At 56.4% G+C, this 66,784-nt stretch overlaps 6 protein-coding genes across 12 annotated transcripts; 2 read left to right on the top strand and 4 right to left on the bottom strand.

Annotated features, from left to right (window-relative positions):
* The first annotated feature begins 8,286 nt into the window (after positions 1–8,286).
* On the top strand, positions 8,287–17,915 carry GCGR (glucagon receptor). 4 transcript variants are annotated; one of them, XM_057535223.1, is made up of 15 exons: positions 8,287–8,449; positions 9,685–9,796; positions 12,664–12,833; positions 12,930–13,032; positions 13,781–13,888; positions 13,970–14,091; positions 14,177–14,283; positions 14,357–14,513; positions 14,601–14,760; positions 14,833–14,893; positions 15,177–15,246; positions 15,571–15,659; positions 15,806–15,944; positions 16,023–16,064; positions 16,407–17,915. In XM_057535223.1, the coding sequence occupies exons 3-15, from the start codon at positions 12,774–12,776 to the stop codon at positions 16,626–16,628; spliced, it is 1,440 nt and encodes a 479-aa protein (XP_057391206.1). In that variant the 5' UTR covers positions 8,287–8,449; positions 9,685–9,796; positions 12,664–12,773; the 3' UTR covers positions 16,629–17,915. The 4 variants fall into 4 exon arrangements, with proteins under 4 accessions (XP_057391206.1, XP_007185929.2, XP_007185931.2 ...); XM_007185867.2 differs by lacking the exon at positions 9,685–9,796; XM_007185869.2 differs by lacking the exons at positions 9,685–9,796; positions 16,407–17,915 and adding an exon at positions 16,193–16,261.
* A 4,457-nt stretch (positions 17,916–22,372) lies between these two features.
* MCRIP1 (MAPK regulated corepressor interacting protein 1) lies at positions 22,373–30,302 on the bottom strand. The gene is made up of 5 exons (XM_057536696.1): positions 30,149–30,302; positions 24,420–24,475; positions 24,222–24,340; positions 23,469–23,570; positions 22,373–23,272 (listed from the first exon to the last, which is right to left on the bottom strand). The coding sequence occupies exons 2-5, from the start codon at positions 24,425–24,427 to the stop codon at positions 23,208–23,210; spliced, it is 294 nt and encodes a 97-aa protein (XP_057392679.1). The 5' UTR covers positions 24,428–24,475; positions 30,149–30,302; the 3' UTR covers positions 22,373–23,207.
* A 602-nt stretch (positions 30,303–30,904) lies between these two features.
* PPP1R27 (protein phosphatase 1 regulatory subunit 27) lies at positions 30,905–32,121 on the bottom strand. The gene is made up of 3 exons (XM_007185872.3): positions 31,774–32,121; positions 31,544–31,694; positions 30,905–31,258 (listed from the first exon to the last, which is right to left on the bottom strand). Exons 1-3 carry the CDS (start codon positions 31,961–31,963, stop codon positions 31,135–31,137), a joined length of 465 nt encoding a protein of 154 aa, XP_007185934.1. The 5' UTR covers positions 31,964–32,121; the 3' UTR covers positions 30,905–31,134.
* A 4,527-nt stretch (positions 32,122–36,648) lies between these two features.
* On the bottom strand, positions 36,649–47,327 carry P4HB (prolyl 4-hydroxylase subunit beta). The gene is made up of 11 exons (XM_007185873.3): positions 47,114–47,327; positions 45,830–46,036; positions 43,776–43,909; positions 43,504–43,641; positions 39,732–39,836; positions 39,411–39,536; positions 39,030–39,230; positions 38,739–38,859; positions 38,472–38,653; positions 38,287–38,373; positions 36,649–37,545 (listed from the first exon to the last, which is right to left on the bottom strand). The coding sequence occupies exons 1-11, from the start codon at positions 47,262–47,264 to the stop codon at positions 37,465–37,467; spliced, it is 1,533 nt and encodes a 510-aa protein (XP_007185935.1). The 5' UTR covers positions 47,265–47,327; the 3' UTR covers positions 36,649–37,464.
* Positions 47,328–52,811: 5,484 nt separating this feature from the next.
* Positions 52,812–56,816, bottom strand: ARHGDIA (Rho GDP dissociation inhibitor alpha). Of its 3 annotated transcripts, none has more exons than XM_057536540.1 (6): positions 56,713–56,816; positions 54,973–55,189; positions 54,787–54,870; positions 54,444–54,520; positions 54,300–54,363; positions 52,812–54,175 (listed from the first exon to the last, which is right to left on the bottom strand). In XM_057536540.1, the coding sequence occupies exons 2-6, from the start codon at positions 55,160–55,162 to the stop codon at positions 53,976–53,978; spliced, it is 615 nt and encodes a 204-aa protein (XP_057392523.1). In that variant the 5' UTR covers positions 55,163–55,189; positions 56,713–56,816; the 3' UTR covers positions 52,812–53,975. The 3 variants fall into 3 exon arrangements, with proteins under 3 accessions (XP_057392523.1, XP_057392524.1, XP_007185937.1); XM_057536541.1 differs by lacking the exon at positions 56,713–56,816 and adding an exon at positions 56,232–56,472; XM_007185875.3 differs by lacking the exon at positions 56,713–56,816 and adding an exon at positions 56,039–56,209.
* On the top strand, positions 56,816–61,235 carry LOC130705960 (uncharacterized). 2 transcript variants are annotated; one of them, XM_057536539.1, is made up of 2 exons: positions 56,816–58,574; positions 61,012–61,235. In XM_057536539.1, the coding sequence occupies exon 1, from the start codon at positions 56,850–56,852 to the stop codon at positions 57,543–57,545; it is 696 nt and encodes a 231-aa protein (XP_057392522.1). In that variant the 5' UTR covers positions 56,816–56,849; the 3' UTR covers positions 57,546–58,574; positions 61,012–61,235. The 2 variants fall into 2 exon arrangements, with proteins under 2 accessions (XP_057392522.1, XP_057392521.1); XM_057536538.1 differs by having other exon boundaries at positions 56,816–58,626.
* Positions 61,236–66,784: the final 5,549 nt, after the last annotated feature.

The following is a 66,784-nucleotide window of genomic DNA, read 5'->3' as shown; positions in this document are numbered from 1 at the left end:
TTGGAGCAACTGGGTGTATCTGCCAAACAAATAAACAAACTCACATTGCGCCACACGCCAGATTAGCCCGTCGTAAATCATAGACCGAAGTGTAAGAGCTGAAATGACAAAACTTGAAGAGAAAACCTGGGAGAAAGTCTTAGCCACCTTGGATTAGGCAAAGATGTCACAGATGGGGCACAAAAAGCACAAGTCCTGAAACAAAAATGTGATATTTGAATTTCATCAAAATTAAAAACTTCTGATCTCTGAAAAACTAATAAGAAAGTAGGAGAGTGACTTCCCTGGTGGTGCAGTTGTTAAGAATCTGCCTGCCAATGCAGGTGACACGGGTTCGAGCCCTGGTCCAGGAAGATCCCACATGCCGCGGAGCAACTAAGCTCGTGCACCACAACTACTGAGCCCACGTGCCACAACTACTGAGCCCGCGTGCCTAGAGCCCGCGCTCCACAACAAGAGAAGCCACTGCAGTGAGAAGCCCGCGCACTGCAATGAGTAGCCCCCACTCGCCGCAACTAGAGAAAGCCCACGCACAGCAACGAAGACCCACCGCAGCCAAATATAAATAAGTACATAAATTTATAAAATAAAAAAAAAAGAAAGTAGGAGAGCAAGCCATTGAAAGGGAGAAAATATTTACAAAACATGTATCTGGTGAAGGTCTTGTATTCGAATGTATAAGTAATTTTTTAAAAAGCCAATTTTTAATCAGCAATAGATTTGAACAGGTGATTCATAAAATAAGACATACAGACAGCAAAGAATCACATGAAGAGATGTTGACCATCATTAGTTATTGGGGAAATGCAAACCAAAACCGCAATGAGATACCACTATAAACGCAGTGCAATGGCTAAAAAATCAGAATCAACAACCCAAAATCCTGAAGATCCCGAGAGAGCCAAGGGGCCGGGGCTGGGAGGGGGGACGCAGGACGGTGCAGCCTCTCAGAACAAGAGCTTGGCAGTTTCTTATAAAGTTAGTCAAGGGCCTGGGAACCACAGTCCCACTCCGAGGTGTTTCCTCAGGAGAAAGGAAAACACGTGTCCACACAAAGATCTGCACACAACCATTCAGAGCAGCAGAATTCACAATGCCAAAAACTGGGAACAACCCAAATGTCCACCAACTAGACGAATAACCAAACCTCGGGCCACCCATCCGGTGGAGCAGGACTCAGCAATAAACAGAAGGAACCATGATTACAAGCTGCATCATGGATGGATCTCAGAAGCTTTGCAATAAGTGAGAAGCCAGGTACAAAAGTCTACATAATCCATTTATATGTATTCTTGGAAAGGCAGATCTATAGGCAGAGAAATCAGGTGGGTGACGGCCAGGGTCCTGCGGGGGGAGGACAGGCTACAGGGGGTCCTGAGGGAATTTGGGGGCAACAAAAATGTTCTATATCTTGACTGTGGTGGTTACATGACTATATATTTGTCAAAACTCATTCAACTGTACATTTTTCAAGAGTATATCATGCCTCAATAAACCTGACTTTTAACACATGCTATGAAATTAATACATATGCGTGTTTGAAAATAAAATATGGTGTTAGTGAGTGTATGTACGGGAACTCTTAAACCCTGCTGGTGGGACCGTGAATGGGCTCATCATTTCCAAAAACAATTGGTCAATATCTAGTGAGGGTGAAGACGTGAAGATGTGCACCCCCTGATAGCACAGCAGTTCACAGCCCCCCACCCCTGGGAGAGACCCTGCTCCCTGCGTGCACCAAAGGCTTGTCCCGCAATGTTCCTTGCAGCTCTATTGTCATGGTCAAAAAAAGAAAGGAAAAGAGGGACAGGGAGGAAGAAAGCCAAATGTCCTCCAACAGAAACATGAACAAAGCAGGTGGGTTTTCCCTGGACGCTGGAATATCATGCAGTTAAATAATCAAGGAATCAGGGTGATAAGGGATAAATTTAGGAGTTTGGGATCAACAGTACTACATATAGAAAAGATACTATATATAAAAAAGATAAACAATGAGGACCTACTGTATAGCACAGGGAGCTATATTCAGTATCTTGTAATAACCTACAATGGAAAAGAATCTGAAAAAGAATACAGATATAGATATAACTGAATCACTTTGCTGTACACCTGAAACTAGCACAACATTGTAAACCAACTATACTTCAAAAAAAAATTTTTTTAAATCAACAAACCAGAGCCACCTGGGTCAGCATAAACGCAGCCCAAAAGCATATTGCTGAGCAGAAGAGCAGATATATCAGACCTGGTGCTTTAAGAACATGCCATGGAATTGTAAATCAACTATACTTCAATAAAAAAAAAAAAAGAACATGCCATGGATATCATGAATCATTTCTATATTCGTGTAACAGAAGTATGAAAAACTGAGAGAGAAATACCCAATTCAGGGCAGTGGGAGTTTTGGGGGGAGGGTTGGGCAAGGTCTGGGAACATCCGGGACTTTAAGAAGAAAATATCTACAGTAGCCGCATTCTTCACTCTATCTCCTCACCTGCTGTATTTTCTTCACAGCCCTTATCAGAACCTCATGTTGCAGTAGGAATACACCGATCTGTTGGGTTGTGTATCGTCTGCCTCTTTCTGCTAAGATGTCAGCTGCCCTCTGTCTCCCAGCATCCAGAACAGTGCCTGTCACATTGAAGGGGCTCAATCGATGTTTGAATCAGTCTTGATTTGCACTGTTCAGCATTATCCCGACTTCCTGGCACCCCAACCAGAGACGGGCCCTCCCACCTGCTTCCGACCCCTTCCACCCCCCTTCAATCCAGAGGCATAATGATCTGCATTCACACCGCAAATGTGTAAATTTTGTTGGTGGAAGGGTCGGTGGGCAGCCTGGGGAAGGGGGGATGGGTGCTATTACTACATTTCCTTCTTTATACAGTCTCTTGGCATTTTTAGAGGGTGCCGCCCAACAGAAATATTACGCAGCACAACTGTGAACCAATGAGTCATTTCAAATATTTTGTGTCCACATTTAAAAAGGAAAGGGAGGGCTTCCCTGGTGGCGCAGTGGTTGAGAATCTGCCTGCTAATGCAGGGGACACGGGTTCGAGCCCTGGTCTGGGAAGATCCCACATGCCACGGAGCAGCTGGGCCCGTGAGCCACAATTGCTGAGCCTGCGCGTCTGGAGCCTGTGCCCCGCGACGGGAGGGGCCGCGATAGAGAAAGGCCCGCGCACCGCGATGAAGAGCGGTCCCCGCACCGCGATGAAGAGTGGCCCCCGCTTGCCGCAACTGGAGAAAGCCCTCGCACGAACCGAAGACCCAACACAGCCAAAAATAAATAAATAAATAAATAAATAAGAAAATCCTTTAAAAAAAAGGAAAGGGAGGACTTCTCTGGTGGAACAGTGGTTAAGAATCCACCTGCCAATGCAGGGGACACGAGTTTGAGCCGTGGCCCGGGAAGATCCCACATGCCGCAGAGCAACTAAGCCCAGGCTCCACAACTACTGAGGCTGCGCTCTAGAGCCCGCGAGCCACAACTACTGAGCCCACGTGCCACAACTACTGAAGCCCGCGTGCCTAGAGCCCGTGCTCCACAACAAGAGAAGCCACCGCAGTGAGAAGCCTGCGCACCGCAACAAAGAGTAGCCCCTGCTCGCCGCAACTAGAGAAAGCCCGCGTGCAGCAATGAAGATCCAATGCCGCCAAAAATAAATAAATAAAATACATAAATTTTTTTAAAAAAGGAAAAGGAACAGGTGAAATTAACTTTAGTAATACCTTTTATTTAAACCAATTTGTCAGGAAGAGGATCCCTTCAACATGTGACCAGCACACACAATTCATGATACTTTATGTTCTGTTTTTGTACTAAGCCTTCAAAATCCAGTGTCTTCTTGACTGGCATGGCACCCCGCTCCATGCTGGGTGGCTCAACCTCGGAGCTTCTTAAGAAGAGCTGCGTGGGAAGTAAGAGTCCTCTGGTGTCTGGAAATGTCCTATTCTGCCCTAGCACCTGCAGCACGACTTGGAGGATGGTGGGCCTAGAGAGAGGATGTGAGGTGAGAAGTCCTGTCCCTGGGAACGTGGCTCGCTTGGCTGCTGGCGACAGGCCTTATGCCACGCTGAGCAGTGTCCTCTCTGGGAGACCTACGTTCACACTCTAGAAACTTTCCATATCTTCTCTTTATTCTGATGACTTTGAAACTTCATGATGATGCAACGTGGTGGAGTTTTTGAATCCGTTAGCTGGTTTGCTGTTTTTATTGTGCAGGTCACTTGGCGGCTTTTCCACTTCAGAGGTTCTGGGAAGAGCTTTGTATTATTTGTTCACAGTTGTCTCCTCCTCTGATCTCATTTTGGAAACTCTGTCTCTCAAGTGCTAGACTTTCTGCACAGATCCTCCACCATCTCTTATCTTCTCTTTCCTAGTTTCTGTCTCTCAGATTTTTGTTCTTTCTTCTGTGAGATTTCCTCAACTCATTCTTTCAATCCTTCTATTATATTTTTAAGTTTACAGATTTTTTTTTTTTTAATTTCACAAGGACTCTTTCTTGTTCTCTGCCTGTTTTCCAAAGTGCCCTGTCCTAGTTGCAGGGGTGCCTTGTCTTTTCCTATCTGAGGATGATCACCTAAAGTTTTCTTCTGGTCTCTGTATTAACTCTGTTTCATGCAGTGTCCTCTTTTCCATTGGTTCTCAGTCTCTCAAGAATGTCTGAGCGAAGCACCAGGATGCAGCTTAGTGCCCATTCTCTGGGGCTATGGGTTGTTCCCTTTTCTGATTCCTATAGCCTGTGAATGGTTGAGTAAAGTCTGATAGATCCACACAATAGAATACTAAGTGCCCAAGTACCATGGTGTTGAGAAAACCTCTTATTAAGATGAGGAAATGCTTATGTTACCAGCTATGCTGGGAAAGCTGGATACAAAACTCTATCAAAAGCAACAGTAGGGGACTTCCCTGGTGGCACAGTGGTTAAGAATCTGCCTGCCGGGCTTCCCTGGTGGTGCAGTGGTTAAGAATCCACCTGCCAACACAGGGGACACAGGTTCAAGCCCTGGTCCGGGAAGATCCCACATGCTGCGGAGCAACTAAGCCCATGTGCCACAACTACTGAGCCTGAGCTCTAGAGCCTGCGAGCCACAACTACTGAAGCCCGTGAGCCTAGAGCCCGTGCTCCACAACAAGAGAAGCTACCGCAATGAGAAGCCCGTGCACCACAACAAAGAGTAGCCCCAGCTCTCAGCAACTAGAGAAAACCTGTGTGCAGCAGCGAAGACCCAATGCAGCCACAAACTAAATAACAGAATAAAAAAAAAAAAAGAATCTGCCTGCCAGTGCAGGGGACACGGGTTCGAGCCCTGGCCCGGGAAGATCCCACATGCCGAGGAGCAAATAAGCCCATGCGCCACAACTACTGAGCCCGCGTGCCACAACTACTGAAGCCCTCGCACCTAGAGCCCGTGCTCCGCAACAAGAGAAGCCACCGCAATAAGAAGCCCGTGTACCGCAACGAAGAGTAGCCCCCGCTCATCGCAACTTGAGAAAGCCCGCACGCAGCAACGAAGACCCAACACAGCCAAAACCAATTAATTAATTAATTATTTTAAAAAAGCAACGAAGACCCAATGCAGCCAAAACCAATTAATTAATTAATTAATTAATTTTAAAAAGCAACAGTAAAGAGACCTGAAAGGAACCACCCTGCAACATTAACAGTAACTCTGTCTGGGGGCACCATCTCTTTTCCCCCTGCATCCTTTCCTGCAGCTCCACATTTTCTGGGTCCTGATGCGCTGGGGGGTCCCTCTGCCCTGGGTTTCTGCCCAGCACCACCCAGTCTGGTCACCTCTTTCTTGGCCACTTATCATCATCTCCCACCCAGAACACGATGCTGGGGTGTCTGGTTCTCCCTGCCAGGCTTTGTGGGCAGTACCAGTTCATAACACTCAGCCAAATGCCTGAATTGAGGTCTGCTGGTGTACGCTCCAGAGCCCACAGCGCAGACAGACGGAACAGGACTCCTGTGGCTGTGGAGGGCAGCCCCCAAACCCAGCCTGCCCTGGCACACAGGAGCCAGCACACCTCCAGGGTGCCACCCCCATCGGGACCCTCAGGGACTCAGTGATGGACAGACCCCTTCCTCACTCCCCAGGCCTCCAATGCTCCGTGGGAAGGCCCAGCCCCCTTCATTCCCAGTTTCTGCTCTATTTATGTCTTATGAATTCAGTTATGTAAATAAAGGTGGCCCAGCCCAGGAAGGCACACCCTCCCCCTTCTCCTCCCTCTCCCTCCCTCTTCTGCTCCCCACTGTGTCCACACATTTCAGGTATGTCCCCCCCCCATTTCATACATTTATGAATAAACTCTACATTTATTCTTTCACATCTCTTCCTGCTAGAACCCAACTCGGGCCACCCAGCCCCTCCCCCAGACTGCTGGGCCTCCACCCAACCAGAATTTCCTCAGGAAAATAAGTTCCAGAGAGGGAAGGGCCTCTCTGAAGGTCACACAGCAGGGATGACCTTCCCAGCTCCTCAGATTTATCCCACCTCCAGGAAGAACCTGTAGCTTCTCCCCTGAGCCTCACAGCCACCCAGAGTGGTGCCAGTGACCCTGCTCACAGGCAGGAACCCACCAAGATCACAAGCAAGATCCCAAGTTCACAGCTGTAGGGAGAGTAGGGGGCACCTACGCAGATCTCTGTTGCCCGTACGAGTGCCCTGCCCCAAGAGAAGTGGGAGAAGAGCTGGAAGAGGGGTGCAAGGGAAGGGGAGAGGAGGATGGGGGGTTGGGGTTTGGGGGCACCGATCTCGGAAAGCTCCCCTCCCCCAGCACCTGCATCCAGCACTTGCACATTCAGCCCTATGCAAGCAGAGCCAGACTTTCTGACCTTTGCTTCTGACCTTTGCCTTCTGGCCACTGCCTGAACCAAAACAGGCTGCTCTGGGGACAGGGTTCCAGGTGGGCTGGTAAGAATGGGGGTCTGGAGGGCACCCCCAGAAATGCCCCTCCTCCTGAGCCTTCAGACAGTGGCAGGGTAGATGTGTGGAGGTCAGGTTACCAAGCACCAGCTACCTGTGGGTATGTCACAGGGTGCTGGGACCAGCTTCAGCTCTGCTCTGGGGGCTGGAGGGAGGGGGGAGCCATGGGTAGGGGAGAACCACGGGTTCCAATGTCCCCCAAAACAGAAGTAGGGAGAAGGGCCCCAAAGACAAAGGACAGCATCTAACAAAAGAGCTGACCCAGTGGGCCAGGGAGGGCGTCCCAGGGTGATGGTGGCCAGACAGTGGTTGACAGTGGAAAGGCAGCCCAGACAGATTCCAGAGAAATGCGAGAGGGAGAACCAGGATTTGGTGATGCACTGGAGACCTCAGGATCCCTGCCAGGAGTCCAGCAGGTGGGTGGGCAGAGGAAGTACATTCAGGAGATGGGAGCGGGTCAGGGGAGAGGGGTCCTGGTGGGGTCCTGGGCATCTGGCAGTGGGAACATTAGGAACTGTCCAAGGGAAAGTGGAGGGGAATGCAGAGAGAAGGAGGTGGGGACGCCAGCCTGGAAGCCAGAACCATGGGAGAACTTTCCAGAAGGAGGGCATGACCATCAATGTCCCCAGATACTGAAAGGCCAGGAAAGATGAGGCCCCAAAGTGTCCATGGGGTTTGGTGACCCTGCGGTCACTGGGGGCTGACTGCTGGGGTGTGTGTGGGGGCGCCCGGAGGGAGGGGTTGTGCTGTTGGATGAACTGTGCTGGAGGGTGCTTAAGGGAGATGGCACGGGACCCTTGGGCTTAAAGAGGCACCCCAGGGGCCGCCCTTCCCCACTCCAGTCCAGCCTGCTCTGGGCGCGGTGGGAGGGTCGCCTAGGAGCCACGGTGCGGGGTAAGTCGGGGGTCAGTCCTTCCGGCAATCAGTACCCGGGAAAGAAGCTGTGAGGGCCCGGGAACGCGGAGGAGACGAGAGGAAGGGGCGTGGGGTCACAGCCCCCACCCCCGGCCGCGCGCCGGCCACACACCGCACCTGTCTATCCACCGCTGCTGTCCCCGCGGGGAGCTGCCGTCTGCCGGTCCGGGTCGCCCGGGCGGGGGTCTGCCGAGTGAGCTCTGGGTTGGGGGTTCTGCGGGGCGGGTTCCGCGGGGAGGGCCCCGTGGGGTAGGAGTCCGCAAGGCAGGAGTCGGGCACAGGTGCGCGGGGAGGGGTCTGCGGGCAGGGGCTCCCGGGCCCGCAGTCGCTCCCCGAGGCGCGGCAGGAGGGCGGAGGCGCGGGCGGGGACCCTCGGGCAGCTCCCGCCCCCGCCTCCGCCCCCGCCCCCTCCTCCTCTCCCTCCGCCGCCGCCGCCGAGCGTAGCCGCCGGAAAGTTTGCTCGCGGCTGGCGCGGGGCGCGGGCGTGGAGCCGGCGCCGACCCTGATCTGGCAGCGCCGTGGAGACGAGCGGCGGCCGGCCCCTGACCCGTGCGCGCGGAGGACTGCGGGGATCGCGGAGCGGCCGGAGCGGCGCGCGGTGAGCACCTGGGCCAGGCTCGAGGACACGTTCCCGGCCAGGGGCCGAAGGCGGGAGCGCGGGACTGGCCGGCGCGGACCCCTATCTTAGGTGGGCGGTCTCGGGCCCCGGGTGTAGCCGTCCTCATCCCCGTCGGACACCCCGTTCCCAACCCCAGGATGCGCCCTTCCAGCTCGTACGGTCAACCTGGTTCCGCACTATTGAGAGGGTTGGGGGTCTCAGCGCTTCCCCCGTCCTCTCCTCCCTGGGGAGAGCGTCTCGGGGAAAAGGGTGGGGTGTCTGTGAGCGCCAGGCGCGCTGTCCTGCTGCCCCTCTCCGCTCCCGACTCCTCCCTCCAGCACCCCCGCTTCCCCGCCCCCCCCCGCCCCGCGCATACACAGAACCTCGGAGACCCCCAGAGGCGCGGGGGGCAGCCCTGCTTCCCTCCAGCGGGTCCCTGCTTCCCAAAGCTCCCCAGCAGTATCTTGGTTACCCGGGTTTCACCGGAGGGGCCGAGGGGCGTCATCCGCGGAGCCTACACTTGTCACTTTGATCCGCAGGGAGGGCAGGTCACTGCCCTGCCTGCTCCTTCCTCTCCGGCGGCCCCCACTCACACTTCTGGGCCGCAGGATTTCTGCCCCCACCAGAAACGGACTGACTCCTGAGGTCTGGGCGCCCGCATCCTCCGAGGACCTGTCCGGGCTGTTTTCGGCCCTTCTGTGCTGGGGATGAGGGTTGGTGGGGGAGTAGCACCCTGGCCCACATCCAGGCCCGCCCTACCCCCACGGAGTGGGAGGAGGACGCAGGAATCAGGCTTTGTCAACAACCTGTGGCCCCGATCCCGCCGTGGGGCCATGACCTTCCGCTACTTGCTCTGGTTTCACAAACACCCCCCACCCCCATACCCATCAGAGGCTGGCAGGCCTCAACCACACCCATTCAGATCCTGGGAGGAGCTGGGGTGACCAGCGCCCCACTCTCCTCCATGGAGATCCACCCATCCTGGGGGCCCCTCCCCCAGCTGCAGGTCTGGGAGTCCTGGGGCATCCCCAGGGGAAACTGGGGAAACAGCTGAGCTTTGAGCACCCAGGAGTGGTGCGTTCTACCAGGCGGGGAGACAGAACACGGGCCAATCAGCCCGTGGTGGAAAGACGGGGCTGGGAAAGAGAGGAGTGGGTGAGCTGGGGCCGGGGGAAAGCTGGCCCTCCTTCCCACTCCGCCAGAGTCTCTGATCCTGAGTTATCTGTGCTGGGCAGGTGCAGTCCAGGGCCAGAGAGGAAGCGAAGCCTCCCGGTCCATGAAGGGAGAAGGTTTGGTCCCTGGCCGGTAGTCCCCCGCCTCCACCGGCTCCTGTGCCGTGCCAGGAGGGTAATAAGGTGGAAAACAGCAGCCCTGACGCCAAGGCCAATGGGAGGCTTGGAGCGGCACCTCCGCGTCCCAGTCTCAGTCCTCATTCATTCAACAAATATTTATCCCTGGGGCTGGCAGGCTGCCTCTGGGGTTGCAGTGTCCCCCACGGAAGGGAGGGGCCTGCACGTGATAATCTGTCCTTCCCTTCAAGTGGCAAATCTCATTGTCCTCCACGGTGTTGAGGAGGCAGCGACTTTTCAAGTAGGGAAACCGAGGCTCTGAGAAGTTAAATTATTTACCCTTGGTCCTGGGACCAGAACTGGGCCTTGCAATGTCACCCTCTCCTGTGGCGGCAGCCTCACACCTGGGTGCTCAGGGCAGGGACCTCAGAACCTCAGCCTTGCACAGCTGAAAGTCGTTCCACAGCCCCAGACTCTGCCCAGTCCTCATTCAGAGAAGTGGCTAGATATCTTGCCCGTACCCCCCCAACAGGCATGGGAGCCTCATCCACTTCTGCCCCTTCTTGTGTTTATATCAGAGACTTAGTGAGAGGTATCATTCTCTGCCTCTTGTACTGGTGGGGGGGGGGGTGCTGAGGCCCTGATCCCTAGGGACGTGGGGCCACAGGTGCTCTGAGCTGTGGTACCAGCCTGTGACCTGTAGGTGCTGAACTGTGTGGGGTGAATCTTCAAGGATTCCCAACCCCACATACCAGACCAGGGATGGGAGTAGGTGTTATGGAAAGGCCTCCCTATTCCTCTGCTCTGACTGCCATTGGAGGGGCAGTGAAGAAGGGGCCCCAGGGCAGCCCATCCCTCTCTCCCCTCTACCCCGGGGCTCAGCTTCTCTCTGTGGTTCCCAGACTAACTGACCCTAGCTGGAAGGCAGGCTGCCTGGGTGTGGCCCCGCTTACCCTGGGTTCTCCTAACAGCCCTAGGAGGTCAGCAAGGTGAACTCCCACTTTTCAGATGGGAAAGTTGAGGCACAGCCTGGCCACCACACCCCAGCTGGACTCTGAGGGGCTGACGTTTTGCCTTGGAGCTCCTCACTGGACTATCCCCGCAGCTTCATCCTCCCTTCACCACCAGCCGCAGGGCCTCTGGGCAGGGGGCAGTATCCTTCCTCCCCATGTTCCCTGCCTGCATCTCCACTGTCTACTCCACCCCAGCCATCCCTTGTCACTCTCCCCTTGCCCTGCCCCAGAGCCTCTAGCCATTCAGGCTGCCTCTGTCTCCCTGAGCCTTCCCAGCCACCTCCCCTCCTCCAGCAGCTGGGCACGGTGCTCCTCACCCACCTGGCTCCGTGGCCTCGGTGGGCAAGGGCAGGGCAGAAGACCGGGCTGTTTGATAAGAATCAGGAGATAAGGCCCCTTGGGCTGGGGACACCTGAATTGTCCCTTGTCCTCCACCTGCCTGGGGGCTACTCCCCTGAGAAGGCCCTCTGCTCTGGCTCTTCCACCGCAGCCCTAAGCCTTGGCTCCTCACCTGGACCAGGGCCTGGGGACCAGCGACTACTGGGCCGTGCCTCACCAGGCCTGACCCGTGCTGTGGCCCAAGGGCCAGGGTGAGGAGCCCCACAGCAGGCTATGGTCCAGGTGCCCACCCCATGTGGTGGCATCTCAGGGTCCCGTTAGGGGTGAGGAGCCCCACAGCAGGCTATGGTCCAGGTGCCCACCCCATGTGGTGGCATCTCAGGGTCCCGTTAGGGGTGAGGAGTGAATCACAAGAGGAGCCCACGTGAGTTGGCCCCATGAGGCCCCATCTGGACTCTGATGGGAGGAGGCTGAGATTCAGGGTTGTTCAGGAGCCCTCCACCTTCAGTCACAGCCTGCATCCCTCCTGGACCCCACCTTCTCCCTGGCTTCTCCCAGGCACTGCCTTCGAGCCAGCCAGTTTCGTCCATCTGTCCATCCATCGGTCCATCACATGCTCACTCTGTGGCAGGATGCCATCCACAGCCCTAAGGGGGCTTGCATGAGTAGTTCCTAGGGGCCCCACCCCTAGGCCCCAAGGGAAGCCCCTCCCTACTGCCCTTGTGGAATCAGTGGATCAGAAGATGGACTCTGGAAGCAGTGACACGATGACTTACGGGGCTGCTTATGCCCCAAATGCAGGCTCCGGACAGGACCAGGCACCTCAGGTCCCCCCTGCAGGCACCACGAGGGCAGGGGTCCTGTGTCTGAGCCCCCAGCAGCTGGCAGTGCTAATCTCAAAGGAATGTGCTGCAGCTGCCTGTGTGCTGTGGCCCATGGGACCCAGGAAGCCCGGCTGGAGTCTTGGGCGGGGCCCAGGGGAGCACCTAGACACCCCAGTCATGGGCAAGGGGGCATGGGTGTGACAGGGACCACCCTAAGCATATGCTTGGCACTCCTGGCCCCTGCCAAGTCTGGGAGCTGGCCCAGGGCCACCTCGATAACCATGCCCCTGGGGACCAAGTGATGGATGGTCCTAGTACCCTGCCCCAGCCTGCCATGCTGACTTTCCCAGGAGCTAAGAATAGGTGGGAAAAATAGCAAGGGCCGAAGGGAGGAGTTGGGCAGCTAGGGAGGCTGCTCCCTCCTCTGACGTCTTTGGTACCAGGCAGGACTGGGGCCGCTTAACCAACATGTAGGAGAGGGGCTCTGGGACTGTCTGAGCCTCCACACAGACAGCCACGGGCTGTGAGATGGAGCAGCCCCCAGGACCCTGGGAAGAACCCCCAGGCGCAGGGCCAGACCCCCAACCTGCCACTGGCAGAGTGACCACTTCTGGCATCCCCTCCCTCCCAGCTCCCACTTCGTCAGTAGGATTTGGAGACTCAGAGGGATGGTTTTAGGGGAGCAGGACACCCTGCTGATCACAACGGAGACCAGCTGGGCCTCTTCACTCCTGGGTGTCCCTGCACAGACCCTGCTGCTCTGATACTCAGCAGCCCCCAGAGGAGAGTGCACCCACGAGGACCTCTTTGCTCCAGCTGTGCAACCCCAGCCAGATGTGGGGGGCAGCTGCCCAGAGGCATGCCCCCCATCCTGCCACACTGCCCCCACCTCCTCCTGCTTCTGCTGCTGGCCTGCCAGGTGAGCACTGCTGCCAGTGCCCCCCGTCCCACCAGCCTGCCTGCCCCTCATGCTGACGCCAGTCTGTCCCCTCTGTCCGTCCATCTGTACCCCCAGCCGCAGGCCCCCTCCGCTCAGGTGATGGACTTCCTGTTTGAGAAGTGGAAGCTCTATGGCGACCAGTGTCTCCACAACCTGAGCCTTCTGCCCCCCCCAACTGGTGAGCCCCGCCTTCGGCCTGAGTCCTGTCCCCCCAACCCCACCCACCATTTACAGGTGAGGAAATTGGGCCATAGAGAAGCTGGTGACTAGCCCAGGGCCACAGACCAGGACATTTAAGAAATGGTAGAACTGCCCCAGAACTGGGGTGTTTCGTGACCCTCCCCTGCTGCTGGGCACCCTGCAGGCCCAGGGCCTGGACACCGTCTTTCCTCCCATGCAGCAAAGCCTCGTGGCCCAGGAGGCAGACAGTGTGTGGGGGAGGTGGACCGAGAGGGGCAGACAGAGGGCACCAGGCCTGGTGAGGGGGAAGGAGATGGGCCATTATTTGGAGGGCTCAGGCAGACTGGGGTACAGCGTTCTGGACAAGTTCTGAAGATCACTCAGGTGCAAAGAGAGAGATTGGGGCAGGAGGAGCTGCCTGGGAGGCCAAGCCATTGTTTGGGGGAGGGAGGGGGCTGGTGCTGGGCCCAGAAGGATGCCAAAAGAATTGGGGTTCAGCCTCCAGAGATGGAAGTGCTGCTAGAAGGGCACTAGGAAGACGGAAGACCCTGGGTGGAGATGTGGAGTATCTGAGGGGAGGTGGCCGGGCAGAGCTGGAGCTCAGGACCAGGCTGGACAGGGGCGTCAGGACAGGCAGGATGGTCAGGGAGACCTGGGAGGCTGCTTCCTGGGGCGCAGAGAGCGTGCAACAGGGGGCTATGCGGGCCAGGCCCTGCTGAGGAGCAACCCTGTCCCCGCCTCTGCAGAGCTGGTCTGTAATAGAACCTTTGACAAATATTCCTGCTGGCCGGACACCCCTCCCAACACCACAGCCAACATCTCCTGCCCCTGGTACCTGCCCTGGCACCACAAAGGTAACCACAGCAGGGATGTGGGGGGTTGGCAGAGGGGGCTCAGCCCAGGGGCGGGGCGCTGACCAGAGCCTGCCCCCGCAGTGCAGCACCGCCTCGTCTTCAAGAGATGTGGGCCTGATGGGCAGTGGGTACGTGGGCCGCGGGGGCAGCCATGGCGAAATGCCTCCCAGTGCCAGATGGACGACAAGGAGCTTGAGGTCCAGGTCAGCCCACGGCAGGTGCAGTGGGGGCTTGTGGGGAGGGGCGAGATGGCCCTCTCCAGCCCTGACTGGCCACTGCGATTTGCAGAAGGAGGTGGCCAAGATGTACAGCAGCTTCCAGGTGATGTACACCGTGGGCTACTCCCTGTCCCTGGGGGCCCTGCTCCTAGCCCTGGCCATCCTGCTAGGCCTCAGGTATGCCCACCGCCCTGCTCATGGGGGGCCCCAGTGGGCAGGGTGGGCGGGGACTGACTCGCTGTCCCCACAGCAAGCTGCACTGCACCCGAAACTACATCCACGTGAACCTGTTCGCGTCCTTTGTGCTCAAGGCCAGCTCTGTGCTAGTCATTGACACGCTGCTCAAGACCCGCTACAGCCAGAGGATTGGGGACGACCTCAGCGTGAGCATCTGGCTGAGTGACGGGGTGAGCTCCCAGATCCGGCCTCTTGGCCTCTAGGCCCTGGGTGGCAGGCAGCTGGGAGGCCCACACTCATGCTGCCCCCGCGGCCAGGCAGTGGCCGGCTGCCGGGTGGCCGCGGTGTTCATGCAGTACGGCGTCGTGGCCAACTACTGCTGGCTGCTGGTGGAGGGCGTGTACTTGCACAGCCTGCTGGGCTTCGCCACCATCCCTGAAAGGAGCTGCTTCCCCCTCTACCTGGGCATCGGCTGGGGTGAGTGGGCCGGTGTGCGGGGGGCCGGCGGGCTGGCCGGGGCCACGGGACCACAGCTGTTCTCCCCCACAGGTGCCCCCATGCTGTTCGTCACCCCCTGGGTGGTGGTCAAGTGTCTGTTTGAGAACATCCAGTGAGTATCTGACTGGAGGGTGGGCCAGCAGGGGGGTTCACCTCTCCTGGCTGGGAGGTGCTAGGCTGGCCCCGTGGGGAATGGCCATGTGGCTAGAGTGTGGGAGTGGCTCAGGGGTCTCTGGCCAGAGGCAGTGGGGGGCGCTAAGCAAACCTGGTTCCCCGGGGGTGGAGGTCATTGGTAATTATTTCCCTTCTTTTCCTGAGGCACTAATTAGATCCCAAGGAATCAGGGGGCGGGGATCTGTGGGGCTGCCAGGACATGAGCAGGCCCCACCCTGCAGGTGCTGGACCAGCAATGACAACATGGGCTTCTGGTGGATCCTGCGCTTCCCCGTCTTCCTGGCCATCCTGGTGAGGAAATGAGGCACCTGCTGGCACCGCAGGGAGGGCCGGGAGGCTGCTGGACTTAGCCCCCCAGCCCCTTCCTTCCTCATCGGCCTGCAGCAGCCCGAGGAGACGGACAGCATCCTGCCTGGGTGGACAGGGAGGGAGGCCTGGCACTCACCCAGGACACTGGCTGGCGCCCTGGGCCTTGGGCCAGGCTGTCCATCCTTGACTGGGTGCCCACAGCCCCAGGGCCCCAGGAGCCAGGGTCTGCCTGGCTGCCAGGCCCACCTCCAGGAGGGACAGGTGGGGGCCAGGAGCTGCCCTGAGCTGTGTCCCACACACACACAGATCAACTTCTTCATCTTCATCCGCATCCTTCACCTCCTGGTGGTCAAGCTGCGAGCCCATCAGATGCGCTATACTGACTACAAATTCCGGTGGGTGTGGGCGTTGGGAGTGGGAGGGCGCCAGGCGGCTTGCGGACCTGCACACCCCCGGGGGCCAGAGGGAGTGTAGGTGGGGGTGGGGGCACCAGAGCCCCGGGGGGCATGCTGGGCCGGTGGCTCAGTCTCTGCCCCCGCAGGCTGGCCAAATCCACGCTGACCCTCATCCCCCTGTTGGGGGTCCACGAGGTGGTGTTTGCCTTTGTGACCGACGAGCATGCCCAGGGCACCCTGCGCTCCGCCAAGCTCTTCTTCGACCTCTTCCTCAGCTCCTTCCAGGTGCCTGCCCGCCCCTTAAGCAACCGCCCAACCCCCAGGCCAGCCTGGGTGCAGCCCTGACCTCCCACATCTCTCCAGGGCCTGCTGGTGGCTGTTCTCTACTGTTTCCTCAACAAGGAGGTAGGTGGGGGAGTGGGTCTGGAACCAGCCCTGGGGTTGGGGTCAGGGGGAGTGTAGACACCCTGGCCCCACCCCTCAGGGGTGTGAGCCCTTCGTGTCCACCTGCACTTACTGGGCTCAGTTTCCAGGACACTGGGTGTCAGGCCTGCTGAGATGGGTCCGCCTCAGCCCGTCCTCATGGAGTGCACCTGAGGGTGAGGGGGCCCCCAGGTGTTCCCAGACCCCAGCGTTCTGTGGTGACAGAGCCTGCCTGGCTCCACACCCAGGGCCAAGGGGTTGGGGATCCTGAGAGGGTGGCATGGGCAGGCCCTGGGACTGGCCCGACCCGCCTGCCCACCCCAGGTGCAGTCGGAGTTGCTGCGGCGCTGGCACCGCTGGCGCGAGGGCAAAGCACTGCAGGAGGAGCGCCATGTCGGCAGCCACACGGCCAGGCCCACTGGTGGCCCCCCCAGTGAGAAGCTGCTGCTCTCGAGGGGCGGTGGCAGCAACAGGACTAGCCAGGACCCCTCTGCGGAGACCCACTTGGCTGGCAGCCTCCCTGGATTGGCTGAGAACCCCTTCTGAAGCCCCCTGGAACGCCAGCTGTGGCTGGACTCAGGTGCCCAGAGAGGGCATCACTGGACAATCCAGAACTGATGCCCAATGGAGGCGAGAGCATGGGAGCCAGACAGCGCCCCGCTGTCCACATGTTCCCCAGTGTGGTGGTCTGAGGGGCACCTGCTCTGTGCCGAGGGGTGGGGGAGGGGGTGTGGCGGGGAAGCTGTTCTGTGAATGCATGCCCGTGTGTCCCCGTGTGTGTCAGTGTGTCTGAGTTAGAGAAGACATGTGTCCTCCAACAATAAAGAGCTCTGTGCTCACCCTGGGTGGAGAGCTGGGCTGGAGGAGAGGGGCCGGCTGGGCCCAGGCCCTCCCCGTGAGAAGGGAGCAGCCGTGGACGGCCCGTGCTGGCTTGCTCCTTCTAGACTTCTCCTTGTTGCCCCATCATACAGGTGAATTGGAGCTGGAACCACTGAGGGTGTGAGTGGTGGCTGGTGGTGCCCCACCAGCACGTGCTGTCCCCAGCCCAGTTCAGGTGGGCTCACCCCCACCCCGGGCCAGAGTGGATGGGCCCCACTCAGTCTTGGCCCCTCAACCCCTGGAGTGTCACCATTCACCCGCAGAGGGGCATGAAGGGCGTCAATGGCCGAGGGAAGCCACCGACATCACAGTCCTTCTACCAACCCCACATGAACACCCCTGGTTCCCTGCTAGAGCCGAAGCCGGGGCTGGACTCAGGCCCAGCAAGGGCATCACTGGCTAATCCAGAACTAGATAATCCAGAACTGGATGTCCTCAACTGGCCTCTGCTTCATCCCAACTCTAGCCACCCCAGCAACCCGCAGCCCATGTAGCCGACTGAAGCGGGGAGAGATGGACCCCCAAAATCGAGACCGTCCAAGTGCAGGCACAGCACAGTTTTCCAAAGACTGAGGCACAGCCCAACACAGCCACTTCACAGAGAATCACTGCAGTCCTTGCTGCTCCAGGCGCATGCGGAAGGGCAGCTGTGCGCGAGGGTGCTGCCCATTGCCTGGCGGGTGGGCACCCTGCTTGGCAGTCAGCGAGGGCTGGCACTCACGCAGGAAGAGCCAAGTGGTGCGCCCTGAGTCCACGCTGCCCCCCGGGGCGCGGTGCATCTGATGCAGAGGGTGGAGGCAAGTGCAGAAGCAGTGTGGGGACTGTAGTCACCCCTGAAGAGCGCCCCTTGTGTCCGGTGCCATGATGCCTGGTTGGGGGTGTGCGTGGAGGGAGGGAGGAGCAGGGGCGCTGTCAAAAGAGGAAGGGGCCACAAAAGCCAAGAGCACAAGCCAAACGGGCCAGCCAGGCGGCCCTGCTCCTAGGACCTGGTGGGGGGTGACTGCTGGGACCTGGCGGAGGGGGTGTCCACAGTCCCTGCCCAGCCACGTGGGCTGAAGCTGCTCAGGCAGAGCTGAGCTAATTGCAGCAAATGAAAGGACAGGAGGCCTCTCAGGAAAGGTAAATAGAATTACTCACCTTCCAGGCACTGGGGCCCTCCTGAGGGGGCCCTCACCTCGTGCCACCGGATATGGCAGGGACGGAGGGGCAGGAGGTGAGTTAAGGTAGATTGGGCTCTCCTGCGGCCCAGGTGAGAAGCGATGTTACTATGATCGGTGGGGACTGCAGGGCAGGGAGGCAGTGTGGCTGGCTGCACCTTTGAGGACCTGAGACCCCTGACCTTGAGGCTTCAGGTCACCTCTCATCCCAGGCTCCCCAGGCCCTTGTGCTCCTTTGAGCCCCTGCCCACAGGGGCACCCCTGCCAGCCCTCCATGCCCAGAAGCCTAGCACAGGGAGGGCACAAGTTCTCCTTCACGCCAGCTGAGCTCAGGGTTGGTGACTGCCCTGCAGGTGTGCCGCTCACCTAGGGGCCTCCTGACAGCCCTCCCCATCCTGACTCCCTCTGCCCTTGTCCTCCTTCACCCTGTCCCTGTCCCCAAGGGAACTGGAGCAGGCCGGTGGAGTCAGGAGTGGAGGTGGAGGCCTGGAAGGGGCTGGGCTCATCCAGCCAATAAACATTGGCTCCGACCAGGCCGTCCTGCAGGTGGGATGGTGGGGGAACCTGACTTTCTTTTTTTTTTTTTTATTTTTTATTTTTTTTAATTTATTTTGGATGCACCGGGTCTTCGTTGCGTCATGCGGACTTCTTAGTTGTGGCATGCGGACTTCTTAGTTGTAGCATGCGAACTCTTAGTTGCGGCATGCATGTGGGATCTAGGTCCCTGACCAGGGATCGAACGCAGGCCCCCTGCATTGGGAGCGTGCAGTCTTACCCACTGGACCACCAGGGAAGTCCCGGAACCTGACTTTCTAACACAGGGCCCAGCACCCACACAGCATCACCCTCCATTCAGGAAGACGAACACTCCAGGCCCTCTGCCCCTTCGCCATCTCTACTTCCCTTCCCAGCTCGACCCCAGTCCAAATCTCAGGCCCTTCCCCTAAAAGAATGCATGGGAACCACCCAGCACGTACTTGTGTGTGTGTGTGTGTCTCTCCACATGCATGCTACTAAAATGAGTGTGGAGACCAAGAAAGAGGAAAACATGGACTACAATAAACACTGATCAAACCTAGGAGAGTTGAGGGGCATCCCCAGGATGGCAGCTGTGTGCCAGGCAGAGTGGGTCACTGGGGGGAGGGAGCCTCAAGCAGGGCAAAAGTACAGGAGAGACACCCTCAAGGGGATCAAAGTGACTGAACACATTGAGAGGAGATTTAGATGACCTGGTGGAGAGTTCAGGACTTAGTGTTAGTACATAGAAAACTGAGCAAATGAAAAAAAAAGGCAATTAATAACTTCAAGGAAAACAAAAAGCTGGGCAGAAAAAAGATCACAATTTACCACAAGGCTCATCTCCAAATACACAGACATCATCATGTAAATACTCAACACTGATGTAACCAAAGTTATGAGAGGAAAAAAAAGATCTAGGGAGGATAGTGGATGGTAAGAGCACGTGTGTAGTGGGAGTGGGGGACAGAATGAAATGGGAAAACCAATAAGTAACAGTTCATGTATGCTATTTAGAAATAGAAATACAAACCAAAGAATCAGCAGAAAAGTTGAAAATGGTTGCCTCTAGGTGAGAGGGTGGGAGGAGAAGTCTGAGGGCTGCAACTAGCCGAACTCTGACTGCCTCGGCCTCCTCCTGGACACTATGGCAGCCTTCAGCCCCAGGTCCTCCCCCACCTGCCCTTTCTCTGACCTTGCTCTCAGTCCCTGGTCCTGCTTCCTCCTCCTCTCCCTGAGTGCAGTGCCCCGGGATCAGGTCCCACCCTCCTCCCTTCTTTATCAACCTTAAAAAAAAGCACCAATATTCAAATTACTCCCAAAATATATCTCCAACCTCTGTGGCCCTCCCAAATCCACTCGAGACTCAGCTTCCCTCTTGGCACCTCCACTCAGACATCCAATGGCAACTTAAATTCCACAGTCCATATCAAGCTCCTTACCTGCCCCCTCACCCAGCTTCTTCCTCCCACGATTCACTTGAGGTAGCCCTCCTGACAGGTCTCCCCGCTTCCACCCTGAACCCTGCAGCCTATTCTCAACACAGCAACCAGAGCGATCCCTTTACATCCAAAGTTTTCTCCAATGAATCCCATCGAGCATCCATATCTCACTTCAGTTTACAGAAATGCAGGGGACAAAGGAGTCTGTTAATGCTACAAAGATGCAACCAGTGAAAACCAGAGTTTGGGAAACTCCAACATCAAGTACCCAGCGGATCTTCACTCATAAATAGAGGGGAAATGTGGGAGGAGGTACTGTGACTAAGAAGGACTTAAGGGACGCATCAAGCAGATTCAGCCGATGCACTTGGCCTTCCTATTCTGAGTCTATAACCCATGTGGAATATATTATTTTAGACACTAGGGGACTATGGACTGGGTGTTAGATGACATTAGGGAATTGTTGTTCATGCTCAATATACATGAACATGCTCAGGATACATGCTCAGGATACATGCTCAGGAAGTACTTACTAAATTCAGATTTTGATTAATAGTAAAAGCTTAAAAATCAGATTAAGACCATTCTCCTACAAGAGGTCACCATTTCCTCATATGTAACATCAGGGTAATAAAATCTTCCCCCCGCCCCCCGAGTTGTCAGCACTGAATGAAAGCAGACAGTGATATGAGCGCCACCAAGGGTAGAACATGATGGAGGACTGGGCACTCCTGTTCCACCAGGACGCTCCCCTCGTCTCCTCTACCCTCACTGTCTGAGGGGGAGAGAGGTGTCTCCAGCCACTCATGGTCAGCCAGGCAGCCCACTGTGCTGGTGAGGGTTCCGTCTCCAGTGCCCCCATCCGAGTTCCTCACCCCCCACCCCAGCACAGCCTGTTAACCACATTCCCACCTCCAAGGTGTTCTCGGCAAAGACTCCAGGTCCAGGGCCTCTATTCCAGAAAATCTAAGTTGGCAGGGAAAGTGGGAATGAAAATGCCTTGCGGGGTGTCCCATGGGCCCACCCACACAGGGGCAAGGAACCACTGCTAGCAGGAGGGTGGCTCTGGGCAGGGGAGACCCAGATGCTGGGGCCCAGTGTGGCCCCATTCCCACCTTCCAGCCCCACAGGAGGGAGGAATGACCTAGAGAGAGCTGGGAGCAAAGTTAAGTCAATTTTTAACCAACACAGCAAGATATTAGACACTCCCCGGTGTGCTACCAGGGGGCTCCAGCACCCCTTCGGAGAGAGGCCTTTGAACCACCACAGCCCATACCCTCACTTTACATGGGGAAACTGAGGTGGGACAGGAGAGTGACATGCCCCAGGGCTCACAGCAAGGCCATGACTGCGGTCGCCAGAATGCAGATGTCCAGGCCCCGCTGAAGCCTTGTGGCTGAGTGCCCTGTCAAGTGCATCCACAAGGTGACTAACAGTGGCAGCAGGCACTAGCACTGGGCAGCCACCCAGGAGACAGGTGCTGACCTCCCCTTGAGGAAACTGATGCTTGGAGACTCAGCAACTTGCTCAATGCCACAAGTGCAGCAGTGGCCTGGCTGGACATCACCCCATCCTTAGTGGTCTAGGACACGCTGGGTGGAGGGCATGTGTGCCTGTGTGCCCACTCAGCCTCTGGCCACAGGTCCCTGCACCCCAGCCAGGCCATGCCCACCCCCTTCCAGCCACAGACGGGGGGCTGCTTGGGTGACCCAGCCCAGCAGGCACTCAAACCCTTAGCAGGATGCCCCACAGGTCCCTGGGGAGCAAACAGGCCTGTGTGGTTACAGGAACTTGGCTCAGGGCCTGGCACCAGCCAGCACCCACTGGCAGCAAGCCATGGCTGCTGCTTATTCCATGAACAATCCTTCCTGCACCCCCATCCCTGGGGAATTCCCCCCAGGAAAAGACACCTCCCAGAGCCACCTGTGGGGCTGCTGGAGCCCCAGAATACTCTAACAGGAAAGGGTGTTCCCGAAATAAATTCCGGTTTGGCTTGTCTGCCAGGGCTATGTCCAGGTTTGAAGGTTGAGTGCACTTGGGGCTCTCTGAGCCCAGCAGCCACTCCTCCATCCGGACAGCAGAGGAGCCACTCCCCAAGGACCCAGTGCTGCAGAGGGATGTGGGATGTGTTACCTTCCAGGGCCCCCACCTCCACCTCCCACTGCCCCTCAGGAGGCCCAAGCCCCCTGGTGGAGCCCAGGGATCAGACGGAACTTCTGGGCCTGGACCATGACCTTGGATTTCCAGCCCTGTGTGGGCAGCCGAGACAGGGGTCTCACAGACCAAGTGGCCAAGCCAATGCCACCCCGCCTTTATTCACTCGTCCTCAGGTTCCAGTCAGACACTTGGATTTGGAGGGCACAGGAAGAAAAAATGGCCCTGAAGACCCTCCCAACTCACCGCACAGGGCAGGACCCACTGGGCAGCCTCACCAGCTCAGGCCAGCCCCATGCCCCTTCCCCAGGGGGGGCCAGGCCTGGCTGCCCAAGACCCTTGGAGGGGGCACCCAGCAGTGTCCCAGGCCCAGACAGCTGGTGCCATCCTGAAGCTGACACAGAGAAGGAAGGGGCCAGGTTGGAGAGTGGGGTGAGGGGTCAGACACTCCCTGTGTCCAGGCCAGAGACGCAGCAGGGGACGGTGGGGGACCCATGCTAGGCATGGGTGGGATCACCCTTGTCCTGCCTCCTGGCCACCTCAGGAGCTAATCCAGCCCAATCCCACCAGCACAGGAGACAACAAAGGCCCCCTCGTTTCCCTCCTGATCCTGGAAGTGGCCAGGGGTAGGGGGGTGGGGGCAGGGGAAGGTGAAGGGAGTCAGGGTCAAGGCCCTGGGGGGCAGGCAGGGCCAGGCAGCTCGAAAGAGCCACCTAGGCCCACGGGAGGGCAGGGGCTGGCTGGGCCCAAGCCCCCCTAGTGTCAGGGGTAGCTTGAGATCCCCCAAGAGGAAAGGAGGGGACTCAGGGAGGAGGGGCAGGCCTCGGCCATCAATCATGTCCTGTTCCTGGGGTTTTCAGCCCACTGGGAGCAAGGCCCCCTCCCCCTCCCAGGAGGTGGGCCCACAGGAGAGGAGGAGGCCAGCAGCAGGCTGCACCCAGATCTCCCAGAGGCCAGGGGAGGGGCACCGGCGCGCCTTAGGACTTCTTGGCGTCCTGCATGTTCCGGCGTTTCAGGTCGCTCAGGTCGATGGGCTTGAAGGCTGCCAGGGGACAGAGCGGTCAGCGGTGGGCGCAGGTGGAGAGGCAGGGTCTGTCCCTCGTCCTGCCCCTGCCTCTGAAAGCCCTGGGACCCAGCCCACCCTGCCAGGCTGTCTTGCAAGCAGGAAGCAGGTGGGCCTTCCTGCCCCCAGCTCAACCCCCTGGCCAGCCCCTCCCTCCCAGGCCAGCCCCACTCACTCTTCAGGCTGGGGTTAGGGACCTTCTCCACATACTCCTCCACCAGGCCCCGCTCGCTGCCCGACATCTGGCTGCGCAGGTCCCGCTCCACGCCCTGCCAGGCTGCAGAAAGCAGGGGTGGTCAGGGGCTCTAGACCCCCAGGCCTGCAGCATCAGGCAGTCCGGCCCAGTCAGTGTCCAAGCTGGAGGACACCCTCTCCTGACCTTTCCCCCCCAATCAGAGTGGCCCCGCAGGCCCCCTGCCCCCAACTCCCGCTTCACAGCTTTTGGCCCCCTGGCCTAGCCCGTTCTTGACTTGAAGTTGTCCCCAACACACCCCCACTCCCTCGGGGAGCCCTGCCCAGACCATGCCCCTTTCAGCCTCATGGTACCATGACCAGAGCTGCAGTCACAGAGGCATATGAGACCCACTGGGATACAGCACTTCCTCCAGGCAGGCCCCCCATCTTTCCCACCTCCTCCATCCCCCACCTACTGGCACAAATGTTGTGCACACATGCTCACACACGCCAGCCACACCACTTGCAGGATGCCCCAGGTTCCCCAGGGTGCACTGTCTTCCACGGCCCCCCTCTCCCCGAGCAAACACCACTGGCTCCAAATACTGCCTCTTCTGGGGTGCTGCCTGTCAGGAACACCATAGCGTTGACCGCCTGCCGTGACCAGAGCTGGGTCCCCCCACCTGCCTGGGGCGGAGTGAGGGTACAGGGGCAGGAGGGGCTCAAGGGGCCTGGCTGGGGGCACCCCGTGTACCTTCGTAAATGAAGCGCACATTCTCCTCGTGGGCTGGGGTGAAGATCTCGCTGCTGTTGGGAGGAGAGCGGGGGCTACTGTTCCTCTTGCCGTTGTAGACGACTCTGGAGACAGGGGAACTGGGGGAGCCCAGCCAGTGAGGAGGGGCTGGGGGCAGGCCCCTCCAACCTGGAGGCCACTCCACTGCCCAAGACCCACCTGGTCATCGCTGGGGCGTCTGGTCCTCGCACTCTGCTGCCGGATCCCCTCGGCCTCTGGAAGGGAAGCCCACGACACAGGAATGGGACGGAGACCACCCTCTCCAGAAGGGCTCCAGAGATGGGAAGGGCGTAGGGTGCATCTGCCTCCTCCCTTTAGCTGTGGCCTCCCTGCCTTCCAGGAGACAGGGTCTAGCCACAATCCAGCTGGCTAAGGGTGCGGCAGGGTCAGCCAGATGGGGCTGGGCCGGCGACATGCACGAGTCAGAGCCACATGAGCTCCGAGTGGCCCCTGCACTTGGACCACTGCTGCCTGGGAGCACCTTCCCCAGAGTCAGGCAGCTCTGTTAACATTCCCAGTTCAAGTCTCAGAACACCAATGCCGGCAGAGCATGGGTCTGTGGGGAAGGCCTGCGGTCGTCCCAGGGCCCTCACTGCCTGCAGGGCCTAGTGTGTCATTTCTGCTGAGCCTCAGTTTCCCATCTCTAAAATGGGGATGTGCTTCCCAATGGTGAGAAGCCCAGCAGAGCCTGCCCAGCTTCCTGGTCCCCGGGGTGTGACGGAAGGGCTGGGGGAGGGCTGTGAGCCCGGAGGAAATCCCCAGGCCCAACCTAGTGACCGAGACCCTGGGGTGTGTGCTGTTTACAGCCTCTCTCTCAGCCCAAGGTACTATACAGCCTTGGATGGGGGTCTATTTTTAGGCTCACTCTCAAACTGGCCAGTTGGACAATGTGCTCTCTCTGGCTGAGGACACACACCGCAGGGTGAGGAAGCTGGTTGCCCAGGGCCAGTCCTAGGCCTGGCCTTGCTCCAGAGCAGGGCAACCCCAGGTGCTGGGGGTGTGGGGGGAAGCCTGGGAAGGGCCTTTGAGCACAAGTGCCTCCCCCACCCACCCCTGGAGCCGAGGGGCCCCAGAATACTTAGAGCAGGTAGCCACAGCCCCTCCTGAAGGGCCAGGAGGATGAGACACAGTGGGTACCTCTTCTCTGGCTCCCTTGGCCTTTAAACACCCGCACAGGGGGACTTCCCTAGCAGTCCAGTGGTTAAGACACCGTGCAGGGGCCTCGGGTTCAATTCCTGGTCGGGGAACTAAGATCACACAGGCTGCACAGCGCGGCCGGGGAAAAAAAAAAAAAAAAAAAAAAAAAACCTGCACAGGTAAACACAGCCCACAGGTTGAGGCAGCAACAACAACAACAAAGCATAAAGCCAGTTTCCTGGGGGGGCACGTGGAACCCTGTGCCCTCCCAGGGGAGAGGCCCAGCTCCTCACAAAGTGACTTCTTTCCTAGACTCGGGAGATCTCACTGCCCATGGGTCTCCTGCCCAGGCGCCAGCCCCACGAACACCAAAGAACAGAGGGAAAGCCCTCTCTGGCCTGAGGGTGCCGTGGGGACACTCAAAGGGCTCAAGAACGCTCAAGTCCCAAGGGGCTGTCGGCAGCAGGATGAGGTGGGAGGCTCCAATTACGCAATAGGAGGGAGGTGCCTGGAGGATCAGCCAGCCCCTGACCACTCTAGGCTGGCCCCTCCTGCCCAGGCCCCCTCAGCCCTCCTGCAGTCTGTCCTCTCAGACCTGAGTGGCCACTTCTTCAGGGTACCTGCCTTCCCAGCCTTGCCCATCCCTGGGGCCTCTCCTTCCAGGGCAGCCTCGGCCTCTTCTGGTCACAGCTTCTGGGGGCTTCCTGGCCTTTATGGGCACGTGCCTTTGGCTTAGGGCCCCCTGCTCAGTCTCAGGCCTAACTCAGGTGCCAGACCCTCACAGCTCCCGTCGCCCTACCTGCACACATGCACGTGCACACATGGCTCTGGGGTTCTCTGGGCACCTACCTGCTCCCCTTGGTCACTGAAGTCCCGAGGCCTGTGCCCCGGACCCCTGGAGCACTCAGTACCCACAGTGGGCACCCACCCCTCGCTGCCCCCACCGGCTGGGCTTCCCGACCAGAGGCTAGTATCTCCATAAACCACGGAGCTGTGCACCAGTCACTGGGCGCCTGCCCACACAGATTTGCTACTTGAGTTACAAGGTTTCTGGTGCCCTGGACAGAGTGGCCGGGAAGCACCTTGGCCAGGTGCTGGACACCCGCAGCCTCTCACGTCCTTGGGACTTGAAGGGCGAGTAAAATGACTTTTTAAAAAGGAGTCACCGTCTGCCTCCTCTCGATGCGGGAGGTCACACCTAACCAGGTCCATCTTTAATGGCCTGTGTCCTACCAGCTGGCCTTCCTAGATGTGAGGAACCCCTGAGTCCTCCGTCTTCTCCCAGCAGCTCAGCCTCCCTCCAGGGGTCTGTCTCCTCAGAACCTTGTGCTGGCCCTGCCCTGCCCCTGCTGAGATCCTGCCACCTGGTGGGACGCAGGGACACCAAGGCTTCTCCCGAGTGTACCAGCAGCTTCCCGAGAAGCCAGGTCCCTGCTGCTCCCCTGAAGACAGAGGGACAGTGAGTTGCGCTCGCTCACCTTCATCACCTCCTGGGGCTCCTCCAGGGAGCCGGGCCCCCATGCTGACCCCAAAAGAAATTTCCATGAAAAACCTAACAAATATGCACGCCCCATGACAGCTATTCCAGTCCTAGGTGTGTATCCAAGGGAAAGGGCCACGTGGCCACTGAGAGGTGCACCGGAGTGACCAGAGAAGCAGTACTTGTCAGCGCCCAGAGGGAAGAGCCACTGAAAGGGACCCATATACACAGGGCCTGTTTCCACTACAGAAGGTGACAGCCATGGGCACGAGCCACAGCAACAGTGGGCAAATCATACGACTGATGTTAAAGACAGAAGCCTGGGGACACACGGCTGCTCCAGCAGAGAGGGCCGAGCCGCAAAGGCATGGATGGGGGAGGGAGAACAAGGTCAGTGAAGAGATGACCAAGGGGGCAGCTGGACTCAAGGAAGACCTAGACGAAGAGGTGACTGCTGGACCAGCAAGACAAAATCTCCATCGACCTAGCAAAAAGGGTCTCAGTGGAGCGAGGGGAGGAAGTGGGACCATCAGCCAAGACTGCCTGTCCCTGGCTGCGAAGGGAGGTGTGAGGCCTGGGCTGACAGTGGCGTGTGGGGTGAAGTGGAGGGAAACCCAAGCACATTTACTGCCCAGAGAAAGTGCTGAGCAGGGCCACTACAGAGGCTGGTGTGGAGGGGCCAGGTGACCAGCAGGCTGGGGAGAATGGCGTGCCTGGAAAAGTGCCAGGGACACCTAAAAAGGCCCAGTAGGTCACAAGAGTCCCACTGAGGTTGGAGCCTCAAGTCCATCTGGCCAGCAGCGAGGGAGCATCCACTTCCGCAAACATCTCCCTCCCTTTGTTTTCTTTCTGACTTTTGCTCACAGTGATTATCAGGCACAATTATTTCCTCAAGACTGGAGCTCAAATCCTCATCACATTTCCTATATCCCATCAACTCTGAGAAACTTTTTTCCTATTTTAATAGCTTTGAAATTGGGCTGCATCTGGCAATCGCCAGCACAAAAGTTAGCAGCATTTTTCCATTCTCAGTGGACCACGGAGGCGCAGCTCACACCACTGAGATCTTAGATCTGATGATGCAACGAGTCTCCCCTCAGCCCACAGATCCCAAGCCTCCACCCATGTGCTCTTCAGTTACTTCTTCCCATTCCCACCCACCCCTGGTCCAACATCCACCGCTCACCCTCCAACCCCTGTGTCGGGACAGTATCTTGCACTATCCTTCTCCATCACCGGTATACGTCATGCCAGCACGATCTTCCCAAGACCCACCCTGCCAAGTCACTGCCCACCCAGACACTACCAGGGTCTTCTACTGCCATCAAGCCCTCAGTCTGGCCACAATCTATCTCATCAGGTGTCACCAGCTACTGGGCCCCCCACTCAAACACAGTCTGTGCCTCAGAGCCACCTCTGCTGCTGCCAGTGCCACGGAGAACCATACACTGCCTCCCAGTGTGCTCTGCAGGCCTTGACTGTTGTCCACAGCTGACTAGCCCATAGCGGCCAGTGGGCTGCATGCTCGGCACCTGGCAGGGTCCAGAACCACTCTGTGAGTGGTGGTTGTCCATCCCTGCTCTGTTGCCCCTGGGCAAGTCTCTTCCTTCTATGGGCCTCAGAATCCCCATCTGAGCCAAAACATTCCCCAAGAATGTTCACCAGGCCTTCCTGCTCAACAGGGACCCAAGTATAGCCACATGAAGTCACCATCTCAAACAAGATCTCCGCGGCTGCTTATCCAATATGATGGTGGACAGGGCAATCACAGAAGGAATGTATTGTCCAGCTGGGCACTTCTGAGAGTAAAAGGGCTGCTGTTCATTACGAAGCGTGAGCCAGGATAGCCCTGGGCAAACCGAATGCAGAGACAGCCCACTCAGGTGTGGTGGAGACCCACAAACGTAGAGCACACTGTGAAGGGGCAGCAGCACTGCCGGCCACAGCAAACATTTGCCAAGGGCCGATTGTAGGGCGGCCACTGCACTGAGCCAGGTAGGACCCCAATAACCCCCATTTTGGAGGCTTGACAGGTGAAGCAACCTTCCACCCAGCAGAATGGGGTCTGGACCCCAAGGGCCTCCCAACCTCTGGGCCTCCAGGGCCACAGCAGTCAGGGCTAGGTCAAGATAGCTCAGCTGGCTTGAGCACCCGAGAGCCTGCCCCCACCCCTGCCTGTACTCCTGGCAGGTTCCTGACCCCTGGCACTGATGTGGTTCTGCTCAGAGACAGGGAGGGAGTCCTCCTGGATGGATCTATGTAGCACCTTGCTCTTCCATGGGAACAAAGGGCTACAGAGACCTCCTGGGAGGAGTCATGGGGGGAGGGGGCGCCAAAGCCCAGTCTCCAGGCCCCCAGTCTTGAACTCTTTCCCCACACACAACCATCTGCCTAAGGACGGGGCAAGATGACACTCTGTGGTCTGGGAAAGTGACAGTGGATATTCTGGAGTTAGAATCAATGATGCAATTGCAGCCACTCTGTGTTCCTTTAGAATTTTTGATAGGTACTCAAATTTTCTCATACTCCACTTCCCCTTCATATTCTGTGTCTTTGGGGCTCTCAACAGCCCAGTTTCTACCAATGAGACTTCTAGAAAACGATCTACCACCCAAGCAAGTGCCAGCAGGACACTGTCATATGAGATGCCAAATGGGCCTGGCAGTCTCTTGAAGTCCCCCAGGCAAAGCCTCTAAGCACTGCACCACCCCTCCCCCACTTTTCCTGGGTGTCAACAGTGGCTCCCCTCCCGAGCAACAAACCCTAGCGTATGCACCCCCCTCCCTCCTCATGTGGAAATCTCACTAGCCCTTCCACTCACCCCAAATCAAGCCTCCTCCTTCAGGACTCAGCTCCTGCCCCCTTCCCTCCTCACCTGCACTCCTCTCTAAAAGCTCTAGACACTCCCCACTGACATCTCAGGGCCTTTGCTCAAAATGTCCTGTCTACCCAAAACTATCGCGCTGGTCCCTGGGGGCCCGGCTAACGACCACCTTCTCTGGGAAGTCTCCCTGGGACAGGTCGGGGACATGACTTGAGCGCCTCCACGTTACCTGAAGTTTCTCACAACCTGGGCTGCTTCTGTAATTGGAAATCTGATGTCTGCGGCCTCCCCGCTGCGGCTCCCGCCCACCCCGGCAGCCCCCGGGGCTCGGTGAGCTCCCGGACGGCGGGCAGCCTCTTACCCCCTTACCACCCCGCACCCGGCACCGCCCCGCCTGGCTCAGAGGCCAGGAGCTTGGGACAGGCTGGACGGCGGCGGAAGGCTAACCGCGGGAGCCCGGCCGGCCGCGCTCAGGGGTCAGGAAGCATCATCAGGGCTGCTCCCCGGACGACGGGGCGGCTGCAGCTTCAGGGGCGGAAAGGGCGGCCCGCTGCCCTCTCTGAGCCCCGTGCCCGGCAGGCCCTCCCTGCCCCGCCGCGCCCCTCCCTATCCTCCGCCGCGGCGGGCCGGGCGCCCCACGACCCCGCCCGGGGCCCTCCCCTCGCGGCCGCCGCGCCAGGGCGGGTCCCGGCCGCGCCCGCCCCGCCCCCGCCGCCGCCGCCGCCGCCGCCGCCGCCGCCGCCGCCTCACCTCGCCTTCTCGGCCGCCGCCACAGCTGCCAGGGGCCCGGCCGGAAGTGACGCGCGCCGCCGCGCACGCGCACGCGCACGCGCACGCACGAGGGCGCCGGCCACGTGACCGCCGGCGCGCAGGGTAGGGGCGGAGACTGAGGGCTGGGGCTGAGGGTCTGGTGTTTGTGAGGTTTGTGGAGTTGGCGTCCCCGGGGAACGGGGGATGGCGGGGACGGGCTCTCGAGGCAGCGGGGTTCTGGGGGTCCAGGCCGGCGGGGTCAGGGTCCTGGGACAGACAGGGCCGGGGGGCAGCGGGGTCGACGAACTGCAGGGACTGGCGGTCGGGAGCCGCGGGGCTCTGGCTCCTTGCTCCGGCACTGCCGGACCCCTAGACCGGAGTGGAGGGCGGGGTCCGCTGACCACCGGAGCCGAAGGACTGGGACGGGTCGGTCCCCATTAATCAGGCCATCACCACGGGCTTGGGAATCAGGTTTATTGAAAAAGTAGAAAGTTTCGCAATAAAAAATTCACCTGGAGGAAAAACCAGGCCGGGGTCGGGGGGCGAGGGTTGTGCCCAAGTATGGGGTCCTGGCCAGCCTGGGCGGCCCCCAGCCCGGCTGGTGGGGCACTCCTGGCACCTGGGGGAGGTGGGCACCTGACGTCTCCAGGGAAGGCTAGAGCCCTAGGAGGGCGGGGCTGGGCTCAGTCCATCTTAGTCCCTTTGAATAACTCCACCAAGTCCTTGAAGTCAGGGTCAATGAGGTCCGAGGGCAGATCACCATCGTCGTTGGCTGCTTCTCTGTCTGCCCCCAGGGAAATGAGGTACCTGGGGTGCAAAGGGCAGCCCTGGTTGAGGAAGGGAGGTGGCCTACAGGATGCTCACCCCTGCCCCAGGGTAGCAGGCTGGGGTTCCGAGGTCCACCTGTTTTTTATTTTTCCAGGTGAGGTGAGGAGGAAGAAACCAGACCTTTTGGAAACTACGGCTGACTTTTGCAGTTTTCTCTTGGGAGGGCAACAGGGCAGAAAGGAGATTCCAGAAGCCCTTAGGGTTCTTAGCTACACCAGCAGAGCCACCTTTTGAGGGACCACATCCTGGAGGCCACCCTCTCACCTGGCTATGTCAGGGTATCCATCGCTGCAAGCGATGTGCAGGGGTGTCCAGCCTGTCTCATCTCGCTGATGAATGTCCGCGCCGTATTTGACTAGCAGCTTCACGCACTCCAGGTTTCCAGAAAGCACTGCTTCGTGAAGGGCAGCCAGACCTGGACAGGACAGGAGGGGTCAAGGCTCAGGCCTTCCCCTGCCGCCCCACAGACCCTCACTGGCCCCACAGGCACTCACCTGAGGGGTGGATGGTGTCCAGGGAGACTTTCCGAGCCCGGATGAAGCGCCCCACCTGCTCCAGGTCGCCTTGGCGGATGTGGTCCAAGAACAGGACATCGTTAGGGAAGTGCACACTGCGATCAGCCAGTAGCCTCCGGCGCCGCTGCCTCGGGCTGTAGCGGGCATAGCGGGCTGTTCTGCTGGGCATCCTGGCAGCTATGGTGTGGGCCACCCCTGTGGGGACCCTACTGCTTTGGGGAGGAAGGTGCCCAGACCAGAGTGGCTTGCAGGCTCTTCTGGCTGATGATAACCTCCAGCGCAGCCACCTCAGTGCTCTCCGTGCTCCCGCTGGCCAGGGCACCTCCTGCTTATATAGGGCCCGCAGAGCTATATAAAGCTGCGCAGTCATGCTTACACCCGAGGGGCTGAAACTGAGCCGCTCCAGCCGTGCCCTCAGGATCATGTTTAGTGGTTCATCTTTCAGCCCACCTGTCACTGTTCCTAGCCAAAGGGGTCAGATCCTTCCTGGCCACTGCTCCCTGCCCCTCAGCTGGACCTCGAAGGTGCCTGACAGAGGGCAGGAGAGGTGCTAGAAGGGCAGGGCCCATAAGGAAGGCAAACAGGTACCAAGGTCAGGGTCTCCTACAGTCCCGGGAACTTGGGGAGAAGGGCATGATGAGTGGTGAGCACAGCTGCCTCTGCCTCCTGGGAAGGCAAGGGGGCCACCCACACCTGAGGAAGCACAGGACAGGGTCCTGCTGTGGAGAAGAAGGCCCATCCCTACTCATCTCCCTGTCACTTGTCACCTTCCATCATGGCTCGTATCACTCTCAGGGCAGTTTTCCCAAAACGTGGGCTTCAGTGGCACTGCCCTTCTGCTTGGAAACCTCCCAGGTTAGAATCTAAATGCCTCAGCTCCCACTCAACCCAACCGACCTTACTTTGGGACCCCCCCCAGCCCCCTCCACCCCCAGGCCCTCATTCCCCTCCTTCCCATTCCCCTACATTCCTCCTGGTTCCAGGTTCCTGCTGCTTCCTGCCAAGAACACATGTGCTCACACTTAACATGGTATCTAGTCTGCTACCCAAGGACTGTGATGCCATAGCTGTCACCTCCTGGGGGGTGTGTGCCCTCTGCACCTGACCTAGAGCATACTTACCTGTAGGAGTACAACCAGTGGAATTGTGAGATACCCCAGCAGGCTGGGCCAGCACTGGCTGCCTTCAGTGCGGCGGCCAAGGTCTGAGGTGGGGCTTAGGCTTCAGTGCGAGACAAGAGCCAATGGATGGATGTGCACAGGGGACACGCCCTGGGAGCAGAGCTGGGCCTGTGGGGTCCACACAGTCCCCGTAGCATCTGAAGCTGGCTGTATTGCTCTTCCAGGGCTGCTGTAACGAAGTACCAGACTGAGGGTCTCAAACAACAGTTCTGAAGATCAAGATCAAGGTGCTGGCAGGGCTGTTTCCTTCCCAGGGAAGGATCTGCTCCAGGCCCATCTCCTGGCTTCTGGTGGCAAGTCCTTGATGTTCACTGGCCTGTAGATGTATCACCCATCTCCACCTTCGTGTTCACATGGTGTTGTCCCTGAGTAGGTGTCTGTGTCCAAATTTCCCCTTTTAATAAGGAGATCAGCCATTGAATTAGGGCCCACTTAAGCAGTTACATCTGCAACAACTCCACTTCCAAGTAAGGTCACACGCTGGGGTATTGGGGGTTAACACTTCAAAACATGAATATTGGGGGGTGCGGTTCAGCCCCTAACGTTGGCAAGATCCTCCGGGCAGTCACTGAAGGCCTGGATGCTGACAGAACCACGGTTAGTCAGCGCTCTGTAGGGGGGGCAGGAACTTGGGCACCAGAAGTCCTTGTATCACCAGGCTGATCTTGCTCCAACAAAATCAAATCAACAAATGCATCAGCACCCTAGGTGCAAAGCCTTGGGCCAAATGCTGCAGAGGATAGGCCACTGTCCACGGTGGGCTCCCTGCCCTGACAGGGTTTCTCTGCCTGCCTTGTTGCCACTAATGTTCCATGGGAAACTCCACCTGCAGGGGCCCCGAGGGAGGGGTGGTTCCCAGTGCTCCTGCATTTCGGGCTCAGAGTATGGTGCTGGGTGGTCTTAACTCTTGGTCACTTGGGAGGAACTGGGTACAGTTTCTTCCGGCTTGTTTACACGAAGCCCAGAAACAAAGTCCTATGCTGTACACAGAGACAGAACTTTCCTTTGATGTGAAGATTGCCTTTTCTGATGTTGTGGAAAGTTCTGTCTGCCTGCCCTGCTCAGAGGATCAAATGAAAGAACTCCGATGAAGCTGCCACCAACAGCATGGTTTTTCCCACCAGTGACAGGCCTCAGGCCAGGCGGGGCAAACCGTCAGGGTGGGTCTATTGGTGACCCCAAGAGCGACCCTCCCGCTCTATCCTGCTAGAGGCAAGCTGAGAGAGCTCAGGATCTGGGCTTTGGGGTTTCTGTTTGGATCAAAGAAGGGACAGATGCCTGAAAGTCATTCTGTTCAGAACACGGGCAGCACGTCCTCAAAGCCATGGACACGGCCTACAGCAACTCACTCAGAAGCCTTTCGGCAGAAGCCAGCCGTGAGCAGTCTAACCTGCTCTTCACACAACCACACCAGCACCAAACCTGTATTTACACAGCTTTGCCCCTGAGCCTCTGCCCGTGTGAACTTGTCAAGTGACCTGGTTTGCACAATTTTAAGATTCTGCCTTCTGGAGAACTAAAGCAAATGAAACATTCAGGGCAAAACTCTTACTTTGAAAAGTCCAAGGAAACTCAACTAGCAAAGCTTTGCATCCAGCAGAAAACAAGCCAGAGGCCTGGAGGGGAGTCTGTGCAGGGCCCACTCAGCTGCCTCCCGGCAGGTGCAGAAGCCAGACCTCGAGGGTCCGGTACACAGGCCCAGCGGTTGCTTTTTAGTTCCAGGCCAATAGCTTCCTACCAGTTGGACAGAGGAAGAGAGAGATTGGGACACCCCAGGCTGTTAAGCCTTGACTGCCTACCCCATAGCCTGCAAAGTTACTTCGCTAATCCACCAGCGCTGCCGGGTTTGGGACTCCAACCACCACGTCCCAGCAAACCCAGACCCAGGAATGTGCTAATCAGCTGCCTGGGCAAAAGGGGAACGGTATCGGTGACTCACTCCCCCTCCCAGGAGCACATGACGGCCCTGTTCCGGGCAGCGACACCTGGTCCCAAGCTTTCTATGCAGAGGGCCAGGCTCCACACAGCTGGTCTGCAGGGTCACCCACGCCTGTCATGGGGCATAGCCCACCCCTCGCAGCTGTGACTCCTGACAGCCCTGCTCTCAGCCCACCCTGGGTTCCCTCATCTGGAAACCACACGCATACCCTGGGGAACCCACTCACGTTTAGGAGGGCAGAGCTAACATCTCCCCAGCGATCTCCCACAGAACCTCCAAGTGCCCGAGCTCACTCTTTCATGGATACACATCTCATTGAGTCAGCACGGCCGAGGCACAACACACACAGACCCTGGAGCAGCCCTGGCACAGACCACCTGAGAACCAGGGAAGGGAGTCCAGCCATGGGCTGAGCTGGGGAGCGGTACCTGGATGCCAGAGCATGTGGACAAGCCGGGGCTTGGTTGGTGCTGCCTAGGGTGCTAACACCAGGTTTTCCCTGGACACCAGCTGTATTAACACACGCCCAGGTGAGAGGCAGGAGCAGTCCTGGGGTTTGTGAGGGCAAGAGGAGACACCTGGGCCTCTGGCTGGAACATAGCTGTGGTCATGGGGGAAATGACACACCCAGCTCCCCATGGGCCAAGACCACCAAGGGAACCGCATTCACAGCAAGTTTCATGGTCACGTCTGCTGGACCTGCCCCTGCCACCTCCAAGGTCCCAGCAGCATCAGAGCTGGGGGCTGGGAATCAGGTAATGCATGCACACTTCCTACTCCAGGCAGCAAGTCGGAGGGACTGATGGGAGCACGTGGAGTGACAGGCCGGGCTTCTCGGAGACCTAGCCACGTTTGGCTTTGAGCTCCCAAAGTGGACTGGATCTCCACCTGTTCCCTCCAATAACGTCATCAACAGCCCTGCTGTCCTACCTGTGGCTACAGATGTGTGCACAGAGCAACAGACGGGAAGCCCCGGGCTGGGCAGGGCTGTCTTGGCCAGGTACGGATACCCACCTGAGCTCGGCTGGCCCCCTGTGGGTCTCCCACTCAGAGCTCTCCCCAAGGCCCGAGAGGTGTCACCAATCCAGGCTCAGGTGCCATCAGCCCAACACTGCAGCCAGACTGGCAGCTTTGAGTTTGTGGGGAAAAAAAATCAATCGAAATACCCTTCCCTATGTAAACTATGAGTAAGCAGAGGTTCTAGAAGTCAAATTACATTTTAAAAACTAGAGATTTGCTACCTTAACTCCAGATTCTTTTTTACATGAAGGTTTGGTGATGAGCACAGCATTCTTGAAGTCTGAACACCCCTGATTTCTCATCAGAAGCTGCAGTGGTTCCAGGCAGTGGTGGGGAGGGGCCACTCCCCAACCTAGGGTTAAGGTTAGAGCCACGCATCCCTGACCATCATGTCCTGACATGGCACATGGGCAGAATCCATGTTGTGACCACTGGATGCCCACGGCGGGTAAAGCTGCCGAACTGCATCACAGGTAAGCCAGCCTGACGGCACAGGAACAGGGCCAAGAGGCACCCCTCACCCCCAGTCACGATGGTGACAGCCCCGCACACTGTGCCCACAGGATTTGTGCACGCTTCTGCGTCTCTGCTGCGTTCCAAGAAAGAGGTGTCTCAACAAGAGCGGCCCCCACCAAGCCCACCTCCTCTCCCGAGAAACTTGGAATTCCAGCCCCACTCCCCGTGCCTGGAGATTGTAAGGCAGAGGCAACAACAGGCAGAAAATTTCAACTTTATTTGGCCAATGTGTCCAATTCCAATATTGTGGTAGAAATGCCTGAAGAACTGTCAACATGTGATTTGGCTCAAGCAAGCATCCTTGGCCGTCTCCCAGCCTGGAAACGGAGGGTCCTGGTTCTGCCTGGTGCAGGCCTCAGGCCACCCTGGATGTCACAGAGCAACGAGGACCCTGGCTTGGGGAAGGAGGGGGCTGCAGCTGCACCCTCCAGTCACGGGGGGCCCCTGTGACAGAAACCTGAAGTCACCATTTAACCAAACGATGCAGGAGCCACGCTCCACCATGGCAACACCACATGAGGTGAGGGACCTGTCCAGACCGGCCTGGTCCCGCCCCACACAGGGGACAGGAGTCCCAGGGAGGCCTGGCCAAGGTGGAACAGACACCCTGACTTCCAAAAATATCTAAAAATCCCACAGATGGAATTTTTTTTTAAAGTGATAGTATAAACCTAACAGGAATGAGACATTGCCAGCGTGAGATTCCAAAACATTTTAGCGAGCACTCTGGACAGAACCATGTACAAAAAAGTACATCACAATTAAAAAAAAAGGCCCACCAAGATGGGCTGGGCTGGCCTGGAAATAAACCCCTTTCCAAAAGTTGAAAAGCAAAGGAAGACGGGTTCAGATTTACACGTGTGTTAGAGTGAAGTGTGGCTTCAAAAAAGTTCCCTGCATTTCCGATCGACGCTCCCTCTCCGGGAGGGTCTGCGGGCGTCCCGAGGCTGTGCTGCTGGGTGTGCAGCCCACTGGGAGGTGCCAGGTTTGGGTGCCCAGGTCTGGTTTTCTGTGTTACAGTTCATCTTTCACAGCTTTTTGATCATCGTCTTCCTCCAGATCAGGCTCTTCTGCTTCTTCGAGATCTTCTAGATCCTAGGACGGAGGATGAAAAGGAAGGGAAATGAGATGTCCAGGCCAAGCTGGCATGCTGAGGCCCCCACACCCATGCCAAGCACGCCAGGGACCAGCTGGCCACTCGGACGCGAGCAGCCAACTTCGGTCTCTGTGAGCAGATGTGCGTATATGTGGGGTGGGCTTCCCAAGGAGAGTGAGGCATGGGGACTTCTGCCCACAAGACAGGGTGGAAGCAGAGCTGGTGCTGTGGGAGCCCAGCCCACGCCATCCAGGAGGTGAGCACAGGGGCCGCCCCAGTGTGAAGACCAAGCAGGGAACTGCTGGTGTGTAACATCCACCCCTGTAGCCCTGGAGTTTGAGAGGCCAGTGACAGCCCATCAACCACAGCAGCACAAACGGCCCTGGCACTCCTCACCTGCCCCCCGTCAGCAGGTCTGCCCCCTCGTCCCACATCCCCGCGCTTCCGGGCGGGCCTTGCGGCCTCAGCTGACCATTCCCTCCACCACCCTGCCACACCCTCTTGGCCCGGCACTTCTGACATCCCCTCCACTACCCCCAGCTGACCCTAGCTGACGTGGACAAGCCTGAGCTCACACCCAGCAGAGCACCTCAGCTTGACAGGGAACGTGCCAGACGAGCCTGAGAAGATTCCTGAGCAAACACCGGCACCTAAAAACCCTTCCAACTCCCCCGTGTAGCGCTGCCCGGCAGCACTGAGAAAGCATGTCCCATGGGCCGTGGGGTCCAGTGACCACTTACATCGTCATCCCCGGCTCCGTCCTGGCCGCCGCTCTCCAGGAACTTCTTAAAACCGTCCAGTGTCCGCTCCCCATTGTAGTCGATGACCTGTGGGGAGGGGGATGAGATGCGGGAAGCGGTCCTACCTGACAGCCCCCCGCTGCCCCTGCACACCCTTCCCACCCAGCCCTCGATGGCGGGCGCACCATCCTGTCGGCGCTGGCGGGGAAGAACTTGAGTGTGGGGAAGCTGTGCACTTTCACCGCCTCCACCTCGTTGGCTGTGGAGTCCATCTTGGCAATGACGACGTTCTCGTGGTCCTTATACGTCTCTCCCAGCTTATCCCAGATGGGGGCCAGCTGCTTGCAGTGACCACACCACGGGGCGTCTGTAAAGGGAGCCGTTCTGAGTCTTGCTCGGCTGGAAAGTGCCCTGCCCCACCGAGCCCTGAGGAGCTGGAGGGCCTCACTTACAGAACTCCACAAAGACATTCTTTTTCTCATCAAAAGCGACCTCTTCGAAGTTCTTCCCAACGAGCACTTTGACAGGCTGCTTGTCCCAGTCATCAGGCAGCTCCTGGCTCATCAGGTGGGGCTAGAGGGCAGGTAGAGCAGGGTCAGGCATGCGCGGTCACCCAGGGACCCCTCCGCTGCCTAGCTGCTTCCAGAGCCTCAGGAGGAGGTGAGCGTGTGAGGCCGGGCTGCTCCGTGCGCCACCAGGACCCTCAGCAGTATCCCTAACCCACCCCCAGACATGGCCTGTACCTTGATCTTGCCCTCCAAGAAGTGGTGGCAGAACTCGGTGATCTTCTCTGCCGTCAGCTCATCCGACTCTGGCTTGTACTTGGTCATCTCCTCCTCCAGCGTGATGAGGCGCACGGCCGGGCACTCCTCCTTCTTCAGGCCGAAGAACTCCAGGATGCGCTGGTTGTCGGCGTGGTCGCTGTCGATGAAGATAAACAGGATCTTGGGGGAGAAAAGGCACGTTGACGGCACTGCAGGACAAGGGCTCCCTCTGCCTCCCTGCTGCCCACTCCCAACAGCTGGGACCCCGAGACTAAACAGGCTGTCCTGAGGCAGGAGGAACACTCTGGACCAGCCTTCAACCTGGGGCCGAGCCGCCCGCAGGCCACCGGGAGTGCTCACCTTGCCCTTGAAGCTCTCGGCAGCTTTCTTGAAGTTGCTCAGCTTGCCCTCATAGTCAGACACGCTCTTCGGCAGGAACAGCAGGATGTGAGTCTTGATTTCCCCTCCGAAGATCTTCGGGGCTGTCTGTGTTAGAAACGCAAGTTACTTGGTCTGAGTCACAAACCAAACTGTTGACACAGGCTGCTCTCTCAATGGCCCCAATGCCACCACACGCCTGGACAACAGCAGGGGCTCTGCAAGTGGGGGTCCCCACGACCAAACATCATGCCCCCCGAACCTCCCCCCACCAGGGGCAGGACCAGCAGCACAGAGCCACACCTGCTCAGTGAACTCGATGACCAGGGGTAACTGGTTGTGCTTGATGAAGTCCAGAAGTTTCTCCTTGGTGACCTCCCCCTCAAAGTTGTTCCGGCCTTCGTCAAACTGTGGAGAGAGAAAGGTGTGGATGCCGAGGCTCTCCACAAAGCCCCCTATCGCCCCAGCCGGCCGGACTTCGCCAGGAACGCAGTCTGCAGCATTTTCCTGTCTGGGTTTTGTGCGCAGTCGGGGGCAGGACCCACGTGCCTCCGTCCAAAGCAAAACCAGGTGACGGCTGCAGGGACATATCCTCTGGGCACCAGGCAACAGTGAGGTCACTAGGAGCGCACGCAGGCTCCCCACGAACACCGGCAGGCAGCCTCCCACGTGCCAGGATGGCAGCAGCTGACCCAGACCCTGCCCCGACATGTTCCTGACAAGCCATGAGAACCCCACGTCCTGGGTGCCAGGGGACTTCCTCATTGCCAAGTCCCTAAAACTGCAGCTCTCCAAGTGTGGGCCTCACCCCTGTGGGTCCAAGGCCCTCCCAGGGTGGATGCAAGGTAAGAGTGATTTTCACAATCATGCTCAGACGGCAGGGGCCCTGTCACCCTTTCCCCCCCGGAGTGTGCAGTACGGCGTGACATTATGTCAGACTACAGGCAAACAGGAGAACCCAGCTGTCTTCTGTTTGGGCAGACATTAGGTACCAGCAGAAATCTAAAATACCACTCTTACCCCTAAAATGTTGTTTTCTGGGAAAAATTAATTTTCACAAAAATATCTTTTTTTTGGGGGGCACATCATCTAGCTTGTGGGATCTTAGTTCCCCAACCAGAGACTGAACCCAGGCCCTCTGCAGTAAAAGTGCGGATTCTTAACCACTAGACCGCCAGAGAATTCCCCCAAAATGTCATCTTTGATTAACATGTAACATTTATTATTGTTATTTCAGAATAAACAAGTTATTTGGTTTTTTTTAAATTTCTCAGTTCTAACTTCTAACACTTCTAACAATAAAAATGGATAGGTGTAATCCACACAAACAAAAGCTCTTTGGGACTCCAGTAACCTGTTAAGAGTTTCAAAGTCCTGGGGCCACGAAGGGCGAGGGCTGCTGCCGCAGAGCCAAGAGGTGCGGACCTGCTCTGGATGGGGATGGCGGACACAGCTCCTCGTGAGGAAGGCTGAGCTGTGCCTTGGCCTGTCCAGCAGGTCAGGGAGCCTCCCATCACCCCTGTGAACTCAAATGGGACTGGCAGAGAAAAACCACTCACCTTCCCTTCCTGGTCATTTCCTTCTGCATTTTCCTAAAGTAACTTCCAGAAAAGCAGGTGGCCACTTCCCACTCCCACCGCACTTACGTAGAGCCTGACATGTGGCTTGACCACAACACATGCTGCTAAGCAGGACCACACGGAGGGCCAGGCCCAGGGAGCTGAAGCCTCCTCAGCCTTCCCCACACCCACAAAGGGAAGGTACAGAGAAACAGGAAGGAAATGGAGGCGAGAGGCTGGCCTGGCCATGGCTGGGCTCCATCAGGCACAAAGTGGAGTCTCCATTAGAGGCAAATAGGCCGCCATCCCCACTCCTCCAAAACTGCCGTGCCTCTGTTGGGATGCAGTCTTCGACGTAATATTACCATGTTACACTATGTTCGGTGTCTGCTTTGGTAAAAACCAAACAGCCAGCCCTTGTTTATGTGGGGACAGCTGCAGGAGGCCTGGGGTCCTGGGCAAAGGCCACCCCTCCAGACCACAATGAGAATGTCACAAAAAGGTCCCACACCCACTCTTAAGCCCCCAGCTTCAAAGATGAAAAAAATAAATAAAGTAAACACCAAACAAAGATACAGGATGATCAGCTCTCAAACCAGTGGTCCAAGTTCCAACGACCTGGAACCCAGCTGACCTGGGACCCAAGCTGGGACTCTCGGGCTCAAGTTCTGCTGGAGCCCCACCCTCGCCATCCTCCCTCTCAAGTGGCAGCTGGCCGTTCCTGGGAGCCCCGTCCCACCCTCGAGGCTGCCCACGGGAAGACCCAGCTAACTTTAAGGAACTAGGCGAACAGCCTGAAGGAAGGGGAACAAGTAAAGGCAGATAATGGGGACCACAGGCTGGGCAGGAATCTGCATCTTCTTCCTCTCATCCGTGGAGCTGTCTGTCTGACTGCAGTTGTGACCCCTACTGACCCCCCAACACAAAGCCTGTGGGCTCTGCCAGGCTCTTGCTCACAGCTGCCCAAGGAAGCCATGCCGTTCCAGCACAGTCACTGGAAGCAAACGAGTGGAAGTGGGGAGGCCCCGCCCACTGGCACCAGACCTGAGGGGGTCGGCTGTGCCCAGCCTGCGTGAACACCAAAGACTTGAGGCCAAGAACAGATGAGCTACCGTGACTACAGTCTTTGCAGAACAAGGAACAATCGTGCTAACCTTCAAGGACATACGATCACCAAAACCATCGATCCAGTGTGACAAATGCCACTCCAGATCTCAAGGATAATGGAAAAGAACGGTGTGGACCAAGCTGATGAAAGGGGATTTTGCAAGCTCCACAGGCCTGAGTCTCCCAGTCCCTCACCCAGAACTGCAGGGTGAGCCCAGGACCTTCGTTCCACTCAATTCCATTCAACTCGGCAGGGTTTTTTCCTAATCAGCTGTTAATTACAGTTTCCTGGGCACTTTGGGGAAGACAATTGGCTAATTTAGCAATTCTATTCCCTTTAGGGGACATCATGAGGATGTCTACTGGGAAAAGAGAGCATATATAATGCCTTGAGTTCTTTCGAAGAAGGGGCTTCAGAAAGAGCTGAAAGCAAGCTGCCCCAAAACTCTGTGCAGCTGGGAGGCCTACCCTCGCCACATGCTCCCCACCCCCAGGTGCTGGAGGCTCAGCAGTGCCCCACCGGGAGTGCACACACAGTGGGGGGATCGGGCTCCCAAACACTGCGTCCTTTCTGACCACTCGATTTACAACTTTGCCGTAACACTACTTCTAACTACCTCCTAATCCTGGGGACAAAACAGGGCAGGAGTTAAAGGCCCAGCCCCACCCGCTGAAAACATGCCTCCAGTCCCAGCCCCTCCCCCACAGCCTTCCCTGCTCCTCCACTCAGCACCCAATCCAGGGACAGCTGTGTCCCAAGAGCATGGGTGCTCAGCCGGCCCCAGGCCCACTGTCTGGTGGCTAAGATAAAAGAGAGACCCCCATCGCCCACTCGGGTAATGCCATGCACACACCAATCTCAGCTGTGTCCTAGCAAGAGCGCAGAGTGGTTAAAAGACACACGGAAGGAATAACAGACACGGGGCTGGGGGAGCCTGGAGGAGCCCGAGGGAGCCCTGGGGCCAGGCTCTACCAACAGGGTGGGAACACATGCCACTAACACTCCAGAGTGGAAACAAATAGGAGTGACAGCTGCACAACATCGCAAATGTAATTAATGCCACTGAATCCTATACTTAAAAGTGGTTAAAACGCCAAACTTTGTTACATGTCTCACCACAGCTTTCCTTTAACAAGCTAACACACCGAAGCCGCCTGGCTTCCAATGAACACTGCACCGGGGCCACCACAGAAGCTGGAACAAAGGGCCCACAGCTGAAGGGCTGAAGGCCACTGTCTAAGAGGCTCCTACAACCTGACGTTGCAAAATGGGCCCTGATAACAGGTGGGCCTCAGTCCAGCAGCCAGCGCCGCCCGGGCAAGGTCCTCGAAGGCAACACCAGCCCTGCGGCACAGCACCGCAACTACCCACCCGGTGTGGGGGGAGGGGTTGCCCAAGGGCCACTCACCTTCTTAAAGAGGACAACCCCGTCCTTGTCCAGCTGGTATTTGGAGAACATGTCACTGTTGGACGTGATCCCGAAGGGGATGTCATCAGTGTCCTCTGCTGCCAGCAAGAACTGCTTGGCAGAGTCCGACTCCACGTCCTGGAGAGGAGAATCAGAGGTGGCCGCCGCCGTAACACCGAGAACCCCTGCCCTGGTCAGCAGCAGGGCAGACTGCGGTGTCCAGGCCACGGCAGGAGGAAGGAAGACCCGGGATGAAGTTCCAAAGCCTCTACCTTGAAGAAGCCGATGACTGCCACCTCGCTGGACTCCACCAAGGCCTCCGCGGCAGCCCCGTCAGGCAGCGTGCTGGCGGCAGGACCTGTGCGCTTCTTCAGCCAGTTCACGATATCGTCGGCTTCTCTGCCAGCTGCACCCAAACACATGCAGGGTCCACTTGAAACCAGGGGTGCGCCCACCCTCCCCGCCCATCTTTATCCGACCTCTCTGCCAAAACCAGAGCAAAACATCCTCTTGCCACAGAAAAGGCATCTTGTCTACATACCTGCCCAAATTCCAGGGCTAAAAAGGCTTTTCTGGGTATATGGGAGACTGTGGTTGTGTTTAAAAGAAGAAAAGGCAGTGATTACCTCTGGGTAATAAATTACAAGTCATTTTTTTCCCATTAATACCTTTGCATCTTGTAAATTTTCCTTGACATTTAAATTCATTAAACACACACGCACTTTCCCCCCAGTGGTCTCACACTAGGCTTCGTCTTAATCAGAGATGTGGCAGGATTGGAAGAAAGGGCTGGTTAGCAAGTCAGCCTCAAGGCCAGCTTTCCCCTGCGAAAGCAGGCTGGGCTCTACCGCCTCGCGCGCCAAGGCTAGTCAGGTGTCCTCGCCCTACATGCCTCCTGGACTGGCAAGAGGAAGAGATCAGCCCATGCACACCACCCAAGCAGATAAAACGAAAAGAAAGAAAACTGCTCCTCCTGAGACTGAGGCTAGTTACCCTTTTTCCCCTCATAGGGTGCGACTACCTAGTCCAACCTGGAAAGGGCTGCCAAATCTCATGTTTAAAAGGACTCTGCCTTAGGGGCTTCCCTGGTGGTCCAATGCGTAAGACTCCACGCTCCCAACGCAGGGGGCCCGAGTTCGACCCCGGGTCAGGGAACTAGTTCCCGCGTGCCACAATGAAGATACCGCGTGCCGCAACTAAGACCCAGCACAGCCAAAATAGATAAATATTTTGTAAAAAATAGCTTTAGGACTTCCCTGGTGGCGCAGTGGTTAAGAATCTGCCTGCCAATGCAGGGGACACGGGCTTGATCCCTGGTCCGGGAAGATCCCGCATGCCGTGGAGCCACTAAGCCCACAAGCCACAACTACTAAAGACTGCGTGCCTAGAGCCCGTGCTCCGCAACAAGAAAAGCCACCACAATGAGAAGCCTGCGCACCGCAATGAAGAGTAGCCCCCGCTTGCGCAACTAGAGAAGGCCCGCGCGCAGCAAAGACCCAATGCAGCCACAAATAAATAAATATTTAAAAAAAACAAAAAACAAAAATAAAACACTTAAGATAAATCTTTAAAAAATAGCTTTTAAAAAAAAAGCATTCTGCAGAGAGTTAGTGAAAGCTGTGCTATCAGTTACAGGTGGAATCAGGAAGAGCTGTCTCATCTACAAAGCCTTAGTGTTAGTGACGGGATCATGGTAACTCTGCATAAGGCACTTCCATTCCAAAAGAGAACATAAGTTAAAAGTGGGAGCAATAAAACAGCAGCCTACTGAGAAGACCAGAGCTGCTGACATCAGAACTAACAAGATGAGCTGCTCTAAAGAATTCTAGCACATAAGCCACGGAACCTGTTTTACAGACAAAGATTCTCCGCTGTCACTGGTACCGACCAGGCTACACAGGGGAGGCGGCCAAGCAGCGACTGAGGGCCTGTGCGGCAGACAAAGCTGGGCGTGGATTCAAGCTCTGCCACGACCGGCACGAGCCCCAGACCGGTACCCACTGATCTCCGCTTGCCCCTCCTCTGTGAAAGGCCCTTGCGCCCGCCTTGGTGGCAGGCACACCAGAGAGCCAGCAAAGGCTGACGTGTTGCTCCATTTGCTCAGCCTCCCTCCCCTTACTGGTCAACCTTAGGACAAACCTCAGCCTACTAGCCACCCCCTGGGATGACCCTCTCCACCTGAGAGGTTCAGGAATGAGAGAATGTTCCTCACACAACCCTCAGAGTCTGAACTAGACCTAGAACCCAGTCCAAGAATGGGTTCTCCTCCACGCCTCTGTTATCTTCCAGAACTGCAGGCAATGAAAGGACAGTGCTGCGGTCACACCTGTGTACTCTTTGGGGGACGCCGTGTCTCCGTTCTTGAAGAACTTGATGGTAGGGTAGCCACGGACACCATACTGCTGGGCCAAGTCAGACTCTTCAGTGGCATCCACCTTGGCCAGTCTGATCTCGGAACCTTCTGCCTTCAGCTTCCCAGCTGCTTTGGCATACTCTGGGGCCAGAGCCTTGCAGTGGCCACACCATGGGGCATCTGGGAGAGAAAGCAAGACCTAGAAGGCAGCACCGACCCCCTCCACTGCCTCCCTTCCCTTCTCCTTTGGTACTTCCCTCCATAAAATCCTTATCTTTGCACCAAGATAACCCCTCTGAACGCACAGGTTGAGCTGATAGCTTGGTTCTCTTGGGCAATATCGGATAAGGGCCATGAATGACAAACCACCAGCCCCAATCTGCTTTGTCTTCAATGATTAGTAACTTCCTACTACCTGCAGGCGATCAGGGCAGTTGAGTCCCTGGAATTTCCCTTTAGGAACCAAAGAAGTTAGGCAGCTAAAGCCACAGCAACCGTATACTCAGTGAGACTAATCATGAGTGAGACTCACATCTAACACGAGTTCTTTAGACTCTCTCTGAACTCAGGTTAGCAGCTGTGTTGGGCCTAAGATTTCCCCCTGAGATAGTCAGGGCTCAGACACTTATGGACACAAACAAAGCTTTTGGATTCTGGTTGGCAACACTGTTAATCAGAAGACAGCTGTTCCTGGTGGAAGGTGCTGAGGGCAGGGGCAGTGTTCTCTGGGAACTGGTCCAGGTGAGCAATTAGGAGACTGGACCCTGCATGGTCCTTCGTATTTGTAGAAACTTACACAGTCGACGCTATTTTACTTCGGCTAACAGTGACACCCTGCCATGTGGACCTCAGGCATAAAAGCACATCCAAGCTGTCTGCCCTTGGTCACCCTCAGGGTCCAGTTAGGCAGGAGGGATGCCCCCAGAACACAGACAGTGCAGGGACGCTGACAGCAGGTCTGTGGGCTGTTTCCGCTTAAGGATGCGCCTCTCCAGGGGCTAGGAGTCAGCGCGTCCATGGGGTGGCCGGAAAGCTGACAACCCTTTAGACCCCAACCCACCTCTGGCGGGGCCGGGGGAGGGAGGGTGGGGAGGGGAGCCCAGGACCGCCGCGCCCCCCCACCCTCCAGCCCCCCTCCGTCCCTCTGTCCCCCCGGTGCTCCTGCACCCCTGGCCCCTCCTCTGTCCCCGCTCCGTCCCCACGCCGCGGTGACGGCGAGGCCCGGCCCGGACGGACGGACAAGCAGGCGGCACTCACAGAACTCCACCAGCAGGTACTTGTGGGCCGCCAGCGCCTCGTCGAAGTTGCCCTTATGGAGCACCAGGACGTGGTCCTCCTCGTCGGGGGCGCCGGCGCCCGCGCGAACTAGCGCGGCCAGGGCCAGGGAGAGCAGAGCACGGCGTAGCATGTCGGAACGAACTGGGTGCTCCAGTTGGCGCCGCCAGGACAGCAGGCCACGAGAGCGCGCGCTGCCCGCCCCGCCCTTATAACTCAGGCCGCCAAGCGCGCGCCCGCCCTCGCCCACCTCCGATTGGCCGGTGGGCTCCGGGGCCCGCCTCCGCCGCTCTTGCATTGGGCGTCCACACAGGCCACGGCCCCGGATTCGGAATCGCTACGGGCACCTCCCTCACCCTCGCCCAGGATTGGCCGAGGAGCTCGCGCTCGCGCTCTTTCCCGGCCTCTCATTGGCTCCTGGCGGCGAACTTTCTCTCCCTGGCCTTGTGACTGGTGGCTTTCTCCTACACCTTCAGCGGGTCTGGAATGGCTGCTACCTTCGGGGGCCTGGGCTCTGCGACTCCTGATTGGCCGAGACATGCGCGCACCACGCGCGATCCTTCGTCGAACGTGGCAGTGGGGCGGAGTTCCCAGCTGAGGGGCGGAGCCGCGCTTGCGCCTCCGAAACCCCTCGTGTTGCTTTCTGACTGGACCGCGTATCCCCAGTTGACACCGCCCCCCAGCTCTGCAGGCTGGAAACTGAGCTGACGCGCTTCCGGCGCGCGTGAGGCCCGTGCGGCCCCTGCAGTGGCGGCGGGGCTCCGGAACGGGCGTCGCCTTTGGGGCCTCGGCGGGCGGTCAGGGCGCTCCCGGTGGCGGCGTAGCGAGGCGCAAGAGCAGCGCGCGGGGGGCGCGGGGAGGACCGAGGCAGGACGCGATGGGGACGGCAAGACTCGGCTGGGCCCGGAATGGGGCCGCCCGCCTGGTGATAGGGTCAGGGCCGGCACCGTCTCCTGCGGCACCTTCCCTTCCTCCCACCGGCTGCCAGTCCCACGAAGCAGCCCCTGGGTCGCTTTCAGGCGCCCGGGTAGACCCGCGCCGTCCACCAGGGGGGTCGCTAGCGGCCACCGAGCTTTAAAATGCGGCCGGGCAGCGTGACTGGGAGTGAGCGTAACACGCACCGGACGTCAAGACTGAGGACGGGTGTGAAGTGTACGATATTCCCTTGATGACTTTTTATATTGACATGTTGGGATATTTTGTATACGATGACTTAAGTAAAAGTATTAAAGCTTTTTTTTTTCCAGTTTTTTTCTTTAACGTGGCTTTAGAACATTTAAAATAATGTACGTGGCCCAAATGTTGCTCCTGTTGGGCGGCGCGGCTCTGGACGGAGCAGCTCCTTTTCCTTCACAGCTCAAAGCCTAACCCTAACCCCACCCCACCCCCGTCTCTACACTCTCTTCTTCATTTGTGTTCACTTCCTCGGTTGTGAAATGCCAACCCCACTGATTTTGACTCATCATCGATTTAATAACTTGACAGGAAAAAGGAGGACATTCCCACGTTAAATGTACACGTTGGCTATATAATAACATCCTGATTTCAGAAATGGTAAAACAGAAAAGAAGATGTTTTTGTACTTCTGAGAGTTTGCATTTATTGACACGTAGCTCCTGAGGGCCTGTCTTCTCATCTCTTTTGTGGTACTTCCTCACCTAGAATATGAATTCTTGAAGGTCAAGACCAGGTTCTCTGTGCCCCTCCCCCAGGGCCAGTACAACAAGAGTCTGGGAGAGGTGGTTGTAGCTCCTGGGATGCCTGTCTACCTCACAGCAGGCACTGTACAGGAGCTGGGCCTCAGGCAACGAAAGGCTATGAACATGTGTCTGCAGCTGCGGCCTCCACCCCAGTTCAGTGGGGTCCTGGCCTGGGTGCTGGCCCGCTGAGCAGCAGGGCTTCAAAATAAGTCATCACAGGCACCCTCTGCTCCCTGGGAAAGGGTGGGAATTGCCTCATATCTCCTGCCCTATCTCCCAACATTTTCGTGATTGCCATGACCCCGATTTACAGACCACAATTTGGGTCTGAGACAAGGGACATTTGTACCGCATCTAGATTTCAGAGGCACTCTTGAAATCAGAGTTTAGATGCCTAAATTTTTGGACTTTAGTTTTTTCATCTGGTAGGGACAGAGTGAAGAGATACCAAGATGTTGATTAGTTTGTGATGGTTTGGAGGCAGCTTAGCCTCACAGCATACGGTAAAGTAGTTACAAAAGATGAGAATACTGGGACCAAGGAGAGAACAGACCAGACGCAGAACAGCAAGGATCTGAGTTGCTGGCTGTGGTTGACTCTCTCTGGTTCAATCTGGGCCTCCATGGCCAAAGCCAAGGGTAATTGGGACACACCTTGATGCAGGTGATGACAGGCCACTGTTCTGCAGCCCAGGTGGACCCAGCCAAGTCATCGTTTTGTGAAAACCAGGGCTCTGGCCTGTGCAGGGCACGGTATTTTCATGCCTTTCCTGCATTGATGCACCTTCTCAAAGCACGTCCGCAGGGAAGTGGGGTTCCCAGAAAGCTGGAGGGAGGCCAGGTTTGGGGATGCACCAGGTCTCCAGTCTCTGGGGTTGGTCAGTAGTTGGGTGAGGTGCAGGGGTGCATCTTTCCCCCCAGGACACAGGCCAGGTTCACTGTACGCCTCTGCAGGCCTTGGCCCTGAGGGGAGGGCCAGCATCTGTCTTTTTCCTAAGGCCAGTCACATGCCTTTCATGAGCAATTCTAGGAAGAGGCGATGGAGCCGTGTTCACTCTCATACCAGTGCCCTGAACTGGAGTGCACCTTTGGAGGGCAGAGCCCCAGTGGCTGTGGCTCTGGCATCTCTATGAACCCAGCACAGCTGCTTCAGGATGTCCTCCAGGGGTCTCTCACGCCCAGAGAAGGTGCTCATTAAACACTGGTTGAACAACCGAGTGATAAAACATTTTGATAAAGACTACTCTCAAAAATAGAGTTCTTGGGGACTTCCCTGGTGGTGCAGTGGTTAAGAATCCGCCTGCCAATGCAGGGAACATGGGTTCGAGCCCTGGTCCAGGAAGACCCCACATGCCGCGGAGCAACTAAACCTGTGCGCCACAACTACTGAGCCTGCGCTCTACAGCCCGCGAGCCACAACTACTGAAGCCCGTGCACCTAGAGCCCGTGTGCTCTGCAACAAGAGGAGCCACCCAATGAGAAGCCCGCGCACTGCAATGAAGAGTAACTGCCGCTCGCAGCAACTCAACAAAGCCTGCGCCGCAGCAACGAAGACCCAATGCAGCCAAAAAAATAAATTAATTAAATTAAAAAAAAAAAAAAAAAAAAAAAGATTCCACACTTCCACGGCAGGGGGCGCGGGTTTGATCCCTGGTCAGGGAATTAAGATCCTGCACCCCGCCTGGTGTGGCCAAAAATTTAAAAAACAAGAAAAGTTCTCAGAATAAAACAACTCCCTTTCAACCCGATTGGAGGCATTGAGGGAGTTGACAGCAGGCTCATGGACACCCAGGAAGTCCTCCTGACTGCAGGTTTCCACTGTGGAGCAGCAGCAGGGGGGCGAAGGCTGTGCCATGGGCCACACAGCCCTACACATGGGTGAGCTGGGACATAGGAAGAAGGTGCAGTGGTGAGCGTGGCCCTGGTGGACTGAAGTGGACCCTGATTGTAAAGTATGACAGTGCTGGCCATGGAGAAGATTCTAGCAAACTACAATAACTGGTGAGTAGTCACAATAAAGGCGCTGACCTGGTGTCCACTGCCACTCTCCTCAGTGGAAGAATGGTCCATCTAGGGGATGGCTGAGGAGGCAGAAGCTTGGGGATGACTAGGGCCATGGACAGAGGGAGGGAGTGGAGAGGAAGGGTCACAGGCACTGGCTCACTAGGGCAGGGAGCCCAGGCCCAGCAGCACTGAGCTGTACAGACAGGTTTGGGTTTGGGGTGGAACCAGAAGGATCAGGTTAGACTTGGGACCTGAGAGACACGTCATGCAGGTCCTGCAGGTGCCACCTCATGTAATCCTTCACCAGAGGAGGAACCAGAACAAAGTCCTGGCTGTTGGCAGCGTGTCTGTACTACTTGGCACTTGGGGTCTGAGTTCACATATCAAACCAAAGCTTGGAAAATCCAAGAGCAAAAATAGTAGGCCCTCTGGCTTGCCGGAGCCTCGGAAGGCCCTTGCCCAATAAACCAAACTGCTGCCAGCACAGGCTGACCCTAGGTTTGAAGATTTTCACTGGACCACTTAAGAGGTGGACAGGGAGAGTTAGAGCAGCTGCGGCTGGCCCCGGGGCTCCTGCAGACTGAAACTTGTAGCCACCACCTGGGAGCCTTTCCCCTCCAAAGGTAGAGCTGTTTCAGAGGTAGCTGTGTCTGAGTTTAGTGGGAAAGGCCTTGGGCCTTGGATCCCAGAGCTGTGCAGTCTCACTGCCTCCCCCTGCCTCTGGCAGGCAGTCCTGGAAAAGGCTGGTTAGGGTCCTTAACCCCTGTGGATTCCAGAGCTGGGGGCTATGGCTCTTGGATTTACGTCTGGGCCAGCTGCTGCACGAAGTGGCATTTTATCCCATTACCCAGCCCAGCGCCCAGACTCCGGAATCCCACCAGGGCCCTGGTAAGGAAGGCCAGGAGATAACCAGCCCTGTGGGTGCCATCCTGCCATGACATGTGGTCACTGACCTGCGGGTGGGGGTGAAAGGGTACCTCCGAGTCCACCCCAGCTGGTGATAAGGTCCTGGGAGGGCTCACCCTACTGATAAGCCCTGGGAAGAGTGGCAAGCTCTGGGAGGTGCAGCCAAGGCGGGCTCAGGGAAGCGGCTGCTTAGGTGTGACACATACCACTTTTCTCACCAGCTCAGAGCACAAAGGGAGATTTTGCAACCAGCATTGAGCCATAAAAAGAAGTTTCTGGAACTGACACTCTGGAGCTGGGGATTCCTAACTGCCCTTTCCTGCCTCAGGGCTGGGAAAGGGCGTCTTAGGTACTGGGTGCCCTTGCGGGTGATGCTCTGAGGCAGCACAGTCCCTGCTACCCCAAGGTCCTGAAGAGACCCTGATGGTCAGCGGGACTGGCTGTGGAGTATGCATGGTCCTTGGCAGTCCTTCAGGGCTCCCTAGGTGCTCTTTTGTACCTCCATGCAGTGAGGATCCCCATCTCTTCCTGTTCACCCCACCTCACCAATCCCACCTTTGGACCTCTGGCCCTGCCTGGCCCTACAGGGCACAGGGGCTTGGCCAGCCTTCCATGTCACCCTCCATTGGCCTTGCTGCCCATGGTGCCAACTTCTCCACCCTCCTACCTAGCTTGGAGTCCTTATCCCAGGTCCCTTGCGACCCAGTCATCCCATTTGTTCCCAAGTCTTCAGCAAGATTCCTCTTCTCTGAGTCTGAAAGCGTTCCCTCCCAGAGGCTCAGACAGGGCCCATGAGTGGGGTGTGGGAGCCACTCTGGACACCCCACCGGGCCCAGGGTCTGACTGTGCCCCGCCCTTTCCCTGCAGGACCCACAGAGCCGAAAGGGTAGCACTGGCCTCACGGGCTGACATGACTAAGAAAGGGCTTTAAACCCATTCTCCTTCAATAGCCACAGGAGCAGTGGCGACTGCACCTGGCCCCTGGCCGGCCCTCTGGGTGCCCTGGGGTAGCAGAGGAACGGGGCCCCACTTCCCCTTTCCCACCAGGAGACGACCAGCAGACACCCTGGCTCCTTAGGGGGAGTTTATTTCCCGGTCAGAAAAGGAGAAGCAGGACAGGCTCTTGTGCGTTCTAGGCCCGGGCCTGACCGGGGAGGGGCAGGGTGGGGTGGGGGGCACAGGGGACGGCTCCAGCTGTGCAAGCTTGGTCCCACAGTTGTCCTGGCTGGGTCCTGGTTGGCCTGCTGGGGATGATGGCACCGAGCCTGGGGGCAGAGGCAGCAGGCCAGTGGGCCCAGAGGACGGCACATATGGAGGCAATAAATACTGACCGGCCAGGCACATGACTCCAGGCCGGCAGGCCCAGGCGGGACAGGTAAGGCTTGGCCACTGGTTTTGTCTGCTGAGGGCTCTCTTTTGGGGCCGTGGGCTCTAGGCACTGCCCACCGGGACAGAGAAGGCAGAGGTGTGAGAACACCCAACCTCCCAGATGGGACTGGAGGCCGCTCAAGGTTTGGCATTTGGCTTTCCCAAGCCCCTGGAGCCGTCCCCGCAGCCCTGGCCAGGGGGAGGGGGACTGGCCAGGCCCAGGCAGACCGGGGAGCAGCAGCAGCACATCCCACACACCTTCTCGGGCCACGGGGAATCACAGACGGGGCAGGGACTAGGGGAGACCACATGCTCATGCAGACACGGGGTTAGGAGATTAGTGACGCCCCCTCAGCACACGTTCCACATGTTAAGGCATCATGGTTAGACGGTTACTGACAGCGATGGATAGACTGACCGGGGAGAAGTGAAAGCTGGAGGACGACCGGCCCAACGAGGCCCCACGTGGTACACCCCACCCCCACCAGGAGGGCGTGCCAGAACACGAGGTGGGGCAACAGAGAAGGCCCAGGGGACGTGAGCCCCTCTGCAATGCCTGGCTCCCTTGCCAGGACCTCAGGTCGGGTTAGGACGGTGGGGGAACCTCAAGGGATACAGAAGGGGAGGTGTAGACCTCCCTCCCCACAGCACAGGCGGAAGCAGCAACAACACTAGACCACCGAGGAGGCTGGGGCCAGCAGGCTGGAAGGGTGGAGGAGGGACAGACAGGCCGGCCAGGAGGCAGACCAGGGGGAGTGGCGGCAGCGTGGGCAGGCCCTGTCAGCACTTTGGTCTGGGGTCGGGAGGGGTGGGGAGGGGCATGTTCGTCCTTCCGTCCGCCCGCCCTGCCCACCTCCCAGCCACAGCTCAGTCCTTCCACTCCTTCTTGATGGTGAGGTTCCACTCCCAGGACAGGTGGTCAGTCCTGTCGTCGTCTGTGAAGCGGGACTTGATGTTGTAGCTGCCTCGAGCCAGCATGCCCTTGGGGGCCTCCTCCATGGGGGTCAGGAACTCGTATTCCTCTGCCCGAGGCCCATAGCTCCCCACCATGTAGTCAGTCTTGTCAACTGCGATGCAGAAAATGCCGTCAGGAAGCAGAGCTGGGCGTTTCCTCTCTCCCTCCCGATCCCTGAGCCCCTGGGTGGCCACCTCCCTCTTGGGGGCTCGGGCCTGGCGCCCACCCTCACTCACTCTTAACGCCTTTCCTGTACGTGTGCTGGATGTACTTCATGCCGGACACGATCTCTCGGTTCACCTGCAAGGAGGCACCCCAAGCAGGGCTCAGCCAGGATCCCCAGCCCCAGCCCCTGGAACCTCCCTGAGCCTCCTCCTTACCCGGAAGGAGATTTTTATCCTGTATTCCACACCCTCCTTCAGCACAAAGGACTGCTTCTTAAAGCTCTCCAGATCACCTGCATTTGAGAGGAATGCCACACTAGGAGGTTCAGCCAGGGGCAGCCTCTGGCCCTGGTGGGGTGCTCCTTCCACCCCCCCCCCCCCCCACATAACCCTTGGCAACCCAGACCTGGACCACACCAAAGCCAGAGCCTTTTAAGACCACTTGGCTACAGTTCTTGTGCTCCCCACAAGAGGGCGCCAGCACCCCAAGAAACTATTTTTAGGGGAAGCAGCAGGGTGCCAGGCAGCCCCAGCCAGGAACCTCAGAGATGCCACTCACCTGTCAGGTCCAGCTCCAAGGGGCCCGGGGCGGTGCTACAAACCAGGATCAGTCGGGTCACCACAACATTGGGGACATTGGGGTCTGCAAAGTAACAGCAAGTTGGAGTTTCACCAGTGGGGGAAATAGTAACAAACACCCAGAAAAGCGACAGGTGTCCACACACACCCACCAGGGCCCACTCACCGGCGGACACGGCCACACGGCCCAGCAGGGCCTCCTTGTACTTGCGCAGACTCTCGTCGTCCTTATCCAGCTCCTGGATCTCCTGGATGCTCTTCTGGGCCGGGGGCTTGTAGTTGACCGAGTGCTCATCCTCCTCGTTCTCAGCCGCAATCTGCGCCAGCTGCTCGGCTGTGGGCTCCTGCTCCGCCATACTCACCTCTAGCTAGGTCTGGGACACCTGTGGGCAGGGTAACATGGGCTGTGGCATCTCCGAGGGACCCACAGTGTTTCCCCTCCTGCCCCTCTGCAGGACCCCCAGGTGATCTGCGTCAGATCTCTGCAGGTGGCCAAGCCCCCACCTGAGCCCAAGGAGAGGTGCACCTTCTGTAACAGGAAAGCAACGACAGCCAGAACTTTGAAAAGGGCCCAGACACTGGCTCCTGAGGCCCAGAGGGGCCACACTCACCTCCTTGCCCTGCCCACCTCAGGGGACCCCACCCCAGGTCCAGCACCCAGAGCTAAATGGAACCTGCAGCCTGCTCCTAGGGGAGACCAGGCACAGCTCCCCTGCTGCCCAGGAAGCAGCAGCACCCTGGTCCCACCAGGCAACATCAGGACGAAGTCCTGCTGCTTATTCTGAACTGCCCAGGCCCTTGCCTCAAGGGACCCCTCCTGCTGGGTCCTCTCTAACCAGAGGGTTCCTTCGACACGTCCTAGCTGCAAACCAAAGCCTCTGTGAAAGATATGGGTCAGTTCTGTCTCACCCTTCAAACACAGGACCCTCCTAAAGCTCATATGACAGGGCCAACCTTACTCTCACAGATAAATCCTAAAATGGCATGAAAGACCCTAAGTATCTGCCAACCACATCTCCAATTGTAAGAGTCTGAGACCTAGAATTTGCGAACCGCTGCAAACATGTGGTATTCTCAGGACCCTCCTTCCGGACCCTGCCCCAGAAGAGCCCGCAGCAGTGCTGACAAAGCGAGGAGCAGCGATGGGGCAGCCACTGGGCTTCCTTCGCTAAGGATGACCGTCGCACCCCCTAGAATCCCTGAGGAGTATCTGAAACCCGCTCAGATCTGACCTGGCGGTGCAGAAGGTGGGTCAGGGCCACCAGTTGCCAATAAAGATAGCCAAGACCGGGACCCGCGCGAGGATCAATCTTACAAAGGGCCGCTAGGGACCCGGAACCGCCCGGCCGCCGCAGGCGGGGTGGGGCCGGCCCGCTTTTGCAGACCTCCCTGCTGCTTCCTCTGGAATTCCTCTAGAAGACTCACGCCCTAATGCCATTCAATCGCGGCCGCAGGCGACAAAATCCTTTAAGTGCGATGGCGCGGCCCGCACTTCCGCAGGGCCTGCAATCTGGGCCGGGCGCGGCCCGGAGCGTGGGGTGGGGCGCGTGGACCTAACCGCCCAAGGGAAGGGGCGTCCGGCCTGGCCCAGGCCCGCGCGCACCAGCGGGGAGGGGGCCCTGGGCACGAGCGGCGACCACAAAAGAGACCTGCTCAGCCCCCGGATCCCGCCCCCAGCACCCAAGCCCCCGCCTCCGGATCCCAGCTCCCCCGACCCGCACGTGGGCCCGCCCTACGCCTGGGCCACCGCCCGCTGTCAATGCCGCCCCCGCCCGGCGCAGACCCCTCGGCGGGGCTGGCGGGCGGGGCGGGCGGCGAGAACAAAGGCGCGGGCCCGGCCTCCTCCCCCGCGGCCGCCCCGCCTGCCGCGCCCACCGCGCTCGCCAGCCCCGCCGCCCGCGCTCACCGGAGGATCGTCCTCGCCGCTCTCGCGCTCCCTCCCACACAGAATGACGAACCTTGCCGCCCCGCCCGCGCGCGCCCGGCCGGCCACTTCCGGGGTCACGCGACTTCCGCTCGCGACGGGCGGGCTGCTGAGAGCGCATGCGCGCGGGGGCTGGCGTCAGCGCGCCGCCGCCATCTTGCGAGCACGGCCTCGTGGGCGCGTCCCGCGTGGGCGGTGCGACGGTGGGGACGTCTGCGGAGGCCTATCCCGTTGGGGGTTCTGCGCCCTTTGCCCCAGGCATTTTTTGGACCCGGGCATCCCCAGGGGTCAGCCCGCAAGCTGAAGGGGCGGGGCAGTGTCACAGTCTCGCTGAGCCCCACGCAGAACGTGGGCGCGGCGTGGCATTTCCGCGAGGTGCTGGAACGCGCGTCTGTCAGTCAACGGGCGCGTCTCCCTCCACGGCCACGCCTCCCTCTGTGGGTACGCAGCCGTCATTCTGCGAGGACAAACGGACCCAGCCGGTCCCCTCTAGGAGCCGGGGTCAGCGGATGGTCGCCGTCCAGCCCGAGGCGGCCTTCGCGCCAGTCGCCGCTGTCTGGCCTCCCGGAAGTTACCGCCGGACGTTCATCCGCGGGTGTCGGCCTAGCGCTCCCTTCCAGGAGGGGGATCGGTGCGCCTGCCGAACCTTTTGCTCCTTCCAGACCAAGTCAGCATGTGGTCGCTCTGCCCGGAGCTCCTGGCCCAGACGCCACGGCCGACCCGGGTTCTTCAGCCGCGTGGCGAGTATCGGACACTTGCCCATGCGCTCAACCCGGGAGCATTTTGCAGCTCCAGGTGGGGCCCATGATTTGTGACCAATGTGGCGGGTCTGGCGGAGCCCGCGCCGCCAGTGCCCGCCGAGCACCCCGCTTCCTCCTCCTCCTCGCGGGGTCTGAGCCCCCAAATGCTCAACACCAGAATCATCACAAACACACACCCCTAGATTGCGCGTAGGAGGGCCTTTTAGGCCATAGAACTTAATGCGAAATACTGACTTTAGTTTCTTTTCGAAATGTCTTAACTTTTGAGGGGTGTTTGCGAGTTTTCTGTATCTAAGAGTCTCACTGTCCCCTTTATGTGTAGGAAGTTGAGTTGGCCAAAGACAGAGCATTCCAGTATGGTATTTATTCGGTGTGTGCTTCTGAGGCTTCCTGCCACTGAAAACCGCGATGCTAGAGCCAGCCGTCCTGCTGCACTGCTGAATCGCTGGTTGAGCAAAAGTTTGCTTTCCCATAACCCAAGTGCTTTTTGAAAAATACCGAACTTGTTATGTTAGTCACCTATTGCTGGGTAAAAACGTACCCTGGAATTTAGCAGCTTAAAACGACCAACATTTACTATCTGCGGGGTGATTCCGTCTCCAGTCTTGTGAGGTTGTGGTCAACTGTGAGCCTGGGACCTGGTCTCAAGGATCTGCAGCGGGCTGTTGGCTGGAGGGTTTAGTTCCTCGCTGCCCACAGCTTCTGGCCTCTCTATAAGGCAGTTGGCGTCCCCCAAGTGAGGCCTCAGAAACAGAAACAGAGGGACTTCCCTGGTGGTCCAGTGGGCAAGACTGCACTCCCAATGCAGGGGGCCAGGGTTCAATCCCTGGTTGGGGAACTAGATCCTGCATGCCACAACTAAGAGTCCACATGCAGCAACGAAGATCCTGCGTGCAGCAAGAGAACGCAAGCCAGGGAAACAGCAAGTGCCAAAAACAAAGCTGCAGTGTCTCTCACAGCCTAGTGTCAGAAGTGCCATCGCTTCTGCTCTCTTCTGCTGGTCACACGGACCTTCCCCAGTACAGCACCAGAGGAGAGCACAGGAGCATGAGGACAAGGAGGCGGCCCACCACATGGACCAAGGTAGAAAGAATGGGATTATGAAGCCCAGGGGACCTATCACCAGCTTCAACAGGTACCCACCAGCTCGTGTCCAATCCTGTGTCATGTGTGCCCTCATTTCCTTAACACATGCAGCAAGTTTGAAGCAAACGTCAAATGTCATAAATATTTCAGCGTGTATTTATTTCTAAGGAAAAGGATCCAGACTTCCCTGGTGGCACAGTGGTTAAGAATCTGCCTGCCAATGCAGGGAACACGGGTTCGAGCCCTGATGCGCCACAACGACTGAGCCTGTGCTCCTAGAGCCCATGCTCTGCAACAAGGGAAGCCTACGACGCGGTGAGAAGTCCGCACACCGCGACGAAGAGTAGCCCCTGCTCGCGGCAACTAGAGAAAGCTCACGCGCAGCAACGAAGACCCAACGCAGCCAAAATAAATAAATAAATAAATAAATTTTAAAAAATTAAAAAAAGGGCTTCCCTGGTGGCGCAGTGGTTGAGAATCTGCCTGCCAATGCAGGGGCCACGGGTTCGAGCCCTGGTCTGGGAAGATCCCACGTGCCGCGGAGCAACTAAGACCGTGCGCCACAACTACTGAGCCTGCGCGTCTCGAGCCTGTGCTCCGCAACAAGAGAGGCCGCGATAGTGAGAGGCCTGCGCACCGCGATGAAGAGTGGCCTCTGCTCGCCGCAACTAGAGAAAGCCCTCGCGCAGAAACGAAGACCCAACACAGCTAAAAATAAATAAATTAATTAATTAATTTAAAAAAAAAAATTAAAAAAAGAAAAGGATCCTTTGGGAGTAAATAATAGCAGTACAGTCATCCCACAAACCACTCCAGGACTTCCCTGGAGGTCCAGTGGTTAAGACTTCGCACTTCCACTACATGGGACATGGGTTCGATCCCTGGTCGGGGAACTAAGATCCCATATTTCTACATGCCACGTGGCGCAGCCTAAAAACAAACCACTCCAAACGCAGTGGCCTGGAGCAGCGGTTTATGGTTCTCTCCTCCTATTCTGTGGGCTGAGGGCTGGGCTTTCGTGCAGCTGTAATCAACTCGGGTCGTGCTGCAGCCACAAAGACTGGCCATGAAGATTGGCCGTCAAGATGGCCCCATTTCAACAGCCTGGGCTGTTGGCCCGAGGACCGCCCACACAACTCCCATGGGATTTTGGCCGCTGGACTCCAAGAGCAAATGTTCCAAGAGGCCTGTCTACTGTGAAGGAAGGGCACGACCTAGCAGTAAGGGCAGGTGAGAATCAGGAATGGAGATGTAGGGAACAGTAGCCAACGTTCAATTCACAAATCACTCAGTTTATTACACACAGTTACAAAGTAGGGAAAAGGGGGTAATGAACCACTCCAAGGAGAAGTCTGAGAAGGAGGCGTCTCAGCACGAGCAGCATCTCTGGTCTGGCCACAGGTCTTGAGACAAGTGTGAGTGGGAAGTTGCCTTCTGCTCTGACAGGGCCTCTGGCAACGTTCAAAAAGCTGGAACAGCTCTCAACAACGTGGAGTCGGGTCCTTCAGGGAAGAGTCTTCAAGTCACTGGGCTTAGTGGTCTCTTCTTAAGGAGCAACAGTTACCCACCCCCTGGGGGAGGGGTCTTCACTCTGTCAGTTGTTCCTTCTCTTCCAGTGACATACATCATCCATCAAACTTCTTATCTAAAGTAACACTCTTAGTTTATCACTTAAGATACTCGCAGTGCTACAACAGACATTTCAAAACAACTAACATGGACGTTCACGTTGGCCAGTGTGACTCCATTTTGAACTACATAACTTGTCTTAACATAGCTCAAGTCCTACAAGTTTCACACAAGATGAATAGGAATCATAACAGAAAAGAAATCACATCATAACAGAGTTAGATTCCACCTCTCAACGGGAATAGAAGCAAAGGATGTGTGACCCTCTTATGTAAAACACACTCTCTGCCTCCCAGGACCCCCAGAAGTCTCATCCCATCATGGCTTCTGGTCAAGACTCTGGTGAGGGTGAGGCTGGGGGGTGTGGCTTCTCTTAATCTGAAAATTGGGGCTGAAGACCCAGAAGACCTGCTTTGTGGCACCCGACGAAAAGATTGTCTCACTCCCTGACCTTCAGAATCTGTGACCATAGTAAAATGTGTTTGTTTCACACCACGTTTTGGAGTAATTTAAGGAGTAGTAGGTACCTGGAATACCAACCAAGAAAATATAATAAATTCTTAAATATCAAGATCTAACCAATATTTTCCTTGATTGTACTGAGTTCTTTTACTTTTTGTTAGAGCTTCATACATTGCATTAGTTGTGTTAGGGTCTTCTTTAATAGGATCATCCTCTCTGCTCTGTGCAGTGTCCTGTTGAAGGACCAGGATCACTGGTCCTTAGAGTCTCCCACAACTGGGATTGGCTGGCAACACCATACCCAGTGCTGACATTGTGTCCCTGTCCTTCATCCTTTCCATAGGTGCAGGTTGGACCTGCAGGAGCTGGACCCCTTGGAATGTGACGTGTTTCTGCACCATCACAAGGGAGGAATGACGCTGTTTTGAACCTTTTATCAAATTAGCAAAGAACCTAAGAGATGTGACAAGCATGGCCACACCCAGAACGCCCATCGGGGCTGGGGAGGGCTATGAAAGTACACCTTGAACCTTAACAGTGTTCTGAGGAAAGAACCATGGCTGTGTGCAAAGGTTTAGTTGCAAGGACATTTATTTCGGCACTTTTACAATATCAAACGTTTTCATAACAGGGATCTGAAAAGCAGAGCAGATCATTGAGCAGCCCCAGAACATCTACACTGTAGTAAATATTAATATATATTAATTTAAAAACCCTGTAATTAAAACTTTTTACATTATTCAAATAAAAATATTTAATGACATAGAAAGGCAGCTTTACTGAGGTATAATTTACAAAATCCACCCATTGGAAGTTTACAATTCAAGAATTTTTTAGTAAATTTGTAGAGGTGCATAATCCTCACGCCAAGAAAGTTTCCCTTGAGCTATTTGTAGTTGATGCCCACTCTAGCCCCCCTTCCCCCCCAGACCCTGGCAACCACTGTCCTGCTTTGTGCATCTGTAAATTTGTCTTTCTTGGACATTTCTTGTAAGTGGAATCACACAATATGTAGTTTCTGGTGTCTTGTGATTTCACCTAATGTTTTGCAGTCCATCTACAGCGTAGAATGCACATTTTGTCCTGTTTATTGTATAAGTATAGCATATTCTGTTTGTATTCACTTGTCAGTTGATGCACTTTTGGTTTCCTGTTTGTCTGTTGTGAACATTTGCTGTCTTTGCATGAACGTTTGTTCATTTGTCTTGGGTAGATTGCCAAGTGTGAAATTCCCCATGTTTTCCAAGGTGGGGATGTACCTTTTCACATTTCAGCAATGTGAAAAGGTTTCAGTTGGGCACACCCTGCCAACATTTGGCACTGTCTTTTTTTTTTGGCTACATTGAGTCTTCATTGCTGCACGCGGGCTTTCTCTATCTGCGGTGAGCGGCGGCTACTCTTCGTTGCGGCAGGTGGGCTTTTCATTGCGGTGGCTTCTCTTGTTGCGGAGCACAGGCTCTAGGCATGCAGACTTCAGTAGTTGTGGCACGTGGGCTCAGTAGTTGTGGCTCACGGGCTCTAGAGCATAGGCTCAGTAATTGTGGTGCATGGGCTTAGTTGCTCCGCGGCATGTGGGATCTTCCCGGACCAGGGCTCGAACCTGTGTCCCCTGCATTGGCAGGCGGATTCTTAGCCACTGCGCCACCAGGGAAGTCCCTGTCTTTTTGATTAAAGCTGTCCTAGTGGATGTGACGTGGTGTCTCTTTGTGGCTTTGATTTGCATTTCCCTGTTGAAGAGTCTTCTTTGGTAAAACATCTATTCAAGTTTTTTTTTTTTAATTTTTATTATTTATTAATGTATTTAAATATTTATGGCTGTGTTGAGTCTTCGTTTCTGTGCGAGGGCTTTCTCTAGTTGCAGCAAGTGGGGGCCACTCTTCATCACGGTGCACGGGCCTCTCATTATCACGGCCTCTCTTGTTGCGGAGCACAGGCTCCAGAAGCGCAGGCTCAGTAATTGTGGCTCACGGGCCCAGTTGCTCCGCGGCATGTGGGATCCTCCCAGACCAGGGCTCGAACCTGTGTCCCCTGCATTGGCAGGCAGATTCCCAACCACTGCGCCACCAGGGAATCCTGTATTCAAGTTTTTTGTCCATTTTTAAGTTTGGTTGTTCTATTCAGTTGTAAGACTATTGATGGATCCTGGATGGTAGTCCTTTGTCAGATATATTTTCTGTGACTTTGTTTTTCTTTTTTTTTTTTTAAATATGAATCACTCTTTTTTTTTTTGAAATTCACGTTCTTTTATTTATTTATTTATGACTGTGTTGGGTCTTCGCTTCCGTGCGAGGGCTTTCCCCAGTTGCGGCGAGTGGGGACCACTCTTCATCGCAGTGCGCGGGCCTCTCACTGTCGCGGCCTCTCTTGTTGCGGAGCACAGGCTCCAGACGCGCAGGCTCAGTAATTGTGGCTCACGGGCCCAGCTGCTCCGCGGCATGTGGGATCCTCCCAGACCGGGGCTCGAACCCGTGTCCCCTGCATTGGCAGGCAGATTCTCAACCACTGCGCCACCAGGGAAGCCGACTTTGTTTTTCTTAATGATGTCTTTTGAAGGGCAAAACCTTTTAAGTGAATTCTAACATCAATTTTTTTTTTCATGGCTCATGCTTTTGATGTTGTGTCTAAGAACTCTTTGCCTAAGCCAAAGTTGTAAAGATTTTCTCCTATATTTTCTTCTGTTATGTGTATAATTTCAGCTTCCATTTAGGTCTGCACTCCATTTTGAGTTAATTTTTGTGTATAACACGAGTCAAGAATTGAGAAGACTAATAATTTTCCCCACTGAACTGTCTTTGCACTTTTGAAATTTTATTCACCATAAACTTAAGGGTTTATTTATAGACAGTTCTGTTCCTTAATCTATATGCCACAACCTCTTGATTGCTGTAGCTTTGTAGTAAGTTTTGAAATTTGGTAGTGTAGATTCTCCAACTTTATTATTCTTTTCAGAATTGTTTTGGCTATTCTAGGTCCTTTGAATTTCCATATAAATCTTAAAAATCTGTTCTCAATTTCTACAAAAGCGCCTATTGATAGGGATTACATTGACTCTATAGAGCAGTCTGGGGAGAATTGCCATTTTAACAATATTGAATGTTCCAACCCAAAGCATGAAATTTCTACGCATGTATCTATTTATTTAAAAAAAATTTTTGACCATGCCTTGCGGCATGCAGGATCTTAGTTCCCTGACCAGGGATTGAACCTGTGCCCCCTGCAGTGGAAGCAGGGAGTCTTAACCATTGGACCACCAGGGAAGTCCTTTAATTTTTTAATTGAAGTATAGTTGATTTACAATGTGTTTATTTCTGCTGTACAACACAGTGACTCAGTTATACACATATATACATTCTTTTTTATATACTTTTCTATTATGGTTTATCCCAGGATATTGAATATACTTCCCTGTGCTATGCAGTAGGACCTTGTTTATCCATTCTGTAACAGTTAACCCCAAACTTCCAGTCTGTCCCTGCCCCACCCCCACACATCTATTTAATCTTTAGTTTCTCTCAGCAGTATTTCATAGTTTTCAGTGTGCAGGTCTGGCACTTCTATTGTTAAATTTGTTCCTTTTTTTTTGGCTACATGGAGTGGCATGTGGGATCTTAGTTCCCTGACCAGGGATTGAACCCATGCCTCCTGCATTGGTAGCGCAGAGTCTTAACCACTGGACCACCAGGGAAGTCCCAATTTTATTCTTTTTTGTATTGACATAAATAGAATTTTAATTTCATTTTTGAATTGTTGGTTGATTTTTGTGTATTGATGTTATATCCTTATATTCTGCAACCTTACTAAGCTCATTTACTAGTTTTTTTAAAAATTAATTAATTTATTTATTTATGGCTGCGTTGGGTCTTCGTTGCTGCACGCGGGCTTCTCATTGCAGTGGCTTCTTGTGTTGCAGAGCATGGGCTCTAGGCACGCGGGCTTCAGTAGCTGTGGCTTGAAGGCTCTAGAGCTCAGGCTCAGTAGTTTTTTTTTTTTAAATTTCTATTTATTTATTTATGGCTGTGTTGGATCCCCGTTTCTGCGCGAGGGCTTTCTCTAGTTGTGGCAAGCGGGGGCCACTCTTCATCGCGGTGCGCGGGCCTCTCACTATCGTAGCCTCTCTTGTTGCGGAGCACAGGCTCCAGACGCGCAGGCTCAGTAATTGTGGCTCACGGGCCTAGTTGCTCCGCGGCATGTGGGATCTTCCCAGACCAGGGCTCAAACCTGTGTCTCTTGCATTGGCAGGCAGATTCTTAACCACTGCGCCACCAGGGAAGCCCTCATTTACTAGTTCTTAAAGTTTGTATAATTCCTTAAGATTTTGTACCTGTAGGATCATGTCATCTCTATGAAAATCCCTGGATTTACCCTTTCCAAGAAAAGCTTGTGTTAATCTTTTAAAAGAACATATCTTTGCCAATTTAATGTCCTAAAATGATGGCATCATATAGTTTTTTTTTTTTTTTGGCTGCCTTTGGGTCTTCATTGCTGTGTGCAGGCTTTCTCTAGTTGCGGCGAGCGGGGGCTACTCTTCGTTGCAGTGCACGGGCTTCTTATTGAGGTGGCTTCTCTTGTTGCGGAGCAAGGGCTCTAGGCACGCGGGCTTCAGTAGTTGCAGCACGCAGGCTCAGTAGTTTGTGGCTCTCGGGTTCTAGAGTGCAGGCTCAGTAGTTGTGACGCACAGGCTTCGTTGCTCCATGGCATGTGGGATCTTCCTGGACCAGGGCTCAAACCATGTCCCCTGCATTGGCAGGCGGATTCTTATTAAATAATTGAATGTTGGTGATTAACTCAATCTCCAGCCCCTCTCCCCTCCCCAGAGGTCAGGGGATAGTGAGTGGGTGGGGCTGAGAGTTCCAACCCAATAATCAAGTCTTGGTCTTTCTAGTGACCAGCATCCAGCCTGAAACTATCTGGGGGCCCACCAAGAGTCATTCATTAACATAAATTGAAAGGGCCTTGTTATGAATAACAAAAGACGATCCTATCATTCAGGAAATTCCAAGGGATTTAGGAGCTCTGTCCCAGGAACCAGGGACAAAGATCAATTTACGTATTTATTATACCACAGTCACTTTTGACTCCTTTTCTATGCTTGTGGCACTTAGGTGGGGAGGAAGCCAGGACACCTGTGGTGAGAACTTCCCGTGGGCACTTCTGGATTTGCTAGGTGAATCCTCTAGGTGTGGTGCAGTGTGGTGTGGTCCTCTATTCCCCTTACATCTCAGGGGGGATGAGCCCCAGGTCAATTTCGGGAGGTGCTGTGGGCTTCCCAATGCTTCATCTCAGGGGACACTCTGCTGGTCCCACCTGCAGTGAGGTGCACTAGGCTCCAGGAGCTGCCTGGCCCACCATCATCTATCACCACAGCAGCTGCTGAGGACTCTTCCCAACATGCATCATTTTATTAGGCATCACAAAATGGTGATTTTTCTAACATTTCTGCATTTCTTAGCTGGAATTCTTTTAAAAGAACCTCCAGTCATCAGCTATTTAATCCCTTCAAATTACAGTTTGTATAGAAAAAAACAGATTGTTTGTTCCTTTGCTTTTATTTGCCAATTTTTAGCATGAATTAGTGCCCAAGTAATCTCCAAAGGTGAACATTAGATTTTTTTAAGTATCATCATCAACTCTTGGATGTTTATATATTTGACAAGGACCAAAAAAACAAAAAACAAAAAAGAAAACAACCCAGAAAGAAATATTAACTCTATGAAATCATTAATGGTAACTTGAATGGCTTGTTTATGATGGCTTTGTACATTTAAAAAAACTGGAATGCTCACATTGATTTTTATATACAGATATTAATTTACAATTAATTAACGTGCTAAAACATTTTATAATTTGTTTCTACAACCCACATAGATAACATAAAAATTAACCCTGGCCTAGCTTAGACAAGCTGATGTATTTAAAACTAATGAGAATTGGACTTCCCTGGCGGTGCAGTGGTTAAGAATCCACCTGCCAGTGCAGGGGACATGGGTTCGAGTCCTGGTCCCGGAAGATCCCACATGCCGCGAGCAACTAAGCCCATGCGTCACAACTACTGAGCCTGCGCTCTAGAGCCCGAGAGCCACAACTACTGAGTCTGTGTGCCACAACTACTGAAGCCC

The sequence above is a fragment of the Balaenoptera acutorostrata genome, chromosome 20 (assembly GCF_949987535.1).
Source record: "Balaenoptera acutorostrata chromosome 20, mBalAcu1.1, whole genome shotgun sequence".
Classification (NCBI taxonomy): domain Eukaryota; kingdom Metazoa; phylum Chordata; class Mammalia; order Artiodactyla; family Balaenopteridae; genus Balaenoptera; species Balaenoptera acutorostrata.
The sequence above is the reverse complement of the archived record's forward strand: the minus strand, read 5'-3'. Positions and strand labels throughout refer to the sequence as shown.

Coding starts and splice junctions, on each gene's coding strand:
- ARHGDIA (XM_057536540.1), bottom strand. CDS start 55,162: ATGGCGGAGCAGGAGCCCACAGCCGAGCAGCTGGCGCAGATTGCGGCT. Junction 54,364..54,443: donor GGATAAAAATCTCCTTCCGG/GTAAGGAGGAGG, acceptor GCCTCCTTGCAG/GTGAACCGAGAGATCGTGTC. Junction 54,176..54,299: donor GTACAGGAAAGGCGTTAAGA/GTGAGTGAGGGT, acceptor TCTGCATCGCAG/TTGACAAGACTGACTACATG.
- P4HB (XM_007185873.3), bottom strand. CDS start 47,264: ATGCTACGCCGTGCTCTGCTCTCCCTGGCCCTGGCCGCGCTAGTTCGC. Junction 43,642..43,775: donor CAGTCATCGGCTTCTTCAAG/GTAGAGGCTTTG, acceptor TCTCCTCTCCAG/GACGTGGAGTCGGACTCTGC. Junction 38,654..38,738: donor GAATGTCTTTGTGGAGTTCT/GTAAGTGAGGCC, acceptor CTCCCTTTACAG/ACGCCCCGTGGTGTGGTCAC.
- LOC130705960 (XM_057536539.1), top strand. CDS start 56,850: ATGCGCGCGGGGGCTGGCGTCAGCGCGCCGCCGCCATCTTGCGAGCAC.
- GCGR (XM_007185867.2), top strand. CDS start 12,774: ATGCCCCCCATCCTGCCACACTGCCCCCACCTCCTCCTGCTTCTGCTG. Junction 14,894..15,176: donor TGTCTGTTTGAGAACATCCA/GTGAGTATCTGA, acceptor CCCACCCTGCAG/GTGCTGGACCAGCAATGACA. Junction 16,065..16,406: donor ACTGTTTCCTCAACAAGGAG/GTAGGTGGGGGA, acceptor TGCCCACCCCAG/GTGCAGTCGGAGTTGCTGCG.
- MCRIP1 (XM_057536696.1), bottom strand. Junction 23,571..24,221: donor TGTGCGCTTCATTTACGAAG/GTACACGGGGTG, acceptor TGCTTTCTGCAG/CCTGGCAGGGCGTGGAGCGG. Junction 23,273..23,468: donor CCCTAACCCCAGCCTGAAGA/GTGAGTGGGGCT, acceptor GTCCCCTGGCAG/CCTTCAAGCCCATCGACCTG.
- PPP1R27 (XM_007185872.3), bottom strand. CDS start 31,963: ATGCCCAGCAGAACAGCCCGCTATGCCCGCTACAGCCCGAGGCAGCGG. Junction 31,695..31,773: donor GGACACCATCCACCCCTCAG/GTGAGTGCCTGT, acceptor TGTCCTGTCCAG/GTCTGGCTGCCCTTCACGAA. Junction 31,259..31,543: donor GGATACCCTGACATAGCCAG/GTGAGAGGGTGG, acceptor TTTGCACCCCAG/GTACCTCATTTCCCTGGGGG.